Raw genomic sequence first — 72,089 nt, 5'->3', positions numbered from 1 at the left:
TTATTCCGCTGCACCCAATGTAAGGTTTCTTAAACTTTATATGTGTTTAATTTATCGTTTTAGAAAGTTCATATTTAGGATGTTAATAAACATACTTGTGAGTAGATCTAAGATCCTGGTAAAATAATTTCCAACACAATGGAGATCGAATGTCCTAAAAATAAAGCTCATTATTTAAAGTGTATTTTCTTCCAATGTTTATTTTAATCAATTTATTTTAAAAATATATATTTATTTAATTAAAATTTCTAATTTAGAATAAATTCTAAATATAAATTTTAAAATATTTATAAAATTATACTTAGATGGATATGAAAATAAAAAAAAAAATCCATCTTTTTTTTTTGAGTCAAAAAAAAAAAATTTAGAAAATTCCATCTTAGTAATAATTTTCAATAAATATTTAGAAAATTATTCAATTTAAGTTGTATCAAAATTAATTGAAATTAATTTACAACTCAAATTTAATTTTCTATAAATATATATTGCATTTCGAAAATTAATGTATTTAAAATAAATACAATTTTTGAAAATGCTATAAAATAAAATAAAATAAATCCTGAAAAATTATGCTAACTTTATGTTGGTCCAAAATTAAAAAAATTAATTTTCAACATAAATATAATTTTTCTTTAAGAAAATTTCAAATATTTAAGTATCATGATGAAAATCAATTAAATATTAATATTCTATTTAATTAAATATTACTAGAAAAAAAACTTCAAGCAAACAGATAATAACTATCTAGACTTTCATTGACTAATTAATTTACTTTCTAATTATAATACATTTTAGTTCATTTATTTTTAATTAATCATTTAAATGAAAAATATAATGATTTAAGTTGGTCCAAAATTAAAATAAATAATTTTCAACTTTAATCTATTTTTCAAGAAAAATTCAAAATTTTCTGCATTTAAATAAAAAATGCAATTTTGAATGTAAAAAAAATGATTAATAAAATAAAATAAAATGTATTTTGAAAATTATTCAATTTCAAGTTGTTTAGAAATTAAAATTTCCAACTTAAAATAATTTTCTATTTAATGAAATATTCTGAAAATAATAATATTTAAGTATCAAGAATGAAATCAACTTTAATATGTAATTTTCAACTTAATTAAATGTATTAAATATAAGAATTAAATAATCAAGTATAAAATAAACTTAATTATTAATTCTAATTTAATACTAGGAAAATATTCTTCATTTAAGTTGGTCCAAAATTAATCAAAATAAATAATTAATTTTCAACTTAAAATATTTTCCTAATTAAATATTAGAAAAATATAACTAGTCACTAGAAATAACTATCTAGAATATATTTCAATTAACTAAGTGTTTTTCTAAAATTAACTTTAAATATTCAATGAAAAAATAAATTTTATATATTTAAAACTTAATTATGTTGTTAATTCAATTTTTATTAGGTAGACTAATATAATTAATCTAATACAATTATTTAAATAAGGCAAATGGGCCTTCACAATTGGGGTGGTTCATGTGAGGGAGGGCTGGGTTCAGTATGTCGTACCCACTGCTATTGGCCCCCTAACTCTCACACAAGACCCAAAGGAGAGGAATTTAACCATTAAATAAATAATTGTTATTCATTGAATAAGTCTAATTCTAATTGGGCCTAAATAAAATTACTTATGTGAAATTTTATTTCAGCAACCTAGTCCATTTAATTACTTAAAACTTGAATGGGCTTTCTATATGCATCTAAGCCCAAAAGCAAACATATATGCTCACACAGATCAAATGATTTGGATGTGCCCTATCATGTTACTAGGTTTACACAGATAAAAGAAGTACAAAATTTACCTATTACAAATTATTTATAGGATCTATTGACAATTGGACTATGATTAAAATCAGATCATTGGATCTGTCAACAAGTTAATCATAGCAATTTAGATTAAATAAATAATAGCTTTGTTAAAAAAAAAATTTGAATAAACAATATAAATAAACAAACAATGTCCATGTACCAGATTGTGAAATAAAATATTAATATAATTAAATTATTATTTTAATCTAACCAACTAAATTTTGAAAATTTAGGGTTGTTAAAACAAGCCTGAAAAAACGCATCAAAATTTAAAATTCAAAAAAATGAAAATATCTAGGTTGATTTGAATTATTTTATCAAATTAAATTAAATATCAAATAAGATAAATGATTTGAAAAATAATATTTTCAATATCATTTTCTAATCTTATAATTTAATAAAATTAAAATAATAAAATAAACTAATTTTAAAATAGATATGGTTAGGCAATTATTATTTTAAGAATAAAATAATAAATAAATAATAATTATCCTAATTATATGTCAAAATATCTCAAATTAAGCATTATTCAAATTTCTACAAAAATATCTAAGTTATATAAATATTTAAAATATAATTTATAAATTTCTAATAAGTAATATGATATAAAATAGTAAAATATCATTTGGAGTTATCGTATTATTAGTCTAGGGTTTATCTTTTTAACCATTGGTATTCTTTCAGGCGCTGTATGGGCTAATGAAGCATGGGGATCCTATTGGAATTGGGATCCAAAGGAGACTTTTTCAAACATATAATTTATAAACAATTAAATATTTAACAAAATAACAAATTTTTGAATTTGAAAAATATTATGGTTAGAATATCTATAAAAAATATCTAGGTTAATTTCAAATTTATTAATTATTTAATTTATCATATAAGGTGATTTTAATATAATATTTCAAATTAAAAAGATAATGATATATTTATTTTAAAATATGTATAATATTAAAATATCTAACCTTAAAAATAAATAATATATAAATATTAAAAAAATTAACAAATTTTTAAATCTTACCATAATTTAAAAATTAAAATAATCAATTTTTAAATTTAAACCTTAAAATATATATATAAAAAAAATAATAATAATCTATTTAAAAACAAATATTATTAATTTAGAATATTGATATTTAGGTTTAAATAATAAAAATAATATTTTAATTAGATATTAGGGTTTGAAAATTGCAAAAATCTAAAATTGGGAAAAAAAATCCCATGAAAATCGGATTTTTGTGAGGTGGTTGCCCAGGAGGCTGCACCTGCAGCCCAGGAAGGCTGCAAGAAGCCTAGGACGCGCGCGCATGGAGAAAATGTAGGGTCCCTGCGCCGAGGTTTCTCGGCGTGTGCAAGGTCCTGCTGGGCGTGATGCAGCATCAAGACACGGGAATCGTGTCTGAAGTGAGGCACTTGACCGTGTCTTCAGACAGCGAGTGTCTGAAATCCACGCACGTTGGGTCTTCTTGTCCGAGGATCTGGTGCGCATGAGCACCATCATCGACACCCAATGGACCCTAATTTTCAAATTGCCATATCTCTCTCATTTTTTATCGAAATTAAGTTCCGTAAAAACAAGCTTAATTTTTCACAAGGAATCCAAATAAAATATTTTTAGATAGAAATAAAATTATTTTTGTGGAAAAATTTCATAAATCACATACATTCATCAATTAATCACATAAACCATCATGAAACCATCCAAATCAACACAAACATTGTTTTAATTCATATGTCATGAAAGTAAATCATTACCATGGCTCTGAGGCCGTTATTTTACCAGGATCTAAATTTACTAACAAGTATGTTTCATTAACATCCTAATATGAATTTCTAAAATAATTAAATAAACACATATAAAGTTTAAGAAACCTTACATTGATTGCAGCAAAATATAATGACTCATTCCGTTCAGATCTCTAGCCCTTGATTCCTTTCTGTAGCAGAGCATTATCAAGATCTGAAACTGGATCTCTTTCTCTCCATCTTGAGCCCGATTCTCCTTCTTGTTGATTGGATTCTTCACAGTCTTACACACTATGATTGAGATACCACTTGATGTGTGTGGGCACTCACTCTATCACTCAAGGTATGAAAATTTTAATAAGAAAAGAGAGAAAAAGTGGTTCGGCTATGGTATAGGAAAGATAGCTCAATTTTTCCTGAAGGCAAGAAATTTCATCAACTTTAAGTGTGAGCCATCACTATCTATTTATAGGTAACCACCTAGGTTTAGGTTAGATTTAATTAGCATTAAAATATTATAAAAATAAATGGTAAAATCCGTGCATAGTGGCCGGCCATGGGTTGGATAATGGGCCCCACTTTGAAATTTTGCCATTTTGTCATTTTCCCATCTTATTTTCTCAAAAATGCCAATTTTCCAATTTAACCACTTAAATGCCAATTCTAATTATTTAATAACTAAAAATTAATTATTAAATAATATTGTCATTTAATATATTTATTAATTAGACTAATCAAAGTCTCTTAATTAACAAATAAATCCTAGAAACTCTTTTCTTCACATTTAAGCCATTGCTTAGTGAAAATTCATAAACTAGACATAGTCTAATTTTAGAATTATAATTGATTAATTAAAATCAATTAACTGAGTCTTACAAGCAGTATGGTCTCAACTAGTATGGGGACCATGGGCCTATATAACCGAGCTTCCAATAAGCTGATCCAAAATTTACCAAGTGAATCCACTAACTTATTAATTCCTCATTGCATCCACTCATAGAACTCGGAATTGCATTCTCAGTCATATAGAGCGCTCTATATGTTCCACGATATATATATGCTGTGAATTATCCATTGTTATAATCCCAATAATCAATGATCCTCTATAGATGATCTACATTGCATAGGGATAAAATTACCGTTACACCCTTTCAATGTATTTTATCCTTAAAACACTTAGCCACCTATAAATGATATTATAGTGAACTAATATAGTCACTAAAATGAGTGCTCTATCATTTATATCTATTTAGCAAGCTCGAAGGAAATCATCGTTTTACTTCTATGTCTGATAGAAGTTATAGATTTCATATCTATGATTAGCGCTCCCACTCAATTGCACTACCATGTTCCGAAAATATACGTATCACCCTGACGAAAAGTAGGCTTAACTAACAAGTGAAAGAACATGAATAACACTCTTGAGATCGAACCTAACCATGTCAGGATTAAGATCATTTGATCTAGGATCAACTAGGTGATATTGAATTGAATAGATATTATGGTAAATTTATCATATTTAATCAAAGTTCAATATCGATCCCTTCCAATGTATACTCCATACATCCAATACTGGTAAACTTTGCCAATGCCCTAGAAAGGACATAACACTTATCCAAGGTGTAAGTATACCTATCGCTGATTATCATGCCAGTCTAAATCTAATGAACTGAAAAATCAAGGAATTAAACTCTTTGAATATATAAACATGATTACATTCCACTGTGCTGACAACACTATAATCCCGAACAAATACATATGTTTTGGACCTAATAGAATTTATAATCATGAAATAAATCATGTGAACCATGCAACATAAAATTTTATTTCTGATCTTTATTAATTAGTAAATCTGATTATGTTGAAATGGGTTTTATTTAGGGCACAAAACCCAACAGTTATCCCTAATAACTCTATCAAAACTAACAGTTCTAGCCAATCTATCGGCCAAACCAGTCAATCACTGAGGCCACCTGGTGCTTCAATATTCAATAGATTGGGTACAACCCATGATCTTAGGAATGATTTGAACAGAAGAAGAGGTCTGGACGAACAATACGTTCAACCGACCACTCAGTCAGGTATCCACATCCAAGACCCAACTCTAAGAGATCCTGACGTGACACAGGTCGGTCAAGAGGTTGAATAGGTTCGCCCATATATGCAAGGATAGTTAGATTAACCAAAAAATATGTTCCAAGGCCTAGCCGGCCATGAATTCACTAATCTCGAGCTGGAACGAGCACGCAGATCACCCTTTATTCTTAAGATATATGTTCTGGAGCTACCCCTAAAATTCAAAATACCGACCTGGAAGATGTACACAGAGAAGGAGGATCCCTTGTCACATCTTAAATATTTTGAAATGCAAATGGATTTACAAGGAGTACGAGGTGATGTGCGGTGTAGGGTATTCCCTGCCACACTTTCACAAGCTGCACAATAATGGCATTTTAAGTTACCACCAGGAAGGTTTAATTCATGGAAAGCTTTCTCCTTAGAGTTCCATGCGCAGTTCTCCTCTTCTCGCCAAATCCCATTACATTTAGAAGACCTGGTCGAAGTAAAACAAAGACTAGGAGAGCCCCTCAGAGCCTACATTAGTAGGTTCATGACAGAAGCTATGAAAGTAGCAAGATTAACGGAAGAGGGGAGGCTAGCTGCCATACTAAGGGCATTGAAGTACTTGGAGAACTGTGGAAGGACATTAAGAAAAGGGGCCCTGTGGGATCTACGACGAAGTTCTTGGACCCAGCATATAGGTTTATCAAGCCCGAAGAGGCCATTCAATGAGATGATGTCGAACCTAGGTCGGGCCAACCACAGGTCCCCTTAGTAGGAGCACCTACTCAAAGCCCACAATATCCTAGTGGCTCAACTCCGAGTGGAAAAAGGTCCAATAACAATGGCAGGCCAAGCAACGGGAAGAAGGGAAAGTTCCCAGGCAAAGCTGAACACACCCCTAGAGAAGATACCTCCAAATTCATTACCTTCTTTGTCCTAACTGACGACCTAGAGACAATCTACATGCCAACCTAGTCAATGGTCCCATATAAAAAACATGCTCCCATGAAGAAGGATGTAAGTAAAAGAGACACTATTGTGTGTTTCCCAATTATTATTTTCAATTTTTTAATTGCCAAGTAATTACTAATCTAAACCTAGCAGCTATTTATAAATAGAAAGTGGTGGATCACACCAAATAAGGCAGTTAATCAATTACTCAGTAAAAGAGAAAACTGTTTATTTCGGAAAGTTGAGCTTCCCTTTGTCCTATATATAGCAGCCCTCCTCTCTTCTCTCTAGTATGCTTCATTCACACACGAAATCAAGAGAGAAAACAAAGAGAGAATTCGAAATCCTTTGTGAGAGAGAAGTGCCCACACACAGCAAACAGTACCTCAATCATAGATTGGAAGACTGTGAAGGATCACATCCATCTGAAGGACATTCGGGCTCAGATCTTGATTATACTCTGCGATAGACAGGAATCAAGGGTTAGAGATCTGAGTGGAAGGAGACACATTATTCCGCTGCCATCACTGTAAGGTTTCTTAATTTCTTATGTGTTTTATTTATCGTTTTAGAAGTTCATATTTAGGTTGTTAAATCAACATACTTGTGAGTAGATCTAAGATCCTGGTAACATAAATTCCAACAACTGGTATCAGAGTCATGGTAATTGATTTTTTTGCAAGAAATTTGGACTTAAAACGATTTGTTTATGATTTGGATGGTTTCATGGTGTGTCATATTGATGTTTGTGAATTCTGGGAAAAATAGTTGATTGTATGTTTCTGAAATTATTTTTATTGGATAGTTTGGAAAAATTCTAAGCAATTTACTTTTTTACAGAACTCGATTTCGATTTTATTTGAATTAGTTATGAATTTTTGAAAATTGAGAAAAAATCTTGGTGGTGATCACCCTTCCCACGCGCGCGGAAGGGCTGCTTGCAGCCTCCCAGCGCCGAGGAAACTCGGCAGATCACTCCCCATGCGCGTGCGGGTGGTATGCAATGCATACCATCCGTACAGCGTGTAATTTTTCTTCGTTTTCTTCGATTTTTCATGATATTTCATGAAATTAACTTCCGATTTTTTGTGTAGTCTTGTATTTTGATTTTATTTTTCACATTTCAAATCTAATTATCAGAAATAAATTAATTTGATTTTTCAAAATTAATTTTAGATATTAGTGTAATTTGAATTTGAAAATAGGTTAAAATCATGTTTTGCTTACCTCTTTTCTTATTTTCTTTAAAATTTGATTATTTTATCTTATTTTCTTATTTAAGGTTAGAAATTAATTTTTTTTTATAATATATTTCCTTTTAAAGTAATTTGACCTTATTTAGAATAAGATTACTATAATCATGGTATTTTAAAAAAGGAAATAAGATATTTTTGTTAACTTTTAAATTTTGTTATTTTTACTTAAATTAAATTATAAAATCAGAAAAGGGTATGTATTTATCATTTTATATTTTATTGAATATTTAATTTATAAAATAACATGAAATTTAAAAGGTAAATTAGCAAATTTATTTTTGAAATGATATTTAGGTTAATTGAAACCTAATTTTTCAAAATTGTAGGTTTAATTTTAAATATTATTTTATTTCTTTTTTTTTTAAAAAAAAAAACCGAAAAAATATTTTTTTATATTATTTTCGAAATATATTTAATATTTTAAAATTAAATAAATCCTACATCTAACTATCCAAATCTAACTTGTTGCAGGAGTATGTGTTTTAGATTGTTTGTAAGTTTTTCTAAAACCTATTATTGCTTGATCTAAATTGCCATGGTTAACTTGTTGACAGATCCCATGATCTGATTTTAACCCATGGTTCAATTGTCAATAGGTCAAGTAAATAATTTGTAACAGGTAAATTTTACATTCTTCTTTCATCTGTGTATGACCTAGTAACATGATAGGATCCATCCAAATCTGTGTGCCTGTGTGAGCCTATATGTTTATTTTATTATAGATGCATATAGGTTGTTGCTAAATAAAATGTCACACCCTGATAGCTTTTATTTAGGTCCATTTAGTTTTTGGACCTATTCAATTAATAACAATTATTTATTTTAAGGTTAAATTCCTCTCTTTTGGGCCTTGTGTGAGAGATGGGGGCCAATAGAAGTGGCTACGACATACTGAACCCAACTCCCCCTCACATGAACTACTCCAATTGTGAAGGCCCATTTGCCTGATTTGAATAACTGTACTAGGTTAATTAAATTAGTTTAACCTAATAAAATTGATTAGCAACATAATTAACTTTTAAAAATATGAAATTTATTTTAATATTTTAAAGTTAATTTTCAGAAAAGCACTCTCAGTTTAAGATATTGTTTCTAGATAAACTATTTGTATTTTTCTTGTATTTAATTAAATAAAGAATTTTAACCAACTAGATTCTTTCTGAAACTTACTTTTATTATTTCATTAAATATTCCTATTTAAGTTATAAATTAGTTATTACTAATTTTCCTTATTAACTTAAATTTGAATATCTTTTGAATTTAATATTAAGTTGAGGAATTCTAAGAATTAGTTATTGAAGATTCTTAAGATATTTTTTTTAAGTTGATTTTAAACTTAAAATGGAATATTCTTAAATTAGGTAATTACCACCAATTTTGATATTTAATTAAATTTTACTTGGAAAATTTTAAGTTGCTTATTTTAGATTCTTTCTATAACAACTTAAATCAGATATTTTCCAAATTCTTGAAAAGATACTTAGTTAATTTAAGATATTTTCTAAATAGTTATTTATATACTAATTATTATTTCTTATTTTAAATAGGAAAACATCATTGATTGTGAAATTAATTGTTAAATAATTAATTTTGGTACAACTCAAGTTAATGATATTTTTCCTAGTATTAAACTAAAAATTAATAATTAAGTCTTCTCTATACTTAATTATTTATTTCCTGAATTTAATACATTTAATTAAATTGAAAATTAAATATCTAAGTTGATTTTTATAATGATACTTAAATATTGTTATTTTCATGATATTTAATTAAATAGAAAATTATTTTAAGTTGGGTATTTTATAACAACTTAATTTGAATAATTTTCAAAATATATTTTATTTATTTTATTAATCATTTTTCGAAATTGCAAGATTATTTTGAATTTATCTTGAAAAATAGATTAAAGTTGTAAATTAATTATTTATTTAATTAATTTTTGAATCAACTTAAATCAATGATTTTTTCATTTAATGATTAATAAAGGAAGTATAATATATTATTATTAGAAATTGAATTAATTAGTCAAAGAAAATCTACATAGATAGTATTCTTGCTTGAAGTATTTTTTCTAGTAAAGATTAATTTATTTTAATGTATTTCGAAAATTGTATATTTTTATACTTTAATTTTTCCGAAATACAATATATATATATTTATAGAAAATTTAAATTTGAGTTGCAAATTAATTTAAATTAATACAACTTAAATTAAGTAATTTTCTTAATATTTATTGGAAAATTAATATTAAGATGGAAATAATACATTTTATTTTCTTAACCATCTAAGTTTAATTTTATAAGTATTAAATTAAATTTTATTTAGAATTTTATTCTAAAATCAAAATTTAATTAAATAAATATATATTTAAAATAAATAAATAATAGAAGAAAATACATTTTAAATAATGAGCTTTATTATTATTAAGATATTCGATCTCCATTGTTGGTTTTACATAGCTTTTGTTTTAGTGAGTAATCCTCCCTAATGGAGGAACATTCATTAGCAAGTTAGCACCGTTTACTCTCGAAAGATAAGTATATTTGTAAGTATTTTATATAGTATTGATCACCCTAATGGTGGCGACTGTATTTGACTTACAAACGTATGAAACAATGGTGGAAGCTCATGAAATAAGAATAACCTTGACTCTCACCTAAACGGGACAACGTCGGATTCTCTTTTCGATCGAATAAAAGGTTGCTAGAATGTTTATCATTTTAGATGAGCTAACAACTCTATTGAATGGATGATAGCTTTGACTCTCGCCTAAACGGGACACTGATATCAGTTTGTTGAAAACCTTGGAAATTATTTAGGATTGTATTTTTAGTATTTTCTCTAGTCATTCCTACTTGCTATGTGCTAATAATTTCTGAATAAGATTTTGTGTTAAACCATAATTGATTTCTATTAATTATTTTGTAGTATCCTGAATTGCCATGTCGAATCCCATGTTGTCACTGTTAACTGAAAATAAGCTAAATGGATCTAACTTCCTAAAATGGAGAGAGAACATTAATATTGCTCTCATAGGTGAAAGTGCCCGATTTGTGTTGACTGAGCCGTCTCCTGAACAGCCAGGTGACAGTGAAACGAAAGCTGTTAAAGAGAAGTTCGAGCGTTGGCAGAATGCTAACAATAAAGCTCGATACTTCATGCTTTCCAGCATGGTTGACACCTTGAAAACAAGGTTTTCTAACCCTGTCACGGCTGCAGAAATCATGACGCAGTTAACTAAGCTAGTCGGTATGGCATCTATCCAGTCTCACTTTGACGCGACTAAGAAATTCATTAACGCACGGATGGAACCCCATCAGAATGTGCGTGATCACCTTCTCCAAATGGCAGGTTATTTCCAGGAAGCCCAGAATCATGGTGCTGAAATGGATCAGACTACTCAAGTGAGTCTCATCTTGAATAGTCAGACTCCAAATTTTCTGCCCTATACATCAAATTATGTCATGAACAAGAAGCAACAAGGCTTTCACACGTTAGTCAATGACCTTCAAACATATGAAAATTTGATTGGAGGACCCAAGAAGAGAGGGAGTAAACCTCAGAATTCTGGAAATGGTAATAGGACGAATAATCCTGAGGCACACGTTGCCTCTACTTCCAAATCCAAGAATAAGAAGAAGTGGAAAAATGCCAAGAAGCGAGCTCAAGCTGTGAAAGCAGCTAAGAACAAAAAGGCTGCAGCTTCTGGTGATACACCTAAAGGAAAATGTTTCTACTGCAATGAGAAAGGCCATTGGAAACCCCAATGTCCTAAGCTTCTTACAAAGAAACAAGGTATTTCTTTCTATAAACTGATGTGTTTTAGTGAATTATTATCCATTTGGATTATTAATTCTGGACTACTAACCTTGTTTATTTTTCTTCTTATAGCTCAAGCTTCTTAAACTCGGATGTTGTCTTAGCGAGTTGGATCTGAAAGCTGGATAATGGGATGGAGTTCGTCAAGATAAAGAAGAAGTTCATTTATTTTATTTTGAATTAATTGTTTAAATTTTTAAAACAATTTGGATTTCAAGTTTGGGATTTTATTCCCTGTTCTCATAATATTGCAAACAATTTTTAATTTATAATAAAGTTTTTTTTTTACAAATAAATTGCAATCTATGAGTTGAGCTTCATTACTTTATCTTATAAATCAATTACCAATTATTATATTTATTATGTTTGTATGTGTATGTGTTTTTATTATTGATGCAAATTCTATAGTTATTTAAACTCCTTACAGAGTTATTACTACATAAACACTACAAATCATTTCTATGTTTATGAATAATTGTTAATTCTAAAACAATTATTAAGAATTTGTTTAATAAAAAGATCTTTTGATCTGATAGGGGTGGAGAAAAAGTTAACAATAATATGCAGTTCAACGATCTTTTATATCTAATGAACTCTGGATTATATTCAACTCCACATAATCTCTATTACACTTAGAGAATCATGATCTCTACAAGCTTTAGGGGTGGATCATAATCTCTATATACTTAGGGGTGGACTTTATTCCACAATACTCTTTGTGACACATAATTTTAAACATGAAAGTAATATAATAAATTAGTTATTATCAGAATAAATCCTTGATCTTGATTATATGTTCCATTTTGGATTTACTGTTGTAATAAATAATGATACCAATAAAATTCTTTGATAATGTATCACACTACCTTAATTGAGTGGGAGAATATTAAAATTCTTTACCCATCTTCATTTGGTTGACACTTGTGATAGGAACTTAAGAACACCACTGATAAAACAAATCTAACCATTCACGTGATAGAAATAAATTATCAGAAATATGAGAATAAGATAGAACAATTCTTGCATAGTCTATTCGAATGACTTGAGTCAAGATTTCTAATCCTCATAAAATTTTATGGTATCTTAATTTGATTGCTTAATCTCTAGCAACTATTTTACACTTCAAATACTAGGCTGCTATGTTGATGACCAAGTCTTAAAGAAACTTACAATTTCAGACTAAGACAATAAGTCACAGCGAGATATCCCTCAAAATAATAATAAGAGGTTAAAAGTTTTTTTTAACCAAACATATGCTATTGAGTGGGAGCCATCTGAGATGTAATCAAATAAGGAACATTAGGGGACAATCAAGAAAGATTTATGAAAGTGACCTATATGTTAGATATTAAGGAACTATACATTAGTAATCCTAATATCCACACCAACTCATTGAGAATTTGAGATGGTGGTTACTCTGGGGTTGGAGGAGTTATTGTAGAAGAGTGTAAAAACACATCTATAATAATTCAAGCTCCATCAGAGAAGATATACATAACTTTGTAAATTCGAAATTACCAGAAAGTTATTTTACTGAAGAAAATTCTACACTGCATTATCTCAATTCCAAATTTTAAAATTTGAGAGATATGTCTTCTGTTTGTTCAGATGTACTTAATAAGCAGTAAGGATTTCAATATCCCTTGATGATTAAAGCATATAGTTAAGGATGTTTCATAAGTTTTATGAACCTGGTTCCAGAAATATGGGTGGATTCAAATATACTACACTTGATCTGAAGATCAAGACAAAAGATTGATTGTAATGCACAACTTGTTTTATGTTAGTGCAAGTGGGAGTTTGTTGGGTTTTGTGCCCTAAATAAAACCCATTACAATCTGATTAGTTATCAATTTAGAATTTTGAAGTGATTTATGTTAACATGTATTTTTCATGTTTATGGTTTAATATACATATTTAATATATGCACAAAATCAGTTAAGTCCAGAACATATATTTATTCACAATTACAGTATTGTCAATACAATGGAATGTGATTGTGATTATATGATTCAAAAGACTAAGTCCCTGTTCATCAGTGTTTTGGATTTACACTGATGTGATAATCAGCGATGAAGTATACTTACACTTGGAGCAAGTGTTATGTTCTTTCCAAGACATTGGTAAAGTATACTAGTTTCGAATGTATGGAGTATACATTGGACTGGACCGATATTGAACTTGGTCAAAGATATTATAAACTTACCGTTGTATCTTTCCAAGTCAATATCAGAATTTGATCTTAGATTAAAAGAATCTAAATCCTGATATGCTTAGGCTCAATCTCAGGAGTGCTATTCATGTTCTTTGATTTATTAGTTAAGCCTACTTTTGGCTCAGGGTGATACGTATATTTTGGGAACATGATAGCATAACTGAGTGGGAGCGCTGAACATAAATATGGAATCTATAGCTTCTACTGGTGTATAGAAGTCAAGTGATGATTCCCTTCGAGCTTAGTTAAATAGAAGTAAATGCATGAGCTCTTGTTTCAGTGACTATATATTAGATCACTAAAACATCATTTACAGGTAACTAAGTGTTTTAAGGGGCCAAATACATTGAGGGGTGGAAACGGTAAATTTATCCCATCTCGATGTAAATCATCTATATAGAGGATCTTTGATCACATTAAGATTATAACAATGGTTAAATGAGATAGCATATCTATATCGTGGAACATATAATATGCTCTATATAAGTCTGAGGGTGCAATTCCAAGTTCTAAGAGTGGATTCAACAAGGAATTAATAAGTTAGGGATTTACTTGGTGAATTCAGTTCAACTTATTGGAAGCTCAGCAATATAGATCCATGGTCCCCATTCTAGTTGAGATCATACTGTTTGTAAGACTCTATAATTGATTTATGATTAATCAATTATAATTCTAAAAGTTAGACTATGTCTAATTTGAGAATTCTCACTAAGTAAGGATGAAATCGTAAATAAAAGGGTTTCTAGGTTTAATTATTAATTAAGAGATTTTGTATGTCTAATTAATAATTATATTAAATGAAAATATTATTTAATAATCTATTTTAGTCATTAAATAATTAGTTTTGGCATTTAAATGGTTAGAATTGGAAAAATGGCATTTTTGGGAAAATAGAAATAAAATTGTGGAAACTGCAAAACCCAAGTGAGGCCCAAGTCACACCTATGGCCGACCACTATTGTGTGTTTCCCAATTATTATTTTCAATTTTTTAATTGCCAAGTAATTACTAACATAAACCTAGCAGCTATTTATAAATGGAAAGTGGTGGATCACACCAAATAAGGCAGTTAATCAATTACTCAGTAAAAGAGAAAACTGTTTATTTTGGAAAGTTGAGCTTCCCTTTTCCCTATATATAGCAGCCGTCCTCTCTTCTCTCTGGTATGCTTCATTCACACAGGAAATCAAGAGAGAAAACAGAGAGAGAATTCGAAATCCTTTGTGAGAGAGAAGTGCCCACACACAGCAAACAGTACCTCAATCATAGATTGGAAGACTGTGAAGGATCACATCCATCTGAAGGACATTCGGGCTCAGATCTTGATTATACTCTGCGATAGACAGGAATCAAGGGTTAGAGATCTGAGTGGAAGGAGTCACATTATTCCGCTGCCATCACTGTAAGGTTTCTTAACTTTTTTATGTGTTTTATTTATCATTTTAGAAGTTCATATTTAGGTTGTTAAATCAACATACTTGTGAGTAGATCTAAGATCCTAGGAAAATAAATTCCAACAGTTTATTGGTTTTATTGTTAATGCCTGAGGTATTGAAGCCAATCTAAAGAAAATTCAAGCCATCCTGGATATGAAATCGCCAACAAAAACTAAAGAAGTCCAAAGCATAACTGGTCAGATAGCTGCACTCAGTAGATTTGTTTCAAAATCAACAAACAAGTGTGTTCATTTCTTTAACATCCTTTGAGGAAATAAGAAATTTGAATGGACGGAGGAATAAGAGAATGCCTTTCAAAAACTAAAAAGACAACTTGCAAAGCCTCCTATACTCTCAAAACCTCTGGACGGAGAAGAATTAGGAATATACTTAGCTGTTATAGAATATGCTTTGAGTGTCGTGCTGATCAGGGAAGAGAACAATGTACAACATCCAGTTTATTATATCAGCAAAAGACTCGTTGAAGCTGAAGGACGATACCCATTGATAGAAAAGCTTAACTACTGCATAATCTTAGCAACAAGAAGTTAGGGCCCTACTGTTGGGTTTTGTGCCCTAAATAAAACTCATTTCAAAATAATTAAATTTACTAGTTAATAAAGACCAAAAATAACATTTTATGTTGCATGGTTCACATGATTTATTTCATGATTATATTTAATGTATAAATTCTATTAGGTCCAGAACATATGTATTTGTTAATGATTATAGTGTTGTCAGGATAGTGGAATATAATCTTGATCATATGTTCGAAAGTTTAATTCCCTGATTTGTCAGTTCACTGGATTTAGACTGGCATGATAATCAGCGATAGGTATACTTACACCTTGGATAAGTGTTATGTCCTTTCCAGGGCATTGGCAAAGTTTACTAGTATCGGATGTATGGAGTATACACTGGAAGGGACTGATATTGAACTTTGATTAGATATGATAAAGTTACCATAATATCTATTCAATTCAATATCACCTAGTTGATCCTAGATCAAATGATCTTAATCCTGACATGGTTAGGTTCGATCTCAAGAGTGTTATTCATGTTCCTTGACTTGTTAGTTAAGCCTACTTTTTGGTTAGGGTGATACGTACATTTTGGAAACATGGTAGTGCAATTGAGTGGGAGCGCTAATCATAGATATGGAATCTATAGCTTCTATAGGTATTTAGAAGTGAAACGATGATTTCCTTCGAGCTTGCTAAATAGAGATAAATGATAGAACGTTCATTTTAGTGACTATATTAGTTCACTATAATATCATTTATAGGTCCCAAGTGTTTTAAGGATAAAATACATTGAAAGGGTGTAACAGTAATTTTATCCCTATGCAATGTAGATCATCTATAGAGGATCATTGATTATTAGGATTATAACAATGGATAATTAATAGCGTATCTATATCGTGGAACATATATAGTGTTTTATATGACTGAGAGTGCAATTCCAAGTTTTATGCGTGGATGCAACAAGGAATTAAAAAGTCAGTGAATTTACCTTGTAAATTCTGGGTCTGCTTATTGGAAGCTCGGTTATATAGGCCCATGGTCCCCATACTAGTTGAGACCATACTGCTTGTAAGACTCAGTTAATTGATTTTAATTAATCAATTATAATTCTAAAATTAGATTATGTCTAGTTTATGAGATTTCACTAAGCAAGGGCAAAATTGTGAAGAAAAGAGATTCTAGGTTTTACTTATTAATTAAGAGACTTTGATTAGTCTAATTCATAAATATATTAAATGACAATATTATTTAATAATTGATTTTTAGTTATTAAATAATTGGAATTGGCATTTAAGTGGTTAAATTGGAATATTGGCATTTTTGAGAAAATGAGATGGAAAAATTGTAAAGTGGGGCCCAATCCACATCCCATGGCCGGCCACTTAGTGTAGAATTTACCATTTATTTTTCTATTATTTTAATGCTAATTAAATCTAACCTAAACCTAGGTGGTTACCTATAAATAGATAGTGATGGCTTAAGGAAAAATGATTGATGATACATTACATTCCTTGAGTAAAATTTTAAGCCTCCTTCCTATAGCAAAACCGAAACCACATCCTCTCTTTTCTTCTTCAATTTTTCGTTCCCTTGAGTGATAGAGTGAGTGCCCACACACATCAAGTGGTATCTCAATCATAGTGTGTAAGACTATGAAGAATCCAATCAACAAGAAGGAGAATCGGGCTCAAGAAGGAGGAAAGAGATCCAGGTTCAGATCTTGATAATGCTCTGCTAGAGAAAGGAATCAAGGGCTAGAGATCTGAACAGAAGGAGTCATTATATTCCGCTACACCCAATGTAAGGTTTTCTTAAACGCTTATGTATTTATTTCATTGTTTTAGAAATTCATATTAGGATGTTAATGAAACATACTTGTTAGTAAATCTAGATCCTTGTAAAATATTTCAAACACCTACTTCCAAGCTCATCCTGTTCGAGTATACACTGACCAAGCACTACGCTAAGTATTACAAAAACTCGATGCTTCTGGATGGTTACTCAAATGGGTAGTGGAATTGGGTCAATATGAAATAATCTTTTACCCCGAAGAGTTGTCAAAGGACAGGCCTTAGCAGACTTTGTAGTTGAGTGCACAGGCAAAGGAGAAAGCATTTCAAAAGACAACCCAGAGCCAGTACAAGAATCCCAGCCGAACAATAATGAAGACAGACCTACTTGGATATTACAGTGGACGGGTCAGCTACACATCAACTGTCTGGTGCAGGGATTTCCTTGTCACACCTGGGAGGTAACACTTGCATGGGGTGGTCAAATTTGGATTCAAAGCTTCCAACAATGAAGTAGAGTATGAAACCCTCATTGCTGGTTTGAAAATTGCTCGAGAATTGTATGCTGAACACATTGAGATCTATAGTGACTCACAATTAGTGGTAAATCATGTATCAGGAGAGTACGAGGCCCGAGAGAAAAATGATAGCTTATATAAGCAAAATACATGATCTGCTCGCACAATTCAAGAGCTATGCTCTCAGGAAAATTCCAAGAGAAGGAAACACAACTACTAACGCCTTAGCTCGACTTGCGAGCACCAACATAGCTGATAAGGCTAATTTAATCCCAATTTAATTCCTTGAAGAACCTTGCATCACCTGTGCGGAAAAAATTGAAATGATTAACGCAGCTCCGAATTTGATGACACTGATAGCAGCCTACCTCAATACTAGAGAACTTCTAAATGATAGAAATGAAGCTCGAAAGATGAGAAAGAAGGCTGCATGGTATATGATCATCATAGAAGGAGTCTTGTATAGAAGGGGATTCTCCATGCTGCTACATAGATGTGTCACACAAGAAAAAGTTGTACGGCTTTTATCTGAAGTACATGATGGATTCTGCAGCAACCACGCAGTCGGGTGTAATGTGCGTGCCAAGATGGCACGTACAAGCTAGGTGATTACCACAAGTTGGCCAAGTGGTGGCGCATGTTGGTGTGCATGCTGATGCTTAGTTTGTACGGTAGTGGCATTTTTGTAAATATCTTCAATATTATTTGGAATGGGATGGGACTTGGTATTTGCCATTTATTTGTGTCTACAAATATAGTGGTGCAATTGGATTGGAGAAACTATGTGATTTGGTATACAGTTTGGTCGTATGTCTATAGAGCCAAAATCATATATGTTCCTGGTAGAAGGCTTAAAGCTCAGAATGCTCTTTAAGGGGGGGGGGGGGGCTTGGGGTCAGCTCTCCACCACCCCCTGGCACCTTGGTGCTAAGTGAGCTACTACTAGTCAACGGGACTAGTAGGGTGGGCATATGAGGACCACGAGGGGACTCATATGTCTCCATGAGTTGGAGTACTCATGGACATTCTCGGGCTGACCCGGTAGTGCGTCTAAGAAGCTGCTAGAGTTTAACGTGTACGTTTCCATTGGCTTGTCGGTATGCCACTTGGACGGGATATGGCCTAAACGTCCAAGAGACGATGTGGTGCACCTTGTCCACGAGTCTCAACACGAGATGACATGGGTAGTCATTCGTGGGCTAGTTTGCATACGCGCATGGGATGGATGCACCATGCTGGAATGGGACAGAGGTCTAATGTATGCAACTAGTTTGGCAGCTTGTCTCGAGGGCCTGCCAACATGCATGGAGGCATGGCGCCTTGAGGATTGGTCCATGGACATATGAAAGTCCTTGGGCGATGAGGGAGACTGTTTAGACAGTATCTAATGGGGCATGATAGAAGTGTTGGCACGTCAGCTTGGCGTTGGCATCTTGCCACACATTCTACCTTGGTCACGAGTGACAAGGTGAGCGTCGGTGTTGGGATTCGCCTTACCTACCATAGTGAGAACTTATGGACAATGCGAGTATCTTGGCTAGAGCGCCTCGATGCATGGATGCACGCATAGATGCTTGCGAGCATGACTCGGCGGTAGTTATTAGAGAGACAAAAGTGGGCACGGGGCACATGATCGCGTTAAAAATGAGCCCATGGTTTCTCGGATGTTTAGAAGGCTGACCTTGGCTTAGAGAAGTCAAGGTGCCGCATGGGTGTTCTGATGCCTGAAAAGGTGAGCCTGTGACAGTGGGCAAAGCCTATCAAAGAAAATACTAAGGCAAGGATATTTCTGGTCAACCATGATTGAAGATTCAGACGCCTATGTTAAGAAATGTGATAAATGCCAAATATTTTCAAAGGTACCCCGTGCACCACCCAATGAGCTAACTCAGATGCAAAATCCTTGGCCTTTTACTATTTAGGGAATTGATCTAATCGGGCAATTGCCTATAGGTAAAGGAGGAGTACAATATGCAACGGTTGCAATGGATTATTTCACTAAATGGACGAAAGCCGAGCCATTAGCAACAATTACATCTAAGAAAGTGCTAGACTTCGTGGTGAAAAACATAATATGTCAGTTCGGACACCCGTACAAAATAGTCTCAGACAATGGCACACAGTTTGACAGCTAATTGTTCATTGAATTCTGCACAAACCATGGAATCGTAAAAAGTTTCTCTACAGTGGCACACCCTCAAGCAAATGGTCAAGTCGAAGCAGTCAATAAGACACTTAAAGATACTTTGAAAAAACGACTTGAAGAAGCTAAGGGGAACTGGCGGAGGAACTACCAGAAGTACTATGGTCATACCGCACAACTGAAAAAACAGCAACTGGACAGACTCCATTTGCTATGGCTTATGGTTATGAAGTTATGCTTTTCGTAGAATTAGAACCTCCGTCCCAGAGAAGATTGACCTATGATCAAGAGGCTAACCATTCTCTCCTAGCAGAATCACTTGACAAAATCGAAGAAAAACGAGCTTCAGCGAACCTAAAGTTGGTGGCCCATCAACAAAAGGTGGCTCGGTACTTCAACAAGCAAGTAAAGGCACAAAATTTTTTTGTGGGTGATACGGTCCTTAGAAGAGTATTTCTGAACACAAAAGACAGCACAACTGGGGTGCTTGGACCAAATTGGGAAGGACCATATCAGGTGGTTGAAGTTCTCGAATCGGGAGCGTACAAACTTGGGTGGTATGACAAAAATATGGAACTCATTCTAGTACCAAGGTATTGGAATAGGGAACATTTAAGAAAGTACTATCAGTAAAAGTACCAGGTCGGATGACCACTCTAAGTACAAAATTAAAATAACATTTACTCTTAAGTAAATGGCTTTCTGAGTGGACCCCGCCTAAAGGTTTGGATAAAATGATTACGTACTCAGGTCGGATGACCACATTTGATAGTACAATTTCTTTTAAATGCAATTTGTTTTGTTTAAACTTAGCTAAAGATCAGATTAGATCATTATAATAGCTTTTATGTAAGTTACTACGGTAACAAAAATATTCCGACCAATGAATGAATAAAGATGTCTATTTAAGTTTAGATTGTGTCAATTCTATTAGCAAGTTATAAATTTACCATTAAATGCATACAAAGGCCTGCTCAAATCCAAAGACCCGAACAGACAAAAAACCATTCTTGTGAAATACAAGTGACCAAGAGTCAAAAGTCTGCTCGGTCACTTGGGCGCAACTATACCCGTACAAAGCATTGGTAAAAGTAACAAGCTAAAAAAAAAACACAGTTGCACATATGATTATCAAAACAAGGGTCAACATTCATTAAAAAAGATAACAAAGCACAGTAAAACCGGGATTAAAAGCTGCCCGGTCAGCTAGTTGTCTTAAGATGAAAAAACATAACCCAAGTTTAAAAACCGTTTGGCTAGTCATATTTGTGTCTAAAAAGGGCGTAAGGGCCAAACAGATACAAAAAAAAAAAGAAGATAAGGAAAAGTGTTTAAACAACAGGGTTCCGGGCTCTCTGTATGGATCGGCCTGGTCTGTAAGGGCTAGAGGTTCAACAATCAGAGCAGTAGGGGTGTCGTTGCTCTGGTCGGTTGAAACTGTAGAAGTGGTCGCCTCGAGGTTTTCTTTGGCCGTCTGACCCGCACAAAAATCAAGATACATCTCCTTGGATTCATCGAGGTAATCAAACTTTCCTTCGGGATTGGCCTTTCGAGATTTGTAGAAAACCTCAAGGGCGACTGTCTCCAGGCTTTCCACCTCCTTAACGAGCTCTTCTTCTCTGGTCTTCTTAACCCGAACGTCCCCCTCTAGCTTTATGAGAAGAGTACGAAGACTCTCCCTCTCGTCTTTAAGCTCATTGACATCCTTGTACAAAGCATCGTTATCTGCCTCCAGCTGCTCGATTGAAGGCATCTCTTGCATTTCCTTGGTCAGCTCGTCAACCCTAGTGTTAGCAGCAAAAAGCTTTTTGTTCACCTCCCCGAGCTTATTCCTCACGTCTTGAGCTTCCGTTTTGGCCACATCCACCTCCCTCTGCAGTGTGGTGGTGGTGGCAAGGGTCTTGGCAGTAGTTGATTTGGCTCGGGAGTAAGCATAAGCCTCTTCACATTGACCTGCACGGAAAAAGTGTTAAGGTCCGAGCTACACAAAAGAGAATAAGATAAAGAAGGAAATAGTTACCCGTGTATCTTCTTCCAAGATTCCTCCTAAGACCAGCTCCAAAGACAGCTCATTGTCCGCCCCAGACAGTTGATCACTCACTTCAGGAAGTGATCAGTTCAAATAATACTGGAGCATATCCTTACCCCTCTTGGCCTCCGTGCTCAGTGCCACGACCATTGAAGGGGTCCTAGTCTAATCAGACCTGTTCGAGCTCCCCCCTCTGGAAATTTTTGACTTTGAGACCTTCTGGACTGGAAGGTCCACAACAGGCCGCTCCTTAGAAAGGTCAATGACCTCTTCGACTGGCGCCTTCTCTTTGGACGGAGTCTCATCACCTTTAGATCTTTTGGGCAGAGGAGACTGGCCCAAGTTGTCCCGAACTCTCTTCTTCAATGCCTGGAGTACCTTTTGAGACATTTCTGCACGGATAAAAGAACACAGTTAGAAGGAAATATAAGGTATGTAAAAGCATAGTGCAAAAGAAGTAAGTGCAAGTTAAAAATACCCTGCACGTGGGCAGGAGCATTTTCCCGAACAAGCACAGACGGGACATCATCGTTTGAAAAGTCTTCCTCATGCTCCACCAGGATGGCCTTCCCTTTTCCCTCCACAGGAGCGGATGGTCGAGCGTGCACATATGGTTCTCTAATCCTGATAGCATGTTCCACTGGTGCTTGGTCGGTTGGGGGATCCTTCTTCTTTTTCTTGGTCGACCTCTCTTGCTCTGAATAGTCTTGAGCATACTACTTGGCTCTGTTGTCTCCCTTCAACTTAGCCTCAAGCTTGAGTTGAATGAGCTCTTTCTCCTGCTCAGTTCCACTAGCCCGGTTTGGCTTGTCCTTTTACTTCTTCTCCTTCATGGGCCCCGACACAAAGTCCTTTGGTAAGAGCTTATACTTAACAAAGTTGGCCTCAGTGGCCAACCGAGTGATATTCAGAGCAGCTTCTGGCAGTTGAAGAATTTTTCGTGCCCTCTCCTTGAGTCCCAATGTGAAAGGAGGGCAGCAATATGATAAAATCTTCTGGAACTGAGTGTGGACGGTATCCATGTCCTGAACGGAGTAGTACTTGTTAACAAAATGTCCTTTTTTGTTGACATCAGAGTCCACAATGTCCTTCAACCATTTCTCATCCAATTGGGAGAAGTAGAAATACCCTGACGTGGCTCTTCTTGATAGTTGACTTCAGTTCGAAAAGCCAGTTGGTGTCGTACAGGGACAACTCACCCCATCCTTGCGAGGCGTAAAGGATGAACAGGGCAGATAAATATTTAATGCCCTTCGGGGTAAACTGGGTCGGGCAGAGGTGGTAGTAATATACAGTCCTCTTGAAGTATAGAAGCGAAGGTAGCATTGCACCTTGCCTAGTATGAGCACCCGACCAGGCACAAAATCCCTGTCTTGGACTAGTTGCCCGATGATTTGGAAAAGGGAAGAAGCATTCGACATTTCCCCAATAGTCGTGCTTCTCCGAATTCTCACTACTACAAAAAGGGCTATTCCCAACGGTTTAGAAGAGGGTCAATTATAGGAACCGTTGGAAAAAGTAAGTGGAGGTTTTTCCCATCATTTTAGCACTGTAGCAAAAAAACTGTTGGGATAGTTATTGCCAACAGTGAATAACCGTTGGCACTAATAAATAGATTTTTTTTTTTTAAAAAAATAGTTTATCCCAACGTTTTTTAACTGTTGGGAATAGTAAGAATACACAACGGTTTATAACTGTGGATAATAGTTAGTATACCCAACACTTACTAACTGTTGGGAAAAGATTTATTTTATATCTAATTAATAATTTATTAAAAAAAAAAAATCTGTACTGAAATTTTGGAGCCAAAAAGGCTAAAAATTTCAGACCAATATACCCAATTTCAGACCAATATACCCAAAATCAATATCCAACCATTTGTCTCTAACCCTCATTTTCAGACCACCGGCCTCTGTCCGACGAGCTCCTCACCACCAGCGGCCTCCGCGTCTCTTCCTCCACCAGCGTCAACGATGGCCTCAGGTATACCTCTCTCTCTCTCTCTCGGACATATTGCAAAGAGAACATATTCTTGAAATGTTAGTTTTGATACTGTGGAGGTTGGTTCTGTAAAACTGAAATACATTATATTATTGCAATACTGTGGAGGTTAGTCAGATTACATTTGAAGAATCCTTTCAATACTATTAAATGTTTGTAGAATATATTAGTTCATTTTTGCTTGATGTATTTCAAAGCATTCCAGAATCTTTATTTATTTTACTTTGTCCGAAAGAGCAATTGGAATTTGGTATGCTAAAATTTAATTGTGTTGCTATGATTTTTTTTTTTAATTATATTTTGTCAATTTTAAGCTCATATGGTTTTAGTTATCGCTGCCTATATTATTTGTAAAAGTCAGTTTGTTTTTCTTCTCTCTTTTTATTATTGAATTATGAGTTAACAAGAGTACTATGGACTGTGTTTTTGCTACTGTACTCACCTGCTGCAACTTACATGAGGCTCTATTAACTCGTGTTGTTGATATGTAAACATTTAATATACTTTCTTATGACAATGATGTTGATACAGTAGAGTATCATTGATGATATGACAATGCATAAGTGGGTTGGGTGAGATTGATGGTCTCTCAGACCAAGTTTTGGTATAATGTATGGTGGAAACAGTGCTTCGACGCCTCTTTGCATATATCCTTCACTTCCTGTCTTCCTATTTCTTACCACTATTTTCATCAGTTATACAGAACTTAGATTTGGGATATAATGCTATCACAACATGGTCAGATGTTAAGGTTGACAATTGAAGCTGGAGCATTCTTTCTTGATATACATACAATTTATGTATTTTCCCCTTTATGGTATAGTTTTTGGAAAAGACATCTTACTCTGGAATTACTTTCCATGCTAAAATTGCAGGTTCTTAATTCTTTTGTTAGCCTGAAAAATCTGAATTTGCAAGGGAACCCTATCGCTGACCATGAAATATCAGTGAAGAAGGTACAAGTCATCATCTTATTTTCACTATTTCATCTCTGTTTCAACGTATTGTGCCTTGTTAACTTGATTCTTACAAAAAAAACTCTGTTGTAAAAAGGATGACTGAAAATTACAAGTGGAAAGCATAGCCAATAGGGGTGAACAATATTAAAGTAAAAAGCTACACTTACAGTGAACTGACCAATGTGAACAACATTTATTTATTATTCATATTTTTTATCACATGCCATAATATGTTTTTTTTTTTATGTTATTAGGAAAATGCATTGAAATCATGTGGCACTAACTATATTAAAAGTCCTAAGTACTCTTTTATGTTATCTAATTCAATTGAAATATTGTAATACTCTTTATTTTATTTTTGTAGGTATACTACAACTTTGGTTTTGATTGATCTTTGGTGTTTGAAGAACGCAAAGCAACTTTATTGGATTAGTTAGGTATTATTCTACAATTTTAAAATTTTTTTATTTTATATTTTATTAATATTAGAAGAGTTTGAATATCTTAGATATTCATCCGTAGTGAAGTAGGTTCTGCGATTATTTATATACTGCGGTCGGATGGGTGATCATTTTTTAATTGTTTTTTGTTGTTTATAGTAAGTGGTTTTTTGTTGTTTATAGTAAGTTTAAAAATTTTGGGAACGTTAATTCATAGTTGTTATGCTGCCAAAATTTCAATAGGATAACAACTATAATTTCTTTGATGGCTCATAGATGAAATTGATTAAAACGTGAATGTTTTTTTTTTTAGAAACTTCAGAATGGATAGAGATTGGATGAGTGCAGATAGGTTGTCAATGAAATATAGGGAAGGTGTTGATCTGTTTTTGGAGTTTGCTGAGAAGAAGGCTTCTAATCCTAATTTTGTTCATTGTCCGTGCATGAAATGTGGCAACATGGAGCGTATGAAAATTTTTAAGATTAAAGAACATTTGTTTAGGAACGGTATAGACAAAAGCTATAAAATTTGGTATCACCATGGGGAAAAAATTAGAACTTCAGATGAGGGACCTTCCAAGTCTAGGAAGGAGAAGTGCGTTAATTTGGATTACGGAGATGATCACATTGCAAAAATGATTGATGATGCACAATTTGAATCCAATACAGCTGATCCAGTGAAATTTAAATCCCTTTTAGAAGATGCTGAAAAACCTATTTACCCTAATTGTAATAGGTTTACTAAGTTATCGTCACTTATTAGATTGTACAATCTGAAAGCCAAATATGGGTGGAGCGATAAGAGTTTTACGGAGTTACTAGCCTTTTTAGGAGATTTGTTACCTGAAGGTAATGAAATGCCTTTGTCTTTCTATGAGGCAAAGAAGACATTGTGTTCATTAGGCATGCAATATGAAAAGATACATGCATGTCCTAACGATTGCATCCTCTATCGAAATAGATTTGAAAATGAAACGTTGTGTCCGACGTGCGGTGAGTCTAGGTGGCAAAAGAAGAAGAATTCTGATGAGGTAAAGGTTGGTATACCTGCAAAGGTATTATGGTACTTACCACCCATACCTCGTTTGGTTCGGTTCTTTCAAAATGTCGATATTTCTAAAAACTTAACCTGGCATGCCAACGATAGGGTGAAAGATGGTATGATGAGACATCCAGCCGATTCACCTGCTTGGAAAGCAATTGATGCTAGATGGCCTGACTTTGGCAATGAACCTAGGAATATTCGTCTTGGTCTTTCTGCAGACGGTATTAATCCACATACTAATCTTAGCAGTAAGTACAGTTGCTGGCCAGTTTTGCTTGTAATGTATAATTTGCCGCCCTGGTTGGTAATGAAGAGGAAGTTCACTATGCTGACACTGTTGATATCAGGCCCTTCATATCCTGGTAACAATATTGATGTTTACTTAGCTCCTCTTGTTGAAGATCTAAGTCAACTGTGGTGTGATGGTGTTAGTGCTTATGATGCCCATAGGAATGAAAATTTCAATCTTAGAGCAATATTAATGTGGACAATTAATGATTTTCCTGCCTTTGGCAATCTTTCTGGTTATAGTGTGAAAGGGTATAAGGCATGTCCTATATGCGAGGATAAAACTTGTTCTCAATATTTAAAACACTCGAGAAAGATTAGCTATATGGGACATCGAAGATTTTTGCCTTCTAACCATGTATTTCGAACTTGGAAAAAAGCATTCGACGGGAAGCAAGAATTTGAAGTGGCTCCGCCACCTTTACTTGGAGAACAATTAGTAGTAAAGTTGAGTAATGTCATATTATTATTGAGAAGAATATTAAATTCAAGCTTGGAAAGCGAAAAGTGACCCCTAAGAAAAGAAAGGGAAAACGTGACAATTGCGAGCAAGTCACAGCTCAACCTGATGGACCATGGAAAAAGAAATCAATATTTTTTGAGCTCGAGTACTGGAAGCATTTGGTTTTACGTCATAATTTAGATGTAATGCATATTGAGAGGAATGTGTCAAATAGCCTAATCAATACCTTGTTTAATGTGTCAGATTTCCTTCTTTTGTATTGCATTACTAAACTTTGATGGCATATTATGGTTTTTATGAAGCTTTAATTCTTTTGAAGAGTGTTAAATGTATAAATTTTCTTATAAAAATATTATTATTGTTATTACGTTTTTTCATCATTGTTGGAAATCTAAATAATAAAAATACAAGAGGAGAATTGAATTAATATTTCTATTTTATACTTTACTTCATATTGTCTGACGGTTTATAACCGTCATTTTAAGTAGTGTATTTTGTTAGTTATAGTTTGAATAAAGTCTTTTCCAACATTTCTTAACTGTCATTTAAAGTAACTTTTTGCCACAGTTATAAACCGTCATTTAAAGAGATATTTTCCATCACGGAAGTCTTTCCCCACAGTTATAAACCGTCATTTAAAGTGACTTTTTCCAACATTTCTTAACCGTCATTTAAAGTAACTTTTTGCCACAGTTATAAACTGTCATTTAAAATTCCACATTTTTATGACACCCACATAGCCAACAGTTTTAGGAACCGTTGGGAAATCATATAAAAGACAGTTATAAACCGTTGGGAATAGCCCTTTTTGTAGTAGTGTCTTCATCTTGGCCTGGGTTACTATGGATGGAGGAGAAACCCACCGAGCTCTTAAGGCACCTTGGTTTCTTTGAGGAACAACCTCAGTATATTCCTCAATAATATAGCCTTCACCCTCTACCAAGACTTCACCGACCTCGAACACAAGTTCCCCTTCCTCATTGTAACCCCCGAAGGGCAATCTTCGAGCAACTCCCTCCTCCTCGGCTTTAAACGATGAATTAGGACGGACCTCACCCAGATCCTCCACCTCTTAGACTTCAATGTCCCCTTCATTATTTCCCTCCTCAGCAGAAGTTCGGGCCTGTTCAGCGCTCGGCATCGTGGCAAGCTGAGCACGTGAGGATCGGTTAATGTAGTTCTGCACACTGTCTATTTAGTGCAGACCATCATTCTATCCCTGGACGACGTTTGATTGGTGTGCCTAGCAACGGTCACGGCAAAGGTGTTGGAATTATTTTACTAAGATCTTAGATCTACTCACAAGTATGTTGAATTAACAACCTAAATATGAACTTCTAAAACGATGGAAAATTAAACACATAAAAGTAAGAGAAATCTGACATTGGGTGCAGCGGAATATATGTCTCCTCCCACTCAGATCTCTAACCCTTGATTTCTTTCTGTCGCAGAGTATAATCAAGATCATGAGCCTGATAGTCCTTCTTTGTTGTCTCTGAATTCTACACAGCCTTCCTCACTATGATTGAGGTATTACTTGATGTGTGTGGGCACTACTCTATCACTCATAGAATTCGAAAACAGAGAAGCTAGAGAGAGAGAGAGAGGGTGGCGGCTTAGAGAGAGTTTTTGTGTGTGAAAATTCTGTCAGAATATTGTGTGTACAAAAACTGAAGCCTTTACCTTCTATTTATAGAAGACCACCTAGGGTTATGGTTGAATTAATTGACATTTAAAAATTGAAAAATCAATGGGAAAAGGGAAGCAAAGTGGTCGGCCTAGGCATTGTGGAAACAAGGCTTGCCACTTTCCAACTTTCCTTTTCCTACATTGCTAGTTTCCTATTTTGTCAAAAACTGCCAATTCCTTTGTTTAACCACATAAATGTCAAATCTAATTATTTAATAATTAAAATTAATTATCAAATAATATATTGTCATTTATTTATTAATAATAAAACTAATTACATTTTCCCAATTAATAAATATACCCTTCAAATTCTATATTTACTATTTTTCCCTTAATAAGTGATAAATTTTCAAATAGACATAGTCATAACTTGAGAATTATAATTGATTAATTAAAATCAATTAAATGAGTCTTACAAGTAATATTGTCTCAACTAGTGGGGGGACCATGGGTCTATATATCCGAGCTTCCAATAAGCAGATCAAGAATTTACTAATTAAATTCACTGACTTATTAATTCTTCGTTGAATCCACGCATAGAACTTAGAATTGCACTCTCAGTATATAGAATGCTCTATATGTTCCACCATATAGACACATCATTAGTTATCCATTGTTATAATCCTAATGTGATCAATGATCCTCTATATGGATGATTTACATTGTAAAGGGACTTAATTACCGTAACACCCTACAATGTATTTTATCCTTAAAACACTTAACCCTGTATAAATGATATTTCAGCTAAGTGAAATGAGTACTCCATCATTTATCTCGTTTGGTTAAGTTCGAAGGAAATCATCCTTTGCTTGCTATTCGCCAGATAGAAGCTATAGATTCCATATTTATTTTAGCGCTCCCACTCAATTGCACTACCGTGTTCCCAAAATGTACGTATCACCCTGACCCAAAAGTAGGCTTAACTAACAAATCAAAGAACAGGAGTAACACTCTTGAGTTTGAGCCTAACCATATCAGGATTTCGATCATGTGATCTAGGATCAACTTAGTGATATTGAATTGAATAGATATTACGGTAAGTTTTATAAATCTATTTCAAAGTTCGATATCGGTCCATTCCAATGCATACTCCATGCATCCAACCTGAGCTTTACTTTAACCAATGTTCTGGAAAGAACATAGCATTTCTCCAAATGCAAGTAAACTCTGTTGTAGATTGTCATATCAGTAAAACCCAGTGTTCTGATAAATCTAGGAATCCTTTATTCACATAGTCATGTTTATTTTCCACTGTGTTGACAACACAATAAACATGATCAAGTATGTGAAAGGGGTTTGGATGAATTTATAAATCAAATAGACAAACAATTGATTAAGTGAACCAAAACATACACAAATGAATGAAAAATACTTCTGTTACTTTATTGATATTGAATAATCTGGATTACATTGAAATAGAGTTTTATTTAGGGCATAAAACCCAACAAAAGTTGGCTATAGGTATACTAGCAGCAGCAAGACTTGGTCGGCCCATGGGTATAGTGTCAACTATATCTGGCCGCACGATGTATGTCTAGCTAGATGGCAAGTATCGTCTCCACCCCTTCCTGAGCTCCCAAATGAAACGTCCGTAGCCCTCTCCTACGATCTCGTCGGGATATAAGTGGTGTTGCGCCTCAGGTTCTGAAGAAGGTGTGTGCTTGCTGCTTATCCCCAGTCCTCAAAACTCGAGTTAGAAAGACCGTCACTTAAGGAGGACGGATTGGCACAAAGATGAGGTTGATCCTCGTACAGAAGTTGGAGAAGGTCCTAGTCGATATGATGTTCTCCTCCCTAAAACTCACCAGGGCTCATCTACAAAAGGTAGGACAGAAGGTGAGTATTTGGCCGGGATATGGAACAAAAACAAGTAAAGTATACCGACCAGGTCCGATCGAAGGATTAAAAAGAGGGTTCATCTACAGAAGTTGCATGATATTAGATTTATAACCCAGAATTTCAAGACTTCAGATTAAGGGTTAATTTTAACTAAACCTCGAATGGGCAAGTGAAACCGAATATCGTGATATCAACATTAGAATGCAATTATAGTCAAGTGATATGGTTAAGCACAATCAAAATCTCATATTCCTAAACCTAGATTTTCTACGGTTTTCCTAGAATAAGTTCAAGACTATTGAATTTTCTATAATAGAAACCCAGAAAATCAAAGATTCAAATATTAAAGAGGATAAAGATGAATAACTTATTCACTGTTTGAAGCTTTAGATCTGTTCGGATGACATGGATCAGCACTTTCTGGAAATTCTTCGAAGGATTTGAGAGGAAAAGGTGTTCTTGCTCTGAAATCGTCAAGAAAGAAAATGCTAAAAGTGGTTTATTAGAGATTTGTGCCCTATTTATAAGCAAATTAGTGAGGAAGTGTAATCAAATTGAGATTTAAATGCCACGGTTTCTGTAACGCCCTAATGCTAAGGCACGCTACAGTGCTTTTTCAATTATTGTGCAAACTTTGCTAATCAAAGTAATTTCTCGAAAAACGTGTCAAATTAAAATTTTTGCTTTAAACATTAAACTTTATAAAATAATATAATATTTACAAATCCCGGGATCCCGATTTCAAACTTTTGAATATTTACTGTTTAAACTTTACATTCAAAATATACAAGTTCTGGGTCGCACGGCTTTTCAAAATACAACACCCGGATGTCCCGAGACCGAACACTCCGGGTCGCGCCGCTTGACATGTACAATCTCACCCGAGCTCGAGTTCACTCTGTTCGGCCTTTCGCCTTTCCTTTTACCTACACATAGAAGCGAGAACCGTGAGTCGACGGTACCCGCAAGAAATGCATATAACATACCATATAATTTCGACCGTAAATAGGCGCCCATTACACCTATTTACGAGCTTAACAGATGAGCATGAACGTTCAATACTGTGGTACGACCACTATACCACATACACAACGTACCTAGCTGTACGAGTGTTGGTAGGGTTTACCTCGATCAGTGAGTAACACTGAGTAATGTACCACACACCTTAGCATTTTCCTATGCTTGTGTTGGTATCACCGTATCGTACTCAATCAACAACAATCTTGTACCGTACAATACACTCTATAACTTAATTATACAAGTGTTGGTAGTGTTTAACATAACTCAAGCATGCATATATAAACACATATACACACATTCAGATAATCACATCATACATTATACACGGTTCTTACTGTTTTCCGAATTCAAGTGTCGGCCGACCTGAACGGAATTCACGTGCTAGATGGATGCCCTAATCACAATAACGGTAACACAGATGAGTGACTCGCCAAATCACTTTTCGGGACTTAAAACTCGAAACTAAAAGTTTCCCTATCAATAAACCTCATGGCAATACCCTATATAACCCAAAATTGGCTAAAACTAGGGTTGGAAAAACCCCCAACGTGCAGATCAACCCGTATCCCGGTTTTCGGGTCACCAACCGGTCGACCGGTTGGTATAGACCACCCGAACCGGAATTCCGGTTCATCCGCAAAACCCAAAAATTTATCCCCCTTGATTCAAATCAAGCCCAATCTTTACCAAACTCTCCAAGAAACCTATACAATGCATACACAATGATTTCAATGAGCAAGAATTCACGAACAAACCATCACAACCCAAGTTGCCATTAATGAACAAAGCTTGAACTTTAAACCTAAATTTGCATAAAAACTATCTACATGCCATTAAAACCGGTAGCTAGGACTTAGAATCAACTCATCTAAACCCTAAAATTCGAACCTTAAACTTACCTAAACCTAACAGCCACCATATCACAAATTCATTAATTCAAACTATCATAAACTTGAAAATTCACATACACAATGATTCTAGGGTTTACCTTGCTTTGATTCCTCTTGAATCCTTAGCTGAAAACACAACTTAAGCTCCCAAAATTCCTTGCCCCTCGCCGCCCTCGAAGAGAGAAAGAGAGAAGAGAGAGCTTCTCTTGATTTTCTTTGATTTTTTCCTTATTTTCCAAATGAAAAATGAGTTAATTACTTAACTCTTCCAAATTAGATGCTAGGTGTCAACTATATGGGCAGCCACCACACTAACCTTAACCAAAAGACTAAAATGCCCCTAGACTTAAAACTAGGGTATTTCTAAAGCTAGGGGTAAAATGGTCAAAATCCATAACCCCGCTCAATCCCGGTAATTTATTTTCTCTAAAATATTCCCCACTAAAAAAAATAGGGTTCTAAAATTACCCATGTGATTAATCTAGCCATCCATCGCATTTTCCGTTGTCCCCGAATAAAAATTACAAAAATAACATATTACACATATAAGCTAGATAATACCCCTAGAGTTTAATAAAATCTCCGAAATTGAGAAATTATAACTCTAATATTTATTTCTAAATATTGGGGTCCACATTAAAATTTAATTCACAAATAATAATAAAATAATAAAAATTAGTGCTAATTGCCTTTACTAATTCATAAACTAGAGCGGTCATTACAATTATCCCCCCGTTAATAGGATTTCGTCCCCGAAATCTAACTCCGAATAGCTACGGATGTTGAGTCCTCATATCTCGACTCCAACTCCCGTGGCTTCTTCCACCTTACTATTCCTCCGAGCACCTTAACCGGTGCAATAGTCTTGTTCCTAGAAGAACTTTTTCTTTCTCTATCCAAAATCTGAACGAGGTTGCTCTTCATAGGATAAGTCTTTGAAGTTCAAGGGCTTCATAACTCGAAGACATGAGTCGGTCTCGACACGTATTTCCTTAACATAGAAATGTGAAATACGTCATGAATACCGACAATGCTTCTGGTGGTAAGGCTAGCCGATACGCTACCCGCCCGACCTTCTCAAGTATTCCGAAATGGCCCAATGAACCTAGGGCTTAACTTACCCTTCTTCCCGAAGCGTCTAATACCCTTCATTGGTGAAACCCGCGAGGAAAACATGTTCCCACTGAAATGTAACATCTCTGCGCTTCGGATCGCATAACTTTTCCGCGCTTTGAGAAGCAAGCATCAGGAGCCTTGATCTTATCAATAGCTTCATTGGTCCTCTGCACTAACTCAGACCTGTGTACTTCCTTTCTCCGTCTCGTCCCAATGAATAGGAGAACGACATTTTCTACCATATAACATCTCATAGGGAGCCATCCCTATTGTACTTTGGTAAGTTTGTTGTTGTAGGAGAATTCAATTAGAGGCAAGTACTTAACCCATGAACCCTCAAAGTCCATGACACGGGGCTCGCAATAGGTCTTAAAATCTGGATAGTTCTTTCCGACCATCGGTCCGAGGGTGAAAAGGTCGTACTAAACTTTAACTTGGTACCCATAGCCTTTCCGAGACTCACCCAAAACTTCGATGTGAACTTTGGATCCCCGTCCGATACAATAGATTTAGGGGCTCCATGGAGACGAACTATCTCCTTCACATACAATTCGGCATATTGATCCACCGAATATGTAACTTTCACCGGTAAGAAGTGAGACTTTGTGAATACTGTCCACGATGACCCAAACGAATCATACATCCCCGTGGTTCTAGGCAAACCAGCTTACGAAGTCCATTGTGATGTCCTCCCACTTCCATTCGAAGGACTAAAGGCCGTAATAACCCTGCTTAGGCCTGCTCGATGTTCAGCCTAATCCGCCGGCAAGTTAAACATTTGGACACGTAGTCCACCACATCTCTTTTCATCCCATACCACCGAAGTAGGGTTTCAAATCCCGATACATCTTGGTGGTTCCGGTCTTGCAGTAACGAATAAGGTGTGGTGTGAGCTTCATCAAGTATCTCTTTCTTAAGCTCATCCACACTAGGAACACAAACTCGAACTTTATAAAGTAACATTCCACTGTTCGAGACTCGTAAAACCTTTAGGCGAACCAGCTATCACTTCATCTCGAACTTTAACTAGTTCGGGATCTTCCGATTGTGCCTTTCGATTCTCTCCAACAGATCGATTGGAGTGTTAAATTATGTAGTTTCCCGACCACGAATTCAATTCCGCACTAACCATTTCCGAGGCTAGCCGAGGAGCTATCATAACCGTAGTACACACTTGACCGGACCTTTTACTCGGAGCGTCGGCCACAACATTGGCTTTCCGGGGTGATACGGTATTTCACAATCGTAGTCCTTAACCAACTCCAACCACCTTCTCTCGCCTCATATTCGGATCTTTTTGGGTGAAAAAGTATTTAAGACTTTTATGATCCGTATAAATCTCGGACTTTTCACCGTAAAGATAATGTCGCCAAATCTTTAAAGCAAAAACCACGGCGGCCGAGCTCTAAATCATGAGTTGGGTAACGCTGCTCATAATCCTTCGATTGACGAGAGGCATAAGCTATGACTCGGCTGCCTTGCATCGAACGCATCCCGGACACTCGTCCGGATGCATCACAATACACAACAAATTTCTCTTGATCCGATGGCAAAGCTAACACGGAGAGTTATCAAACGCTGCTTCAACTCCTGAAAGCTTGATTCAAACTTATCTGACCACACAAATCTCTGATTTTTCTTGGTCAATTCAGTTAGGGGCATAGAAAGTTTAGAAAATCCTTCGACGAAACGTCGATAATACCCTGCTAACCCGAGAAAACTTCGACCCCCGTCACGTACTTGGGCCTCGGCCAATTCTTCACCGATTCTATCTTGTTTGGATCAACCATAATTCCATTTTTCCCAACTATGTGACCCAAAAGGACACCTCGGACAACCGTAATTCGCACTTTTGAACTTGGCATACAAACTCTTGTGATCTCTAAGTCGCCGTAACACCATTCGGAGATGATGCTCGTGCTCCTGCCGAGAGTACACAAGAATGTCATCGATAAACACTATAACGCGGTTATCGAGGAAATCCTTGAATACCCTATTCATGAGATCCATAAAGGCCGCAGGAGCATTAGTCAATCCGAATGACATTACCGAAACTCATAGTGCCCATATCGGAGTTCTAAAAGCAGTCTTCGGTATGTCCTCCTCCCGAATTCGAGTTGATGATAACCGGACCGTAAATCAATCTTCGAAAACACCGTCTTTCCTTGAAGGCCGATCGAACGGATCATCGATCCTAGGCAACGGTACTTGTTCTTAATCGTCGGCCTTGTTTAGTTCCCGATAATCAATACACATTACGAGGGAACCATCTTTCTTCTTTACAAAAAGAACCGAGCTCCCGGGGGCGACACCGGGTCGAATAAACCCAATATCAAGCATCCCCGAAGTTGTAACTTAAGCTCCTTGAGTTCCTACTGAGCCATTCTATATGGAGCTTTAGAAACGGAGTTCGACTCTGTGTGCCGTATCAATTACGAAATCAATCTCTCAAAGCGGCAATCCCGCAATTCCTCGGGAAACACATCAAGAAAATCTTTCACCACACCGACTATCTCGGGCCCAAATGTTTCGTGTCCTGGAGTCAAATACTACCGCTAGAAATCCTATACAACCATTGCATAGTAAATCCCTAGCTCTCAACACGTAAATAACCGGGATCCGAGACCCCCGAATCGATCCAACATAAACAAATGGATCTTCACCTTATGAAAAATCACCATTTTACGTCTACAATCTATCGGCCGAATACTTGGATAGAAAATCCATTCCCGTATAATATCAAACTCGATTAATTTCAATTCTATAAGGTCGGTACTCAATTCCCTATCTTCGATCCTAATCGGCATAGACCTAATGCGCCTATTGTGAGATAACCAATTCCCCGCTAGGCATTAGGGTTCCAAACCCTCTTTCTAAAATGTCACAAGGTCTACCCAAAAGATCAATCACCCTTGTGGCCACATATGAACGTGTAGCTCCCGAGTCAAATAATACCGTAAATAACAAGTTGTTGACGGGAAGCCGGACCCTGTCACAATGAGGCCGGCCGCAAGATCGGCTTGGGTGATGGCAAACACACGAGCGAGAACCGGTTTCACCTGACTCTTGGCTCCTCTTTCTTTGCACTCGGGGGCAATCTTTCTTGAAATGCCCCACCATGCCACATAGAAAGCATGTCTTCCGGTTACACTCTCCGGATGATGTTTCTTGCACCTTGGACACTCGGGGATAAGAATAACCCCGTCGTCCTCCTCTACCTTGGTTCCCACGGAACCGCTTGCTTTGCCCCGAGCCACCGTGTCGGGAACAACCTTTCTTTTTCTGCTCAATGGTGGAGTCACCACCATCCCTACCATAAACGGGGAGTAGGAACAAGTGGGGGTTCCACCAACACTGAGTCACCCGGGGCTCCCGAAGAAATTTTACCGCACCTTCGGCTCTCAAAGCCTTCTCAACCATATCTCGCATACGTGGTTGCTTCGGTAGTGGTAATAACCGATCATGCCGGATCTTTGCACTCAAACCCGCTAAATATTTTTCTTTCTTACTAAAGTCCGTGGGCACAATTCCCGCTGCCAATTTAGCCAACCGATCAAATTTCGTTGTATACTCAAAGGATCGACATACCTCGGTCTCGGCTAGATCGATGAACTCTTTCCGCTTTGCACCTTTGCGGACCGCTTCATTGTAATACTTGGAGTTAAATAACTCCCCGAATTCTTCCCAAGTCATCGGCGTGACGTCCCGTGTGAGGGTTATCAATTCCCACCACACAAGGGCATCTTCTGGCCCGAAACCGGAAAGTGGCGCAGTCACCCGATCATTTCCAACCACTCCCATAAAGTTGAGAATACGCTCAATCATCGAAAGCCATTGCTCGGCCTTCATCACATCGGGGCCTCCAAACACCGGAGGTGCCGTTTTCGAAATCTTTCGTACAACGGTTCCATACGGTTGCCAACAACGGGTTGTTCTCACGCCGGCACCGCCGGAACTCGCAACGCCCGAACTTCTTGAGGAGGCACGGTAGGAGGACCACTGTTGCCTCGGCCTACGAATCTCTTCATCTTGCTAACGAATTCTCTTGCATTTCGGCAAATCTTTGCTCCCAATCGGGGAGGAGCTTGAGGTGGATTTACAGGGCGACCACCCTGAGCTCTGCCACGGCCACGGCCGCGACCACGGGGATTTGAGGATTCCCCTGACCGCCTCCGGTCTCAACCATGCCACCACTGGCTTCTTGTATTTCGCGGGGCGTCCATTTAATAGACTTAGCCTCGCGAATCCATAAGGTAGGCAAAGTTAGACGGCGATCAAAATTAACACCGCTCTTAATAGCAAAAGGCAACGCACTTTTCTTTTCTTTTAAAGAAATATATTTAATTTAAATCTAATATGCTTCCTAACATGCTTTTACATCACACTTATTTAAAATACTAAACAAGTACGGGCTTATCGAGCACCGTGAACCGAGCTTTCTCGATGAAGATTGTACATGTCATAGCAAGCTTCGGTAGACAAACTGGCGGCTCGATACCAAAATTGTAACGCCTAATGCTAAGGCACGCTACGGTGCTTTTTCAATTATTGTGCAAACTTTGCTAATCAAAGTAATTTCTCGAAAAACGTGTCAAATTAAAATTTTTGCTTTAAACATTAAACTTTATAAAATAATATAATATTTACAAATCCCGGGATCCCGATTTCAAACTTTTGAATATTTGTTTAAACTTTACATTCAAAATATACAAGTTAAGGTCGCACAGCCGACTTTCAAAATACAACACCGGATGTCCCGAGACCGAACACTCCGAGGTCGCGCCGCTGACATGTACAATCTCACCCGAGCTCGGGTTCACTCTGTTCGGCTTTCGCCTTTCCTTTACCTACACATAGAAGCGAGAACCGTGAGTCGACGGACTCGCAAGAAATGCATATAACATACCATATAATTCCAGCACACGTAAATAGCGCCCATACACCTATTTACGAGCTTAACGATGAGCATGAACGTTCAATACCGGGTACGACCACTATACCACATACACAACGTACCTGGTACGAGTGTTGGTAGGGTTTACCTCGATCGAGTGAGTAACACCGAGTAATGTACCACACACCTTAGCATTTTCCTATGCTTCGTGTTGGTATCACCGTATCGTACTCAAATCAACAACAATCATCGTACCAATACACTCTATAACTTAATGATACAAGTGTTGGTAGTGTTTAACATAACTCAAGCATGCATATATAAACACATATACACACATTCGTATAATCACATCATACATTATACACGCTCTTTGTTTTCCGAATTCAAGTGTCTTGGCCGACAGAACGGAATTCACGTGCTAGATGGATGCCCTAATCACAATAACTAACACGGATGAGTGACTCGCCAAATCACTTTTCGGGACTTAAAACTCGAAACTAAAAGTTTCCCTATCAATAAACCTCATGGCAATACCCTATATAACCCAAAATTGCTAAAACTAGGTTGGAAAAACCCCCAACAGTGAGCCAGGACCAGCAGTATCCCGTTCGGGTCACCAACCGGCCCAGGTTGGTATAGACCACCCGAACCGAATTCCGATTCATCTGAAAAAATTTATCCCCCTTGATTCAAATCAAGCCCAATCTTTACCAAACTCTCCAAAGAACTCATACAATGCATACACAATGATTTCCGAGCAAGAATTCACGAACAAACCATCACAACCCAAGTTGCCATTAATGAACAAAGCTTGAACTTTAAACCTAAATTTGCATAAAAACTATCTACAGCCATTAAAACCAGTAGCTAGGACTTAGAATCAACTCATCTAAACCCTAAAATTCGAACCTTAAACTTACCTAAACCTAACAGCCACCATATCACAAATTCATTAATTCAAACTATCATAAACTTGAAAATTCACATACACAATGATTCTAGGGTTTACCTTGCTTTGATTCCTCTTGAATCCTTAGCTGAAAACACAACTTAAGCTCCCAAAATTCCTTGCCCCTTCGCCCTCGAAGAGAAAGAGAGAAGAGAGAGCTTCTCTTGATTTTCTTTGATTTTTTCCTTATTTTCCAAATGAAAAATGAGTTAATTACTTAACTCTTCCAAATTAGATGCTAGGTGTCAACTATATGGGCAGCCACCACACTAACCTTAACCAAAAGACTAAAATGCCCCTAGACTTAAAACTAGGGTATTTCTAAAGCTAGGGGTAAAATGGTCAAAATCCATAACCCCGCTCAATCCCGGTAATTTATTTTCTCTAAAATATTCCCCACTATAAAATAGGGTTCTAAAATTACCCATGTGATTAATCTAGCCATCCATCGCATTTTCCGTTGTCGCCGAATAAAAATTACAAAAATAACATATTACACATATAAGCTAGATAATACCCCTAGAGTTTAATAAAATCTCCGAAATTGAGAAATTATAACTCTAATATTTATTTCTAAATATTGGGGTCCACATTAAAATTTAATTCACAAATAATAATAAAATAATAAAAATTAGTGCTAATTGCCTTTACTAATTCATAAACTAGAGCGGTCATTACAGTTTCCCCCCAAAAATAAACGTTGGGCAATCAAGTACCTGAAGAGCAACCGTTAAAAGCGTGCAAATTTTTGGAAGATTTTGAGGTATGAATCAAGCAGCAATAATGAGTCGAATATCGAATAGACTCTTAGTTAGAATCACATTGGATCACCAACAGACGCGTCGAACACGCGCCACCTGTTCAAATATGGATTCAAATCGAGTGATGTCTACGCGCGACTAGTGACAAATGTTCCGAACAGACCGCAAGCAAAATATTTGTACGCACAAAGTCTGCTTGACCAAGCAGAGTAAAGGGCAGATAATCCGAGCAAAGAGTGAAGTTAGTTCTCCGAGCCGTGTATCAAGACTTGACTAATTCAAAGTTGGTATCGGGAAGCCCAAGCACAAAGGCAATCCCTACAATCATGGGATTGTATCAAAGGGATACGACAGGCTGTCCTAATCCCTCATTTCATGTATTCTAAATATGTAATGAATGTTCTTACCAATTATAGATATTGTAAGCAAAAGATAAACTTTTCTTGATACATTTAGCCCGATAAATAGTGATCTAGCTTCACTGGAAAATTGATAGAAAGAATTGAATTAGAGAGAGATCTAAGAGAAAATACTTAGAGATTTCATTGTGAGAGGATTGAGAGAGGAAACACTGTGTTCTTTGTTCTCAAGTCAATATAATCTAAGGAGAGTAGGCTATTACCGAACTAAAGGGGCCGAACCTCTTCAAAATCTTGTGTTCTTTATTGTTTACTGATTTTTGCCCTGTTTTGTTATATTTTTTATAGCTTATTAATTGACTCACTGTCGTTGGCTAAAAGCGAGGTCAACAACTGTGACACGGTAATATTAATATTTTCACTATTCATATTAATACAGTCTTTTTAAAACAATATGAAACTTGGTATAACCCCATTTTGACACTTGTTTTATATTCAGTCCTTTTTTAAATCTATTTTTTTAATTAAAAAAGTTAGTAAAAAATTTGATGTGATGTTGGTTGTCACATTTGTGACAGTTCTTTTTTTTTTCTTTAATAACAATCATTTTTTAAAAAAAGAGTGATAAATAAGACTCCATAAATGCTGATTTGAAAAGTGGTTTTCACATATGACAATTTTTTTTATAAGAATTAAATTTTTTTAAAAAAGTGATAAATAAGACCCTTTTAACATCATTATTATTCCATTCTTCTTTTTTATTTTTATTTTGTATCTTTTATTTTTTTTCCAGCTTCTTCTTCTTCCTTTTTTTCTCTCTCGCTTTTGTTAGTAAATTAAAAATGGGTAAGAAATATTTCAAAGAAAACTCCCATAGCCCTACATCTTCTATAGTTTTGAACCCAAAAGAAAATCAATTGTTCATTCTCTGGAAAAGAGAAAATGAAGACGTTTGAAACCGATCATTGAAGATGCAGACTCTGATTTTGAACTTGATGATGAAGAATTTGAGATACCTAAAATGCTTAAGGTATTTATGTTGTTTTTCAGTTATTTTAGCATTTTTTTTTCCTTTTTCTTGTAAATGTTCTGGTTTTTTTTCTCTTATCAATATCTTCTGTTCATTTTAATTTATTTGTTGTTATTATGTATTTGATATTTTTTGTTTCTTATTGAATGCATATTTATTTAGTGTTTTTTAATAGTTGTTTTGTTGTTATATGACTTGTTCTTTTAAGGCAAATTTTTTTCTTTTTTTTTTCTTATAAAAAAAATAGTTGAATACATGTTACCCCAAACTCATTACTTACGGATCTTCTCATCTCCATCATTTTCGAAATGTTCTTCTTTTTCTTAAGCTTTTTTTCATTTTTTTTTTCCATTTGTTTGAAAGATTGATCCACGTTTTTTCAATTGTGGTTTCCATTAGTTTTTGCTCTTCTCATCTCTATCATCTTCAAAATTTTCTTCAGCTTTTTAAGCTTCTTTCTTCAGTTTTTATTTATTTATTTTTTTTGTTTGTGCATGTTCAGTCTTAGATATCAATTTAGAATTTCGTTCATCACTCCCTGATTTTGTTAAATATATGGTTTGTTGTTCTGTATGTGCTATTCAGTGTTTAGTATTGTATACTTGATTTTTATGTTATTTAACGGTTGTTTTTAGTTATTCTGAATTGTTTTTTTTTTTTTAATGTATTTATGGTAAGGAGATTGTTTTTTTAAGGTAAAGGTTCTCTCTCGTGATGTTGTGGTAGTCCCCACTGAGAAAAGAGTTATTGAGGTACAATTTTTTATTTTTTGTAATTTTATTTGATTATTTTATTTTGTAGTTTTAACTGTTGTTTTAGTAATTTTTTATGTTATTGTTTTAGGATTGAAATTTTTTATGTATACGCTCTTACTGGAAAAATAGTTGTTCTGGTAGTTCAGTCCATAGGTGTTGAAGATGGAAGCTTTGCATGTATTTTGGTCCTTTTTGGGTATACACAATATAAAGGAAATAAAAAAAAAGTCTAGGATAGTATATTTGTAAAAAATACCATGCGGTAGTATTTTTATAAAATTTATCCAAAATTTCTGTATTTTTATAAATCTCCCTATACCAGATTAATTAGGCCCAATTAATCTAAGGCCGTTGGTGTTGCCAATCCCAATTTCGAAGTCATTTTACAAACTAATATCTATGTAATGGACCTTATTGAAGTTGGAGGTGAGGTCTGTCGAGATCCCTTTGTCAAGCAACTCTCCACCTCACGCTGTTGACTTCTTTATAAGGGTCAAAGGACACGTAGTGAAGACAAAGAAGATGACCAAGAAAATAAATGCTATTGACATTGTTTTTTGAATAATAATTCTTAATTAAAGAAGAAAATGTCAATTGGGATTTTGTTTTTGTTGTAATATAATGTGTAGTACAAAATAGAAGCCTCACAAGTGTACGTCTTTCGACTTTGCCAACTCACCTCCATCGATCCATCCTTATTGATTATTTTCCTAGCTTTACTTATTAATAACTAGTTGATAGAATCACGCTTAGTGCCGCATCTATAATAATTTTGAAAATTTTATTTATACTTAAAATATATTTTTGATATTAAGATAATAAAAAACTCCTTTTTATTAACACATAAAAATTAATAAAATTACAATTTAATACTAAAAATATTAAAAGTACATAGCAAAAAAAAAAAAATCATTATTTTTCATATATATATTATTACTTAATTAAAGGAGCACCGCAATTAAGTTAAGTTTTGCTCTATTATTATTTCCTCAATGAGGTTTTTTTATATATGAATTTTCATGTGTATTTTTATAGAAGACTTTCAACTAGAATGCAAATCTATTTAAACAATATATAAGAGAAAATTGTTCATATATAAACGGGGCTATTATAGTAGGAATTGGCCGTATTTTACCTATCAATAGGAATAATAATTTATAGCCCTTGATTTAATCCAATGACTCAAATTAACTCTTGAACACTACACCATGATTAATATATTTTTTTATTTATAATTAATATTAAATATTATTAATTGTAGGTTACACTAACAAACTCCAAACTTAATTTTTTTATCTTTTAATTTTGTTTCTATTTAAAATTTAGTTTTAATTATATATATTTTTTATTTCAAATTTACATAAAAAAATATTTTAATTAAATTTATTTTTAAAACAATAATTATACTTATAAAAAACTATAACATATCCAACTTATAATAATTTTATAATAATCACTCTTAAAATAATTAAAATGTCATAAGTTCAATACTTTAGAAATAATATTTTCTTTTCTTTTCTTAACTTATATTTAATTTAAGATTTCAATTAATTTAATAGTTTTAAAATTTGTAATAATTAATTTTATTTTTTAAGATACATAAACTTAGATAAAATCAATATTAAGTACTATTTAGGAAAAAAAAACATATATAGTTAGAAAAAGTGAATGCATATTACATTAAGAAACACATGTATATATTTACATTCTATACACAATAATATATAAATTCCCTACAAATTATACAATAAATTCCCTACAAAAAAAATTATACAATAAATTATTCTACCATGGTAAGTTGCCCTAGCTCATGCTAAGTGACATGAGTTCAATCCTTGCAACCTTCAATTGATGGATTTTTAACACTTAATTTTTTTTTCTATTTTATTTTATTTCATTTTTTTTTTGAAGAGTTTTATCTCCACTTTATCATCTTAATAGGGTTGTTCATCCAATCCATTTCGCACTAAGTGCAGATTTTATATTTTTGGATTCAATGTATAAGAAATCTTATTGATGTCTTATCACACGTCTTATTTTATTGTATACAACAATTACAAAAAAAAAAAATTAAAAAATGTATAAGAATTGTCCCATAATAACAAGTTTAATTAATATACTATTTATGGAGATAACCGGCAAGTAGGGAACATAATAAACGGTTATAGTTTATAGTTGTTGACCGAGATTTTTGGCAACTAATAAAATATTATAAAATTATTGAGCTGTAAGAAAGTGAGAGAAGGATTTTTACGTGGTTTGGGCGTTAATGAGCCTTAGTCCACGAGTCTTTGTTATTTATGGATGTATTTAAAACAGATATTATACTTGGGAGAATTTCACCCTTATAAATACAGAGAATGTTCTTGGTGAGTATTTACTCTACTTGCTCATATGAAGCCCAAGATTCTCGATCCCATTTAATGAGCTTTGAGGGGGTATTTATAGTGTTTTTGGTGGGGTAATCCCTAGGATTGTCCTTACAAGTGTATCTGTAAGTATCCATAAAGTTGGGTATTCCCAATGAATATACCATGGGTAATGCATGGTCAAATCCCTAGGTGCTGTAGGGTTTTTATGTGGAATGTCCTTATTGCCTTTTGATTGACGTGACTCTTCACAGTGTAGCCTTCGCTAGACTTAAATGATCATTACTGTGGCGCTGCTGGTTGGAGGTTGTGCCGTCAGACTTTATTGCGTGTAGCAGTCCCAACACGCTTCCTCCCATGCGGCATTTAATGCGACTTGATTGCTCAGGAGAAACCTGACACCTCGCGGAGATGCCCTAGCGTTGTGTGAGCTTCCGGGAGCATATTGAGTTCCATTTGCCTTCTCCGGGACCTACGTCCGGGATGTTATCTTATGGCCTAAAGACTTAGCAAATATTGTGAATTGCTTGATCCACGTGTCCCCGTCTGGTTGGTCCACGTATATTGGGCAAAATTAGGGGCAACATTTACCCCCCAAGTCTTGTTTATTTGGAAAATGAAATAAGGCTTGCTCAAGTGCCTCCGGTTGACTCCTCGGTTTCCTAGCACGAGCTTTGAGCGCGTGAGGGTGTATTTAATGATGGCATTTAATGCAGCGATTCACTTTTTGCAGAGGTCGATTCGTTTCACGCCCATTGATTGATACGGCGCATTAATGGTGTCAGACGGATACTCAAGCGTTTTCCACCGCCTTTATTGTAAATCAATCTGGTCCGTTGATCTTTGGGTATTTGAATCGTGCGCTTCCCTCGCCGTTCGATTGGTAGGTGATGACGCCTGTTCCTCATGCATTTTTGCCTATAAAAGCCACCATCTTTTCTTCATTACGGTTACTTCCCATTTCTTGCCAACTTTGCTCGAATTTCCTAGAGAGAAAATTCTCAGACCTAGAACGAAGCCTTCAAACACTTTGCGATTTTCCCAGTTCTTCTTTGCTCGTTGCTACCAGTCCTTCTCGTCTTCACTCGACTTGCATCAGGACCCCCAGTTTAACACTTCATCGTAAGTTTTTTGCATCCTCTGCTCTGTTATTGAATGGCATATTATTACTTGTTCTGTTTGTTCTTTTTTGGGTTTGCATTCGAGATTTCTGGGCATGCAAGTGTTTAAGTTCTTCATGTAGTCTGTTTGAATTTACTGCTCTAGTGGTAGGATTGCCATTGTCATGCCTCTGTTGTTGTTGTTGTGTATTTTCTTCGTAGAAGGTCATACGTTCTTCGTTTAATGGCTGCTTAGGGCATCGAACGAAATCTTTTCTTTCTGTTTTCTTTATCGCGTAAAGCCGTCTTCTGTGAGTTTACTGCACCCGACACTTGTCCAGAGAATCCTTCTAGGGTTTCCTGTGCGACACGTGTCTGGAGGAGGCCTCTTTCCAGCGGTTAGGGGACCCCCATTCCCTTTTTCTTAATTTAGGGTTTGGTACGGGGCCTAACTGCTGGAATTTTACTCTTTTTTTTTTTTTTTTTTTTTTTTTTTTTTTTTTTACAGAATAGAAAAATGTCTGCTTCTGGCTCCAAGTCCTCAAAGAAAAGCGGTAAGCGCATGGCTACCCTTGAGGAGGTCTCCCTCGGACCTGTTGCCCAGGAGGGGTATAAGTCCCGGGCGACCGGATGGGAAGCGGCTGAGCTTCACTCGACCTTGACCTGTCCCCACCAACTGGAGAACATTGTGGAGGTTGCTGGAATCAAGCCTTCCACTTCAGGAACCTACCACCGGCCACCTCGCGACGCGGAGACGCCCAACCACAACTACGGCGGCTTCGGAGCCTGGAGCCAAACGCACCTGATGGCCGGTGCCATGCTCCCTCTTCAGGATTAATTTGTTAATTTTCTAGTTTTTGTCGGCCTTGCGCCATACCAACTCATTCCCCAAGCTTACCGCCTGCTTTCAGGCTTATTTATTTTTTATGCCGCCCGAGGATGGGGATCTCCCCGCCCGGCGGAAATTTTGTATTTTTATGAACTTGTTTCCGTCCCCAAGAAGGGGGACAAACTTAAGGACGGTTTTTATGGGTTCCGGGCCCACCCTGCTAACGAAGGGGTGGTCCCGTATAACAGGTAGACTCACGTTAAGGAGTATCGCCATCGCTTTTTCTTTTCCTTCGGATTTAGGGCAATGGACCATCCGGAGCTCCTCACTGAGTGGGTGAGGATCCCTCCATATGAACGGACTGGCCCTACGCAAGCCTTTCTTCGGAGAGCCCAGGCCTTTGCCTCTTACGACCGGGCCGATCTTGACGTCGGGGGTCTAGTCACTACGGAGAACTGCAGGAAGGCCAAACTTATCCTTCCGCATCAACCCGTGGAGGACTCTAACCTCTCCCGGGTCATCTGTCCCAATGTGAGGGCGCCGGTCGCGGAAAAGACCTTCAGGGACGAGATCATCGCCACGACAGAGAAGAAATACCAGGAGTATCTCTACCGGAAGGCCCAGGAGAAGGCATACTCTAAGGCCCAGGTGGCCTCCGGGAGGGCGCTCCGTGTGGGGAGCCCGGTGGAGAGAAGAAGTCAGGCGATTGCCGGGAAGTTTGAGGCTAAATTTTTTGACAAGATTCTTCAAGAAGAGATTGGAGATCATCGTGCCGAGAAGCCCCTTCACATTGGGAATTCATCGGAGAGAAGGGCTCCCAGGCCACAGCCTTCGGTTCCAGAGCCAAAAACTGGGGCTCTTGGTGCCAGCACTTCCGGCGCCGGCGGTAAGTCTCCTTTGGTAATTCATTATGTTCCTTCTGTTGGCGAATATGCCAGTCGTAGGCCCGTAGGGTTCGACGAGCGTCTGTATAGGTTTAGGATGCCCTCGACCCGGTGGGGGGATCGTTTGAAGGAATTTTATTTTCAAACTTAGGAGATTTCCTAGGTCGGTCCCGGGCGGGTTCTGGTCCTCTGGAGCCCGTTCCCTTAGGTCCTTCAGCTTACATTACATCCATCTGGTTCCAGCCTTCGGACAGCGATCTTGGAGATGATGCTGCCAGCATAAAAGTTAGGAACTTTGCTAGGGCCGAATTAGGAAGTCCGGGTAGGACTGGCTTTTTTGCCATATCTTGTGTTGGTGGTTTCCCACGGATGTTCTAACACTTGGTTTCTTTTATTGTAGTAGGTATCTCCATGGACGCCATCTTGGATCAACTTGCTGGAGTTCACACTCCTGAGGCTCCTCCTGCTTTTACTTCTTCCCCAGTGGCCCCTGCTCTAAAGATTTCTTCCAGCGCTCCTCCCGACACTATTGATTTAGTGGATGACGAGGAGGTGCTGCTGGGAGAAGGTCAAGAAGAAGTTGAAGGAAGTGCAGGAGGGCTCCGGGCTCTTCCTGAGGAAGTTGAAAAAAGTGAAGAAGAGCAAGAAATTGCTCTGATTCGCAAGCGTAAGGGCAAAATGATTGCCCAGGAAGAGCCCAAGCAGCCTCGGAGAGCTGACACTTCAGCCCACGATCTTGATGGTGGGGTCTCTCCCATGGAAGAGGATCCTGCTCCTCCCAACATTGTGCTGACTCCGAGTCCTGGAGACGAGGCGAGGCAAGAACTCCGGATAGCCAAGCATAACTATGCCATGGACGAATACTCCCGGGGGTTTACCGAGGTGGAAGCCCTTAGGAGGGTTCTGCGGGTTGAGGTGCAAGAAACCATCAACAACCCGGAGTACCAGGATCCGTGGGACCTAAACTTGGACCCCCTATCGGACTGGTTCCGTCGCTTCCTTGGGCCCTCCTTGGCTCCCTTCGCCGCGGAGATGACTGGCGAGTTTGCTTTTCAACTTACCCGGTGCGCGCCTAAGCGGTTCGCAACTTGTGCCTCTCTGAACTCTATCTTCCAGGTCCAGGACCTTAGCCACTCCCTCACTGTGGTAAGTGTAAGTGCTTTGTAATTTTGCTTTTCCCTTTATTTTTCTTTTTTGGGGATTCTTTCTTACACTTGTATGGTTGTTCAGCTTGCTGCTGAGGTTGGCCGCCTCTCCAAGAACATAATTAACCATGGCTTCGTTCTGTCTGATTTTGGGGACATGAACGACGTCAGGAAGGTCCTTTAGGATCTTACTGCGGAGAGGCAGCTTTACCAGGAGGCTACTGAGCGCCGGGAGGCTGCTGCCAAGGCCAATGAGGAGGAGGCCAAGCAGAGGGAAGCCCAGGCAGAGGCCATGATTCGGGATGAGGCCCAGCGGAGGGACAGGCTAGAGGCCCAACATTAAGATGAGCTGAGGGCGGAAAGTGAGGCCGCTGCAAAGGCCAAGCGGGAGCTCCGTGAGGCCAGGGAGGCCTTGGACGAGATGGTTGCCAAGGTGAGATCCTTAGAGGAAACTCACCAAGCAAACTTAGAGTCCAGGGCCGCCCTAGCCGCGGAGCTGAAAGAGCTCAGGGACTTCAAGGAACAAGCCTCCACGAAGGCAAAAAGAGCCGAGCTTCTCTCTCCCGTTTCCTGCGGCCGGTGCCCTAAGCGCTTCGATGATGGAGTCTTCATGGCTTGGTCTACCAACGACCAAAATATCAAGCTTACTTTCTACCCCAAACCTGAGGAAATGATTGCCAAATTTTGGGAGAAGAAGAAGAAACTTGATGCCATGGTAGAGGCGCGTATCGGACCTCGCCTTCCTCCGCGTATTGATTGAGCCGCTTGAGATTAACCCAGTACAACCAGGATTCCACCCACTTCTCTTATTATTTATTTTTTCTTTTTATATATAGTTGCTGCTACCTTGGGACAATATATTTAGGTAGCTGTTTTTTATTTGAAGAGGAGACAATTTTTTAAGGCCTGTCCCCGGGCCACTTGTATATATTTGACCTGCCCTGTGGGCTAGGATATTTATATGTGATCTCTTTTGCCACATATTTCTCTTTTTTTTGACCTGTCCTTTGGATCAGGATTTTTATACATATGCTTTTTATTTTTGTGCATACTTTTTTGACCTGTCCTTTGGGTCAGGATATTTTACTTAGTTTGTTTTCTGTCTGTCCGTGCGGTATACCCTAGTACCCCCCTGAGTGGCATAGAAACTTTGTTTTTAAGGCACTCAGTTTTATTCAACATGTAGACGAGGTATACATTTGGACGGTACAAACTATTTGAACAAAGTCTAAGTTATATTTTTGCTATTGGTAATATTTTCTGAGGTGATCGGCATTCCAGGCTCTTGGCACAATGGTTCCATCCATTCTTTTAGCTTGTAAGTGCCGGAGCTGATTTTGTCCTCGATTTCATATGGTCCTTCCCAATTTGGCCCAAGTACCCCTACTCCGGGTTCCTGGGTGGCTGGGAAGACTCTTCTTAGGACCATATCCCCAATAGCAAATTTTCTGTTTTTAACCTTAGAGTTAAAATACTTGGTCACCTTCTTCTGATAAGCTGCCACCCGTATTTGAGACTCATCCCAGAGTTCTTCGACTTGATCCAAAGCCTCTTGAAGCAAAGCTTGATTCGTGGCTGGATCGTAAGTCGTCCTCATGTGGGATGGGAACAACGTTTCCACCGGGACCATCGCTTCACAACCGTACGCCATTGAAAAAGGTGAGTGACCGGTCGTGGTTCTGGGGGTCGTCCAGTAGGCCCATAACACCCTTGGCAACTCTTCAGGCCAGTTGTTTTTGCAGGCCAGCAGCTTTTTCTTCAAGGTGACCTTTAGGATTTTATTGACTGCTTCCGCCTGACCGTTTGTTTGAGGTCTGGCCACCGCGGAGAAGCTTTTCACTACTCCGTGTTGGTTGCAGAAGTCAGTAAATTCCTCACAATCGAATTGCTTTCCATTGTCAGAGACTATTTTGTGAGGCAAGCCATATCGACACACTATGTTTTTAATAGCAAAGTCCAGTGCTTTTTTAGCAGTTATTGTCTTCATAGGCTCAGCCTCCGTCCATTTGGTGAAGTAGTCTACTGCTACTATTGCATACTTTACTCCTCCTTTTCCTGTTGGCAGGGACCCGATAAGATTTATTCCCTACACCGCGAAGGGCCAGGGACTAGTCATCAGGGTGATTTCATTTGGAGGAGCTCTCGGTATGTTCGCGTACCTTTGGCACGAGTCACACTTTTGGACATAGTCTATACAATCTTTTTTCATTGTTGGCCAGAAGTACCCTTGCCTCAATATTTTCTTTGAGAGACTGGGTCCTCCCGTATGATCTCCACGATTCCCTTCGTGGACCTCTAGCATGATTTGTCTAGCTTCAGGGTCCGATACACACCTTAAATAAGGCATGCTGAGTCCTCTTCGGTAGAGAATTTGATCCATCATTACATAACGATGAGCCTGATACTGAATCTTCCGAGACAGTGCCCTTTCTTGGGGCAACTCACCTTTCGTTATGTATTTTATGATGGGGACCATCCAGCTGGGTTCTTGCCCAACCGTTACCGTGGTCTCTTTTATTTTGATGCTTGGCTCTGCCAAGCGTTCCACTCGTACTACCCCTAGCTCTTCGATTTCGCCATCCGAGGCTAACTTAGCCAGACAGTCCGCGTCAGCGTTCTTTTCTCGGGGGATTCTTTCTATTTTGTAGTCCGTGAACTCGTGGAGCAGCTCTCGGACTATTGTTACGTACGCGGCCATTCGCTCACCGCGGGTTTGGTACTCTCCAAATACCTGGTTTACGACCAGTTGGGAATCACTATAGACTTCCACTCTTTTGGCTCCTACAGCTTTTGCTAATTTCAGCCCTGCTATCAGGGCTTCATATTCGGCCTCATTGTTTGAAGCTGCGAAGTCAAACCGTAGGGCCGCCTGGAGTCGCAGTCCGGTTGGTGATATCATAGCCATCCGGCTCCGGAACCGTTCTCATTGGAGGCTCCGTCTACAAATACCCTCCATGTGGGGATTGGCGGTACCGGCGTATTCGCGGTTGCCTCGGCTTCGTTGCATTCAGTAATGAAGTCCGCCAAGGCTTGGCCTTTTATAGAAATTCGGGGTATGTAGTGCAAGTCGAATTGACTTAGCTCCATTGCCCACTTGAGGAGTCTTCCGGACGCTTCAGGTTTTTGGAGGACCTGTCGGAGCGGGTGATTGGTCAGAATTTTGATCGGATGGGCTTGGAAGTATGGCCTCAACTTCCTTGACGCCATCAGGAGGCAAAACACCAGTTTTTCAATGACCGGGTATCTTGTTTCGGCCCCTATCATGCGCTTGCTGACATAGTACACGGGATGCTGAGTTTTCTCTTCTTCCCGGACCAAGGCAGCGCTGACCGCGTGTTCGGAGACGGCCAAATAAAGAAATAGGTCTTCTCCGAGGACGGGTTTTGTTAGGATAGGAGGCTTGGACATGTGCTCTTTTAGCTTTTTGAATGCCTCCTCGCATTCGTCCGACCATTTGAACTTTTTTGGCACTTCTTTAGCACGTTGAAAAAGGGTATGCACTTGTCCGTGGACCGCGAGATGAAGCGGCTTAAAGCAGCTACCTTTCCGGTTAGGCTCTGCACATCTTTATGTTTTTTGGGGGATGGCATGCTCAGGAGGGCCTGGATTTTTTCCAGATTTGCCTCAATCCCCCTTTGACTGACGATGAAGCCCAGGAACTTTCCTGATTTGACCCCAAAGGTGCATTTCTTTGGGTTAAGCTTAATGTCGTATCTCCGGACAGCTTCGAAACATTCTTCTAAGTCGCTTGCATGGCTGTTGCATGCTTTGGATTTGACGAGCATGTCGTCTACGTAAACCTCCATGTTTCGCCCCAGGAGGCCTTTAAACATCCGGTTAACCATTCTTTGATAGGTTGCTCCGGCGTTTTTCAGTCCGAAGGGCATGACTAAGTAACAGTATACCCCCTTATCGGTCCTGAAGCTAGTGCACTCCTGGTCTGCCGTATGCATTTTTATTTGATTGTACCCAGCATAGGCGTCCATGAAGGATAGCAATTTGAATCCGGAAGTGGCATCTACCATCTGGTCGATCCTGGGCAGCGGAAAGCAGTCCTTTGGACAAGCTTTGTTTAGATCAGTGAAATCTATACAAACTCGCCAAGTTCCGTTCGGCTTAGGCACCAGGACCGGATTAGCCAGCCACTCCGGATAGTATACGTCGCGGATCATGTCGTTAGTCAAAAGTTTGTCCACCTCTTTCTCTAGAGCTTCGGCTTTCACCGAGTCGAGCGGGCGTCGCTTTTGCTGGACGGGAGGCATGTCCGGATTGACGTTGAGTACGTGGGTGATGACATGAGGGCTTATGCCAGTCATGTCTTCTTGGCGCCATGCAAAGATGTCGATGGCGCCCTTCAGTGTTCTTATTATTTTTTCTTTTTCCTCCGGATCTAGGTTCTTCCCTAGCCGGAGTACTTTGGTGGAGTCGATGTCGCACACTGATACTTCTTCGACGTCCTCCATTGGTTCCACAATTCTTTCGGAACCCACACGGGGATCCAACTCATCCTCTTCAGCCACTTCTGGCTCAGCTGACTCCCGGACCATTAGCACGGACAGGTGGGTTGCGACATTGTAACATTGTCTTGCTTCCCCCTGGTTTCCCCTCACAGTTCCGATTCCGGCCTCCCGGGTAGGGAACTTTAGGCACAGGTGCCGAATCGATGTGACTGCGCCAAAGTCCACCAAGGCCGGTCGGCCGAGGATCGCGTTGTAGGCTATCGGACAGTCCACCACTACGAAGGTGCAGTATTTGAATGTGCTCTGGGGGGTGTCCGGGCACAAGGTGACTGGGAGCCTTACTTTTCCCATTGGGATAAGTGTCGTCCCGTTAAACCCTGTGAGCTGGGACCCACTGGGTGAGAGGTCCCGGTCTGTCAAGCCTATCGCGGTGAAGGCTTCTTTGAAGAGTAAGTTCACGGAACTTCCGTTGTCAATTAAGACTCTAGCCACCACTTTATTCGCGATGGGGGTCTCTATGACCAATGGGTCATGATGAGGGAAGCGCACTGTCTTGGTGTCTTCTTCCGTGAACGTGATGGGTTGGTCCATCAACCGGGGCCTTTGAGCTGGGAGTTGAGTAACTTCCCACACCTCATTGTGTTTTGCGGCCCCGGCGTATCGCTTAAGCTCCTTGCGAGTAGTCCCTCCAATATGGAGACCTCTGGAGATCATGGCTACCCTCCCATTAGGCCGGGGCGGCAGACCGGGGATATGCTGGGCGTCGCCCGTGGGAGCAGCTGGAGCCAATACTCCTACTGTACCCCCCGGTGTTCCCTGAGGCATACCCACAGTCGCCTGACCCGGATTGAGGTGGGGCAACCTATTCTTGATCCACTCGTAGAGGTGGCCTAATCGGATTAGATTTTCGATCTCGTCTTTGAGATTCTTACATTCATTGGTGCTATGACCAATGTCGTTGTGGTACTCGCATCTCTTGCTCGGATCTCTCCGGGAGCTATCTTTGTACAACGGTTGTGGTCTCTGGTAGTGTGTATTTTGCCTAGTAGCAAAGTACACACGCTCTTGGGAGTCCGACAGCTCCGTGTATTGAGTATACTGGGGGGTGTACCCCTTTTTCTGGCGCTTCTCTCCCGTCCGGGTGATGCCTTTGGAGGATCTTTTACTCCTCGAACCCTGGGAAGGGCCTGTCAGGCTAGCAGCCGGAGCAGAGTGTGAAGGAGCTTGTCCATTCACTCCGGACGGGTTGCCAAAATGGGATGATGCTGGTGCCAAGGCTTGGCCCTGGCTATATCCGGGAGTAGCAGAGAATTGTATGCCACTTGCTTGTGGAGTTGCGGTCGGGGCAGTACTCGAGGGCGATACTCCGGGCATGTACCCTGCTATTCCAGTGGGATAGTAGCCTCCATAAGCCACGATTTGGGCTTCTTCGAGGTTGATATATTTTTGGACTCTCTTTTGGAAGTCCTGGAGGCTAGCAGCTCCTTCTTGCTACAGCTCATTCCAGAAAGGAGTCCCAGTACGGACGCCTGCTTGGAGAAGTGCAAGCTGTTGTCCGTCGTTAACTTTCTTGGTTTTCGAGGCTTCCTCTCGGAACCTCTTTATGTAATTCTTCAAGGTCTCGGTGGGCAGTTGCTTGATATTAGTCTAGGCACTGACCTCCAGATTGACCTTTCTTGCGGCGACAAACTGTCTCCGGAAGTTGGTCTGTAGCTTGTTCCAACAGCCCACGGATCCTGGTTCTAATTTTTTGAACCATTCCTCCGCGGACCCACTTAGGGTAAGTGGGAAGCACAGACATTTGGCGTCATTGCTGACCCTCATGACACGGTTGAACCGCGACAAGTGATCGCTACGATCGAAGTTCCCGGTAAAAGCTGCCATTTCGGGCATCTTAAAGTTCTTAGGGAGCTCCGCCTCTAAGATGTGCTTAGCACATGGCTCTCGATCCTCGTTGTCGGAGTCGGAGTCATCTCCTTTCTATCTCCGGGAGACTCGGGCAATGTCTTTTCGAAGTATGGCGAATTTCGCCATAATTCCTTCATTCAACGTACCCGTAGAGACCGCGGGTCCGTATCTTTTTTGGTCAAGGTGATCTTGGAGATCACCTTGGTTCCCATTGATTTGATTTCTCAGATCAATGGGAGGACACCTCTGTCCTCTTCTCCCTCTACCCCCGGGTTCTTGGTGTACGGAAATGCTTTTTCGGTCCCCTCGATCCTGAGGGCCAAGGCTCCCTTTTTGGGGCTTGCCCCTCTGCGGACCTTTCCCTTTAGGGAAATTTGAGCGGACCTTTCGCGGATGTCGCACCTTTTTCTTTCGCCCTGGGGTAGAAGTAGGGTTTTTTGTTTGATTCCCTTCAGCAGGGTATCTTATAGAGCTAGGCTCCCTAGATTTCTACTGCTGGGAATTAGGCGAAGACGTCGCTGGCTCCTTGTCGAGCCCAGCGGCCATTGCCTTGGGGTGCACGTGAATGCCAGCTGCTTCCATGGCTTTTTGCATGGCCAGCATCACTTCTTCCATTTTCTGGTTTTGCGCTTTCTGAGCTTCGATCTCAGCTTCATGATTGATAGCTTTTTGTCTGAGAAGCACCAGTTCTGAGTAACTACCTTCGTCATAGGCATACTCGTCGAGGTTTCCCTCGTAGTCATCATCGGGGACTATTTCTTCTTCCTCGAACTCCTCTGCTGCTCTTGAGGCTACATCTTCCTCATTCGGGTCTTGAGCATCTTCCAGAGGACGAGGCTGACGAGTACTTCTTGTCTCCACCATGTTTGTGAAGTCAGATGTTTGTTTACAGTAGCTTTCTTCACCTCTCAATGAAAGCACCAAAATGTTGACCAAGATTTTCGGCAACTAATAAAATATTATAATATTATTGAGCTGTAAGAAAGTGAGAGAAGGATTTTTACGTGGTTGGGACGTTAATGAGCCTTAGTCCACGAGTCTTTGTTATTTATGGATGTATTTAATACAGTACTTGGGAGAATTTCACCCTTATAAATACAGAGAATGTTCTTGGTGAGTATTTACTCTACTTGCTCATATGCAGCCCAAGATTCTCGATCCCATTTAATGAGCTTTGAGGTGGTATTTATAGTGTTTTTGGTGGGGTAATCCCTAGGATTGTCCTTACAAGTGTATCTATAAGTATCCATAAAGATGGGTATTCCCAATGAATATACCATGGGTAATGCATGGCCAAATCCCTAGGTGTTGTAGGGTTTTTATGTGGAATGTCCTTATTGCCTTTTGATTGAAGTGACTCTTCACAGTGTAGCCGTCGCTAGACTTAAATGATCATTTTTGTGGTGCTGCTGGTTGGAGGTTGTGCCGTCAGACTTTATTGCGTGTAGCAGTCCCACCATGCTTCCTCCCATGCGCCATTTAATGCGACTTGATTGCTCAGGAGAAACCTGACACCTCGCGGAGATGCCCTAGCGTTGTGTGAGCTTCCGGGAGCATATTGAGTTCCATTTGCCTTCTCGGGGACCTACGTCCGGGATGTTATCTTATGGCCTAAAGACTTAGCAAATATTGTGAATTGCTTGATCCACGTGTCCCCGTCTGGTTGGTCCACGTATATTGGGCAAAATTAGGGGCAATAATAGTCATTACTTTTCCTTGTTGTCTCATGTGGATCAAACCAAGTACCGCAAGCTTGGTTACTCCTAGTTATCACAAGTTTGGTTACTCTTAGTCAGGGCCGACCCTGAAAATATATGGACCTAAGGTGAACTAAATTTTGGGGCCCTCAAAAATATACATAAAAAAAAAATAAAAAAGAATTTCCGATAATAATAAGTTTAATTAATATACTATCATAAAAATTTAAAATAATTTACTTTGTCAATATATATATACATACTGATCAAGCATATATCGATTCTTCAATATAGGTACCCAACAAGTTTCTCTATCAAGTTGTTGTTTCCCTACCGACCAGCCGACAACTTGCCCTTAAGGAAAATACTTCTCTGTACAATCTTAATGTATCGACGAGGTATACTTTTATGATGATCTCTCTTGCTACATGTTACAATTTTGATTGCATGTCATACAACCCAAAATTTGGGATAACAATTATATTGTGCAATTGTTGATCTTAAAATATAAGGGTAGCAATTCGATCATTCTGTACATCTGAAAAATCTCATAGTTATTCAAAGTTATCATATACTATCTAATTTGAATGAGATCAGCGATAATCGAGATCATTTAGATTATTTTTTTGTGCAAAACTTTTTATCTATTTATCATGCATAATTTTCTTTGACAAAGAGCCATAACTTTTTATTTGAATATTATTTATTAATGCATGTATTATTTTATTGTTCACTATAATAATTAAAACCTTATAATTGTTATAGTATATTCCATAAGTTATTGTTTTAAAAAAAATTATTAAATTAATTTAAAAGTTAATTTAATAATAAATAATGAAAAAAATCATGTCTTTACAAGGGTAGCAATTCGATCGTTTATAGTACATTTGAAGTACCTTATAATTAAAGTTGTCATAAACAATAAAATTTGGATGAGATCGATGGTAAATCAAAATCGTTTAGATATTTTTTTAGTACAAAATTTTTCATCTATTTATAATGTATTTTTTTTTTATTTGACAAAATTTATTACACAATTTTGATTTTACAAACTTTTTATTTGATTATTATTATTATTATTATTATATTGCATGTGTTGTTTTATTGTTCACTATTATACTTTATGTAATACAACTATCAATATATATTAACAAATAAAAGTTTAAGATTTTCCACCACAATAATTATAAACTTTCAAATTTTTATAGTATAATAATTGTTCCATATTAGTAAATATTAAAAAAAATGAACTATTGTTTGGAAAAAAAAATAAAAAAAAATCAAATTACTACATCAATTCAAAATCTTAAATTAAAAAGAAATCATATCTTTCGAAAGGATTGAACTCATTTCATGGTACTTATACAATAATTTTACCACTTACACATTATTATATTATTAGTTGTATTGATTATTGTAGGATTAAATAACTTAAATATTTTTTACTTTTCTAACTACAATTATTGTGTTAAGTAGAAAATAAAATTATTTAAAAATAAATATATGAATTTTAAATTAAAAAAATAATTAATTAAAAATTATAAATAGTCATAAGATAAATAAGTAAAAAAAATATAGGTTTGAAGTTAGGTTTGGAGTTTGTTAGTTGAACTTGTAATTAATAATATTCAAGATTAATTATTAATAAAAAATATATTAATTATGGTGTAGTTTCCAAGGGTTAATTTGAGCCATTTGATTAAATCAAAAGCTACAAATTACTATCCCTATTGATAGGTAAAAATCACAATACCTATTGTATTAGTTTGTATATATAACAGATAAAAAATAGTGATCAAGAATGCTTACTTTTAATATAAGATTAGCGTGTATTATTCTCTATTTATATACATAATACTTTGTATGATTAAAAGTTAAAAAATATTTTTTTTAATTATCAATTAATTAGAAAATAAATAATTGGGAGAAAACAAAATTGTAGGAATTCAATGGACAAAAAATACAAATAGTGCAATAAATTTCTCATTGATTTCGGTAGAAGTGGAATATGTATGGATGATATTGATTTAGTTAATTGTATAAATGAAGAAGTTATTAAAGTTAGCTAGTTAGTTTTGATTAGTTTGTTAGACTGTTATGACAATAAGTGTAACTAATTGATTTTGTTGTATACCCGAGCTATAATGCTTTGTTCTTGTACCATTTTTTCTCTAATGAAAACACTTTATTTCTCATTCAATTTTCTCTATTTCTCCTTCTTCTCTCTCACTCTTTCGCAACTAATATGGTATCAGAGCAGGTCTCTGAGTAAGATCCATTGCTTTCCTCACCTCCATGGCTCGTGGAGGAGCTCAAACTCGAAGCTCATCTGAAAATTCCAACTGATACTCTACTCTAGACACTAATGTCAGATCCTATTCAGATGAAGCTTGAAACGCTTACTATCTGTCTAACAGTGATCATCCTAGAGCTAGCTTAGTTCCCAAAATTCTCACTGGTTGTGAGAACTATAGTTCATGGCGTAGAGCTATGACATTCGCATTTATTGCAAGAAGAACTCAAGTTTGTCAATGGAAAACTTCCTCCTCCGGATGAAGATGATGAAGATTTTGAGCTTTGGAATCGTTGCAATAGCACTGTTATTTCATGGATTCTTCATGCAATCTCTAATGAAATAGCTGGAAGTGTCATGTACATGGATGATGCTACACAGATCTGGTTGAATCTTGAGGAAGGATTCAATCAAAAGAATACTCCTCGAGTTTTTAAAGCTATTCGAACAAAACAGTCTATTGCACAAGGATCCAATAGTGTTACCAGCAACTGCACTAGACTCAAATCTCTTTGGGATCTAATCCAAGAGTATTGATCACAACCAATATGTACTTCTGGATCTATGAAAACAATTCAAGGATATCAGGAAGAATATAGAGTTCTTGAATTCTTGGTTGGTTTAAACCAATCCTACACTAGTTGTAAAGACCGCTTAATTTAATTTGGAAATTAGCAGTTAATCACGTTTAATTATGAAAATTATTTATAGCTATTTAAATAATTATTATACTGTTATTATTGAATTCAGAGATGCATTTTTATGTCATGTAGTAGTTTTCATAATTTTGCATTCCGGTGCCCGGTATTTTGGAACTCGGTGTTTGGCTCAGTAAAATCACAACTTAGCATGTTAGTAGTTTGGGACGGTTTTTATTAGACATTGGGAATGTCGGGAATGGCCGGGAATTTAGAATTTCCCAAAAATACCCCTTTAGTGTTATTTTTGTTATTTTTATGAGGAGGGGCAAAATGGTCTTTTTGCCCCAATGATAATTTGTCCTTTAGTGGGCTTAGTAATTGATTAATATGTGTTTATTTTATTATGTTTTGGCTGAAGTAAAATAGGAGTAAGTGACATTTCATTTTCATTTTCATTTCAAAAATTCAAAAGTTAGAAAAATAGAATTTTCCAAAGCTCTCTCTCTCTCTCTCTCTCTCTCTCTCTCTCTCTCTCTCTCTCTCTCTCTCTCTCTCTCTCTCTCTTTTCGGCCAAGCTTGGGAGCTGCTAGGGCAGGGTTTTCTTGGTTGATTCAAGTGGTTTTTAGCAAGATCAAAGTAATTCTAGTAGAGGTAAACCTTGCTCTATCTCCTTTTCTTGTTTCTTGGAAATTTTGGAAGAATTTTATGATAATGCATGCTTGATTTTGTTATGTTCTTGCTGCTGTGATTTGTTGTTATTTTCTGAGAATTAATCTTGTTATTCTGAGTAGATTAGAGCTAGTTAATGCATGGTATGTGCTTTGATTCAAGATTTGAAGTTTTTAGCTCAAAAATATGATTTTCAAAGAAATGTGTTGAATCTGTTAATTGCTTGCTGTAGATGGTTGCTTTTGTTTTCTGAGGTTATTTTATGCATGATTAAGTTGATTTGGGCTGAATTGAATGCATGTTAGTGGGGTTTGATCAAGTTTGAGTTTAGAACTCAAAGCTTGATGCTTTAATGGTGGTTTTGGTTTGGTTGCATGAAGCTCGATTTTTATGCTTTAGAATTGTTCCTTAGGGTCTAATTAGCAGGTCTGGAAGTTTTGGTATTGTTTGGATTGGATTTGTGCAGTGTGTGAATTTTTGAGTGTTTCCTGCGAGGAACCGGAATTCCGGTTGTGCAACCGGAATTCCGGATGAGGGTCCAGGAATTCTCAGAACTGGAATTCCGGTTGCAGAACCGGTGTAGCGGTTGGGGAATTTTCAGAAACCCCAGTTTTCCTCGTTTTTATGTTTTTTGGGGTATTGCCATGCTTTTTATCGATAGGGTAACTTTTAGTTCCTAGTTTAAGTCCTCGGGAAGTGATTTAGCATATCACTTATAGTGTTGTGATTTTTATGGTTTAGGAGCCTGTAATCCGCCGCGCAGATAGTTCCATCGATTGGACCAAGCACACTGAAGTCGGAATCCAGGTAAGATTAGTATAACAGTATGCATATGTAGATTACATGTTTAGCGTGCATGTAGGAAGCCTATTAGATTACATTAGATATGTATGTTGGCTTCGAACCATCCAACCGTGTCACGTCGCATCGGGCCGGAGTATGACCAAGAATGAGTATGACCAGCCCGACCGATTAGGCCGACACCGTATCACGTCGGACAGCCGGAGTATGACCAAGCAATGAGTATGACCGGCTCGACCGATCAGCCGATACTTAGGTTGGTCGTTCCGTACTATTTGAAGTATCACGTCAGTACAGGCTGGAGTATGACCAAGAATGGAGTATGACCGGCTTGACCGATCAGCCGATACCGTAACACGCTGGAAACTGGCATTGTTTGGGTGTGTTTTTTTTTTTTTTTTTTTTACCAAGAATGAGTATGACCGGCTCGACCGATCAGCCGTTACTTGTCAATAGTACCATCCCTATGAACATTCGTAACTCGCACCGTGTTGGACACGGCAGTTAGGGGGACTCAGTATCGTGTTGGACACGCCAGTTTATGATCAGGGGTATGGGCGTCTGATCATGACCGGGATTTATGTATGAGTATTATTATGCTTTTCTTACTGAGTCTGTCGACTCACAGTGCTATGTCTATGTGTAGGTAAAGGCAAGGCTAGAGTTGATGGACCGTGAACGAGCCTATGAAGATTGTACATGTCGGGGCGATTAGGCCTGGAGCGTACGATCATCGGGACAGCGAGGCTATTTTTGTAGTTAGTCGCTAGGCGACAATTATTTTGTATAAATAGTTAACTTTTGTAAATGGTTTTGTAATCCGGATCCCGAGTCTTTTGTATAAATATTTTATAAGTTTAATTAAAAAGCAAAAATTTTAATTAATCACGTTTTCTATAAACCTCGTTGATTAACAACGAGCTGCACAGCATGTTTAAAAATCACGTAATACGCCTTTGTTAGTTAGGGTGTTACAATTTGGTATCAGAGCCGTCAGGTTGTCTTCCGAAGATCGTCACGACATGTACAATCATCATCAGCAGTTAGCTCGTTCCACGGTTCAGTAAGCCTTTATTGCTTTAGTAGTTTATTTATTTATTTATGAATAAGAAAAGCCTAATAGGAAGCATGTTAGTAGCCTGATAGTAGAATAGGCGCATGTTTCGTTTTTAATTTCCAAATTAAGCGGCATTAGTAAGCTCTCCTTGAATACGACCTGATATGCCAACTCTTGGTTTTGCAGGCGGTTCTAACTAGATGGACGCCAGGCGGACTACCAGAAGTCAGGGCAATTCAGTGGGGTCGAATCAAGGTCAGGGAGCTCAGTTTCCCCGCCAGTTAGGGGTCGAGGTAGAGGTCCCCGGGGCAGGGCTCGTGGTCGGGGTGATGAGAACCCGCCACAGGCTGCCTGTGTTCCCCGCCCGATCGGGGAGCCTGCATTCGGAAGTTAGGTTTGCTGAAATGCAAGCCCAGATAGAAGAGCAAGACCTCGAGATTCGTAGATCGAGACGGCAGGTGCTCCCCGCAGCCTGTGCCAGTAGTTCCAGTGGCACCTGCCCCTGCTGCTCAGGCCGAATTAGTGGTGGCGGCCAATAGATTGGAACCTTTGTATGAACGGTTCCGGAAGCAAGCACTCCGGTCTTTTTGGGAGGTCCAGATGTGATGAAGGCCGAACAGTGCCTAACGGTGATCACCAAAATCCTGAACTTTATGGGTGTCACCGGTAATGATAGAGTGGTGTGTGCCACTTTCCAGTTCCAAGAGGACGCTCTGGTCTGGTGGGACATGGTGTCTCAGATTCACGATGTCACCACTATGACCTGGGAAAGGTTCCAGGAACTCTTCAACGCTAAATATTATAATGAGGCGGTTAGAAGCGCCAAGAGGAAAGAGTTCGCTCACCTGACCCAGCGTGAGAATATGAGCGTGACCGAGTATACTACTCAGTTCAACCGGTTGGCGAGGTTAGCCTCGGGAATAGTGCCAACTGACTTCAGCAAGAAAGAGAAGTACCTGGACGGGTTAAATGCGAAGATTAAGCATGACTTGATGATCACCACTGACGACAAGACCACCTATGCTGAGATGGTGGAGAAGGCACTGCGAGCTGAGGGCGCAGTTGGGTGCATGTCGGAGTCGGCTAGTACTCCGGTGAGTGGCGGGGCTCCTACCCCTCCTGCATCAGGCTTTAGCAGGGGGAGTAGTGGTTCGGCCATGGACCAGAAGAGAAGAGCATCCTCTGCATCCGGAGGCTCGAGTCTGAACAAGAGGTTCCGGGGGAACCAGAATAGAGGTAGTCGTCCTAGTGGTGCAGAGACCCGGTTCTCCTATCCCGAGTGCCCCAGCTGCAAAAGGCACCATCGGGGTGAATGCAAGGGTCAGGGATGCTTTCACTGTGGCATGCCCGGACACTTCAAGAGGGATTGTCCCCAACTCCGCTCAGAGTTACCGAGAGCTCCGGCGATACCCACTCCAGCCAGGGTGTTCGCCATCACTCAGGCTGATGCAGATGCCAGCCCATCAGTTGTAACAGGTCAGCTTTCTGTTAATAACTCGCTTTACTATTGTTTGATTCTGGGGCTACACATTCTTATGTAGCAGCCAGAGTCTTTAGTAAATTGGATAGACCGTACGATAGATATGAATCAGGGTTTGGAACCCTATTACCTGGCAGAGAGTTGGTTATCTCGAACAGGTGGATTAGGTCTATGCCGATCAGGATAGATGGTATAGAGTTAAGTGCTGACTTGATAGAGATGAGTTTAGTAGAGTTCGATATTATTTTAGGAATGGATTTCCTATCTAAATATTCGGCGAGTATTGATTGCAAAAGGAAGATGGTGATCTTCCAACCGGAAAGTGAAGAACCATTTGTGCTTGTTGGTTCAGTTCGGGGATCTCGGATCCCGGTGATTTCGGCCATGTCAGCTAGAGAATTATTGCATGGTGGATGCTTAGGGTTTCTGGCCGTGGTGGTGGACACCACTCGGCCAGATACCATTCAGCCAGAGGACATCAAGGTGGTTCGGGAATTTTTAGATGTTTTTCCCGAAGAACTTCTAGGGTTACCACCTCAGCGGGAGATTGACTTCGTGATAGATTTGGCACCAGGGTGGAACCAGTTTCCAAAGCCTCATATAGAATGGCTCCAGCTGAACTTAAGGAGTTAAAGATTCAGCTCCAAGGGTTGCTTGACATAGGGTTTATTCGGCCTCGTGTGTCACCCTGGGGAGCCCCGGTTTTATTCGTCAAGAAGAAAGATGGAACTACGAGGATGTGCATCGACTACAGAGAATTGAACAAGCTGACAGTGAAGAATAAATATCCATTACCTAGGATCGATGATTTGTTCGATCAGCTTCAGGGGAACACGGTCTTTTCTAAGATTGACCTCCGTTCGGGTTATCATCAGTTGAGAATCCGAGAGGAGGACATTCTGAAAATGGCTTTCCGCACTAGGTATGGACATTATGAATTCCTGGTTATGTCGTTCAGACTAACCAATGCTCCTGCGGCATTCATGGATTTGATGAGTAGAGTATTCAAGGATTTCCTCGATATCTGTGTGATTGTGTTTATCGACGACATCCTCGTGTACTCTCAATCAGAAAAGGAGCATGAGTTACATCTTCAGATGGTACTGCAACGGCTTCGGGAACACAAGCTTTATGCCAAGTTCAAGAAATGCGAATTTTGGCTATCTCAGGTGTCCTTCTTAGGGCATATTGTAAGTAAAGATGGGATCAAGGTGGATCCCGGGAAGATTGAATCCGTCAGGGATTGGCCGAGACCGAAGACAGTGACAGAGATTAGAAGCTTCTTGGGTTTAGCTGGGTACTACCGTAGGTTCGTGGAAGGGTTCTCTAAAATTTCAATGCCCCTAACTGAACTTACAAAGAAGAATCAGCGGTTTGTCTGGTCAGACAAGTGCGAAGCTAGTTTTCAGGAGTTGAAGCAAAGGTTGATTACCGCTCCAGTGCTAGCTTTGCCTTCAGACAATGAAAAGTTTGTAGTTTACTGTGATGCATCCAGACAGGGTCTGGGGTGTGTGTTAATGCAAGCCGATCGGGTCATCGCTTATGCCTCTCGTCAGTTAAAGGATTACGAACAGCGATACCCGACTCATGATCTAGAGTTGGCCGCGGTGGTTTTTGCATTGAAGATTTGGCGGCATTACCTTTACGGAGAAAGGTGTGAAATCTATACCGACCATAAAAGTCTCAAGTATTTCTTTACTCAGAAAGATTTGAACATGAGACAGAGACGTTGGTTGGAGTTAGTGAAAGATTACGACTATGAGATCCTCTATCACCCTGGGAAGGCCAATGTAGTGGCTGATGCCCTGAGCAGAAAGGGTCCCGGGCAAGTAGCTAGTATGGTTCAGATCTCGCCTCAGCTAGCAGAGGATATGGTTAGATCCAGCATTGAGTTTGTGGTGGGTCAGCTTCACAACTTAACGCTGCAATCTGATCTGTTAGAAAGAATTAAAGCCGCTCAGATGACGGATCCAGAGTTAGTGAAGATCAGAGACGAGGTTTTGGCTGGTCAAGCCAAGGAATTTTCAGTGTCAGACAACGGGATGCTTCTGTATAAAGCTCGGGTTTGTGTTACGAATAGTGTGGAACTCAGAAATGAGATCTTTGAGGAGGCTCGTTCTACCCCGTATTCTCTGCATCCCGGCACCACTAAGATGTACCAAGATCTTAAACCGTACTTCTGGTGGAGCGGTATGAAGAAGAATTTGGTAGAATTCGTATCGAGATGCCTCACTTGTCAGCAGATCAAGGCTGAACATCAGAGACCAGCAGGGTTGTTGCAGCCTCTAACCCTACCAGAATGGAAGTGGGAAGATATCACGATGGATTTTGTGGTCGGGTTACCTAGGACCACGGGTTTGTTTGATTCCATCTTTGTAGTGGTGGATCGATTTACAAAATCTGCTCATTTTCTGCCGGTTAGAACAACATTTACAGTGGATCAGTTGGCAGAGTTGTATGTCAGAGAGATCGTAAGACTTCACGGGGTACCAAAGTCTATAGTTTCGGATAGGGATCCGAAGTTCACCTCCAAATTTTGGCAAAGTTTGCAACGAGCAATGGGTACAAAGCTGAAATTCAGTACAGCATTCCATCCTCAGACAGATGGTCAGTCTGAAAGGACAATTCAGATATTGGAGGACATGTTGCGAGCCTGTGTTATGGATTTTGAAGGCTCATGGAATAAATATCTACCGTTGATAGAATTTTCTTACAACAACAGTTATCAGAGTACGATAGGGATGGCTCCCTATGAACTGTTATACGGTAGGAAGTGTAGGTCTCCCATCCACTGGGATGAGACAGGGGAGAGGAAATACCTAGGTCCAGAGTCAGTGCAGCGGACCAATGAGGCAATAGAGAAGATAAAAGCTAGAATGCTTGCCTCACAGAGTAGACAGAAGAGTTACGCAGATCCAAAACGCAGAGATGTTGAGTTCCAAGTAGGGGACCATGTGTTTTTACGGGTATCTCCGATGAAGGGGATCAAACGTTTCGGGAAAAGAGGCAAGTTATGCCCTAGATTTACAGGACCTTTTGAGATTCTCGAGAAGATAGGTCAAGTGGCATACCGGTTAGTGTTGCCTCCAGCTTTATAAGCAGTTCACAACGTATTCCATGTCTCAATGTTGAGAAAATACGTTTTAGATCCCTCTCATATACTCGGTTATGAGAGCCTTGAACTGCAGCCAGATATGTCATATGAAGAGCAGCCAGTGCAGATCCTGGATAGAAAGGATAAAGTCCTTCGGAATAAGACCATAGCATTGGTCAAAGTTCTCTGGAGAAACAGCAAGGTGGAGGAAGCCACCTGGGAGCTAGAGTCTGATATGAGAGCTCAATACCCAGAGTTATTCAGGTTAGATTTCGGGGACGAAATCCTTTTAAGGGGGGAATAGTTGTAAAGACCGCTTAGTTTAATTTGGAAATTAGCAGTTAATCACGTTTAATTATGAAAATTATTTATAGCTATTTAAATAATTATTATACTGTTATTATTGAATTCAGAGATGAAATTTTATGTCATGTAGTAGTTTTCATAATTTTGCATTCCGGTGCCCAGTATTTTGGAACTCGATGTTTGGATCAGTAAAATCACAACTTAGCATGTTAGTAGTTTGGGACGGTTTTTATTAGACATTGGGAATGTCGAGAATGGCCAGGAATTTAGGATTTCCCAAAAATACCCCTTTAGTGTTATTTTTGTTATTTTTATGAGGAGGGGCAAAATGGTCTTTTTGCCCCAATGATAATTTGTCCTTTAGTGGGCTTAGTAATTGATTAATATGTGTTTATTTTATTATGTTTTGGATGAAGTAAAATAGGAGTAAGTGACATTTCATTTTGATTTTCATTTCAAAAATTCAAAAGTTAGAAAAATAGAATTTTCCAAAGCTCTCTCTCTCTCTCTCTCTCTCTCTCTCTCTCTCTCTCTCTCTCTCTCTCTCTCTCTCTCTCTCTCTCTCTCTCTCTCTCTCTCTCTCTCTCTCTCTCTCTCTCTCTCTCTCTCTCTCTCTCTTTTCGGCCAAGCTTGGGAGCTGCTAGGGCTGGGTTTTCTTGGTTGATTCAAGTGGTTTTTAGCAAGATCAAAGTAATTCTAGTAGAGGTAAACCTTGCTCTAGCTCCTTTTCTTGTTTCTTGGAAATTTTGGAAGAATTTTATGATAATGCATGCTTGATTTTGTTATGTTCTTGCTGCTGTGATTTGTTGTTATTTTCTGAGAATTAATCTTGTTATGGTGAGTAGATTAGAGCTAGTTAATGCATGGTATGTGCTTTGATTCAAGATTTGAAGTTTTTAGCTCAAAAATATGATTTTCAAAGAAATGTGTTGAATCTGTTAATTGCTTGCTGTAGATGGTTGCTTTTGTTTTCTGAGGTTATTTTATGCATGATTAAGTTGATTTGGGCTGAATTGAATGCATGTTAGTGGGTTTTGATCAAGTTTGAGTTTAGAACTCAAAGCTTGATGCTTTAATGGTGGTTTTGGTTTGGTTGCATGAAGCTCGGTTTTTATGCTTTAGAATTGTTCCTTAGGGTCTAATTAGCAGGTCTGGAAGTTTTGGTATTGTTTGGATTGGATTTGTGCAGTGTGTGAATTTTTGAGTGTTTCCTGCGAGGAACCGGAATTCCGGTTGTGCAACCGGAATTCCAGATGAGGGTCGAGGAATTCTCAAAACTGGAATTCCGGTAGCAGAACCGGTCTACCGGTTGGGGAATTTTCAGAAACCCTAGTTTTCCTCGTTTTTATGTTTTTTGGGGTATTGCCATGATTTTTATCGATAGGGTAACTTTTAGTTCCTAGTTTAAGTCCCAGGGAAGTGATTTAGCGTATCACTTATAGTGTTGTAATTTTTATGGTTTAGGAGCACATGTAATCGCGTATAGTTCCGGTCGGAGTTGGCCCGCACACCTGAATTCGGAATCCAGGTAAGATTAGTATAACAGTATGCATATGTAGATTACATGTTTAGCGTGCATGTAGGAAGCCTATTAGATTACATTAGATATGTATGTTGGCTTCGAACCATCCAACTGTGTCACGTCGGTACAGGCTGGAGTATGACCAAGAAATGAGTATGACCGGTTCGACCGATTAGGCTGACACTGTATCACGTCGGTACAGGCTGGAGTATGACCAGCAGCCTGTGTATGACCGGTTCGACCGATTAGGCTGATACTTAGGTTGGTCGTTCCGTACTATTTGACGTATCACGTCGGTACAGGCTGGAGTATGACCAGCAGCCGGAGTATGACCGGTTTGACCGATCAGGCTGATACTGTAACACGTCGGTACAGCCGGAGTATGACCAAGAATGGAGTATGACCCGTTCGACCGATCAGTCTGTTACTTGTCAATAGTATCGTCCCTATGAACGTTCAGAACTCAGTACCGTGTTGGACACGGCAGTTAGGGGGACTCAGTATCGTGTTGGACACGCCAGTTAGGGTTATGATCAGGGGTATGGGCGTCTGATCATGACCGGGATTTATGTATGAGTATTATTATGCTTTTCTTACTGAGTCTGTCGACTCACAGTGCTATGTTTATGTGTAGGTAAAGGCAAGGCTAGAGCTGATGGACCGTGAACGAGCCTATGAAGATTGTACATGTCGGGGCGGTTAGGCCTGGAGCGTACGATCATCGGGACAGCGAGGCTATTTTTGTAACTAGTCTCTAGGCGACAATTATTTTGTATAAACAGTTAACTTTTGTAAATAGTTTTGTAATCGGGATCCCGAGTCTTTTGTATAAATATTTTACAAGTTTAATTAAAAAGCAAAAATTTTAATTAATCACGTTTTCCATAAACCTCGTTGATTAGCAACGAGCTGCACAGCATGTTTAAAAATCACGTAATACACCTTTGTTAGTTAGGGTGTTACACTAGTAATCGATCTCAGATCTTAATGCAATATCCTTTGCCTAACATCAATAAAGCCTATGCATCGGTTATTCAAGAAGAGAGTCAAAGGTGTTTGTCGATTGTTTTAGCTGAAAGTGACAAAAATTTATCTTGATCTGGATCTAGAATAGGTTCAAATTCAGGTCAGCTTGTTGGAAATGTCGAGCTTCATCGCCCTAAAATGGTCTGTACTTACTGTGGTATCACAAGCCACACTATGGAAAAGTGTTTTAGGATCCATGGATATCCTCCTAGACAAAAATTGCACGAAAAATTTCCTAATAGGAATGACAATCGAAACACCAGTAACTTGGGAAAACCTTCTGCTGCCAACTTCACCACAAACACAGAAGGCACTGAAGGGAATCATGGGGACAATGCTATGGGGGATCAGGACTTGGTTGCTAGCTTGACCACTGTCCAGTGTCAAAGACTCATGGCATTGCTATCTCAATGAAATCTTGAACCAGCAAGTAGTGCACCTATTGAACCTCCTATGGTGTCTCATTTTTTTGGTAAGAATTCCCTTGTTCCTCATTCTAAATGGATCATTAACACAGGTGCTACTCACCATGTGTGCAATGATATTTCATTACTCAAAGATATTCACTATGATCAATCTATACCTTCTATCAAATCGTCTAATAGAAATTTTGCTAAGGTTGCCAGTATTGGTACTGTCAACATTTCACAAAGTCTTTCACTATCTAATGTTCTTTATGTACCAAAGTTTCATTGCAATCCACTTTTTGTTTCTGCTTCGACTAACCTTGGGAATTATTCTTTCTATTTTCATCCTAAGTTTCTAGCCATTGTAAAATACATGACAATTTGAAGAACAAATGATTGGGATGGGTGAAAGAATAGGAAAATTATACTATTTGATTTCTGGTGTAAAACGTGATGTTCTTTTTGCTTTATCTGCTATTTCAGATTCAATAATAAGATATGACACAGTCTGGCATTACAGACTTGGACACTCTTCTTATATCAAAAATCACTCATTGAATAAAGCTTTACATTTTCACTTAAGCTCTTCCAATGGTTTCCATTACTCTGTCTGTCATTATGCCAAATAGAAAAAGTTGCCATTTGTTTCGAATCATAACATGTCTACTGCACCATTTGATTTAATTCATGTAGACATATAGAGTCCTTTTAATGCCCTAACCATAGATGGTTGCAAGTACTGTTGTGTTTTGTGCCCTAAATAAAACTCATTTTAATAAAATCAGATTTACTAATTAATATAAGATCAGAAATCACTTTTATGTTGCATGGTTCACATGATATATTTCATGATTATGTTTAATGTATAAATTCTATTAATTCTAGAACATATATAAATATGTATATATTTGATCATGATTATAATTTCGTCAGCACAGTGGAATATAATCATGATTATATGTTCAAAAGTTTAATTCCCATGATTTGTCAGTTCACTGAATTTAGACTTACATGATAATCGGTGATAAGGTATACTTACACCTTGGATAAGTGTTATGTCCTTTCCAAGGCATTGGCAAAGTTTACCAGTATAAGACGTATGGAGTATACATTGGAAGGGACCGATATTGATCTTAGGCAAGATATCATAAACTTACCGTTATATTTTTCTAAGTCAATATCAATAGTTGATCTTAGGTCTATAGATCTTAATCCTGATATGGTTAGGTTATACTTAGTTGTATTATTTATGTTCTTCAAGTTGTTCGTGGAAGCTAACTTATGATTCTGGCGGTTATTGACATCTCGGGAACATGGTAGTTCAATTGAGTGGGAGGGCTAAACATAAATATGGAATCTATAGCTTCTATAAGTATTTAGAGTGAAACGATGATTTCCTTCGAGCTTGGCTGAATAGAGATAAATGATTGAGGCCTTATTTCAGTAATTATATTAGTTTACTAAAGTATCATTTATAGGTAGCTAAGTGTGTTAAGGATAAAATACATTGAAGGGTAGAATGGTAAATTTGTCCCTATTCAATGTAGATCATCTATAGTGGATCTTTGACTATTA

At 38.0% G+C, this 72,089-nt stretch overlaps 1 protein-coding gene across 1 annotated transcript; it reads left to right on the top strand.

Moving 5' to 3' along the window:
• Positions 1-25,628: 25,628 nt before the first annotated feature.
• On the top strand, positions 25,629-60,048 carry LOC115723583 (uncharacterized). The gene is made up of 3 exons (XM_061104760.1): positions 25,629-25,722; positions 26,039-27,510; positions 59,735-60,048. Exons 2-3 carry the CDS (start codon positions 26,049-26,051, stop codon positions 60,046-60,048), a joined length of 1,776 nt encoding a protein of 591 aa, XP_060960743.1. The 5' UTR covers positions 25,629-25,722; positions 26,039-26,048.
• Positions 60,049-72,089: the final 12,041 nt, after the last annotated feature.

This window comes from Cannabis sativa, chromosome 9 (genome assembly GCF_029168945.1).
Source record: "Cannabis sativa cultivar Pink pepper isolate KNU-18-1 chromosome 9, ASM2916894v1, whole genome shotgun sequence".
Lineage (NCBI taxonomy): Eukaryota > Viridiplantae > Streptophyta > Magnoliopsida > Rosales > Cannabaceae > Cannabis > Cannabis sativa.
This window is presented reverse-complemented; position numbering and strand designations above follow the sequence as displayed.

Bases quoted from the DNA above. Each gene is read 5' to 3' on its own strand.
- LOC115723583 (XM_061104760.1), top strand. From the start codon at position 26,049: ATGGATAGAGATTGGATGAGTGCAGATAGGTTGTCAATGAAATATAGG. The intron at 27,511-59,734 runs GTAATGTCATAT...TATTGCAAGAAG, and splicing joins ACAATTAGTAGTAAAGTTGA to AACTCAAGTTTGTCAATGGA.